Source organism: Meles meles, chromosome 3, assembly GCF_922984935.1.
Source record: "Meles meles chromosome 3, mMelMel3.1 paternal haplotype, whole genome shotgun sequence".
In the NCBI taxonomy this organism is placed as follows: Eukaryota; Metazoa; Chordata; class Mammalia; order Carnivora; family Mustelidae; genus Meles; species Meles meles.
Genome location: NC_060068.1, coordinates 25,913,680 through 25,985,768, shown reverse-complemented (window position 1 = coordinate 25,985,768; position 72,089 = coordinate 25,913,680). Strand labels below are relative to the sequence as shown.

The following is a 72,089-nucleotide window of genomic DNA, read 5'->3' as shown; positions in this document are numbered from 1 at the left end:
TTATAACTGCCTGCATCAGAACCTTTAAGTCACCATAGGGCCCCTGACCAATCACCAGTCACCTCACCTGGGGCCCTTCTCACTCTGGTCAATCGCCAGACAGCTGTCTCCGCCCTCCTTTTGCTGACCATTCAGCAAGTGGCTCTCAGCTATGATCTCTCTCATGTGGCCAATCACCAGGCAGCTCTCACCACTCGTCTCCTGCCTTCCTCCCAAAGCTGCCACCTTGGACCCAGCATCCTAGGCCCATGATTTGATATGCCTCCCTCTAGGGCAGAGGCTGTATCCTTCTCCCCTGGAGCCCAGCCTTCCTTTTCCAGGTGAGAAATGGGAATTGGGAGTCATGACCTGATGTTCACTGGTCCTGGGTTCTGAGAACCATCATGGGTCCACCCGTCATGAAGCTCTGCGAGTGTTTTCCTTGCTGATCACAATGGAGGCTGGATCCTGTAGCTGCTCCACCTGAGAGCTCCTTGTGAGCACATGGCCCTGGAGTGGACTGCAGATGGACTGGGGTGGAGACAAGAGAGAGAGGACTCTGAGAAGAGGAAAGGTTTGCACACCATGCGTCCTGAGAAACAAACAGACTGGGCGTCTCATCTACAAATGTCTTGCTGTGGTTCGCAGACATCCCCTCCTGCACTTTCTATGTTGGGACCCATCCTTGTACTTCTGACTAGGATTTCATCATACCCTGTATTAACAGACACCAGGAAATGTTGGAAAAATCAAGAGGTATTACTTCAAAGACCTGGAAATGACATGACACCTGGAGCTGTGCTATTGGTGTTATTAGAGTGGTTGGTCAGGAGCCAAGTGTTTAGGGCTTTCTTTATTGGTGAATTTAAACGTAAATGAGAGAATTTCAAGCACGGGAAGAGAAAGTCAAGTGACCAGAATGATCAGCTATCAAAATCCACCCAGATTCTCTAAAACAAAGGAACCTCAGGGTGGGAAGATGGCGTGGAGGTCTCATTGATTGTCCAGCACTGTGTTTACTGGAGACAGCCCTCTTTGGGTTGGAAAAGTCAACCATCAAAGCCTAAGTCGGAAGTTTTCATGGTGTCAAGAAGAATAAGAACAAACAAACAAATAAAAAAAGAACTCAGTCCTTACAGCACAATCTGCCCTATTATGCTGAAGTGACAGAGTCAATGGTGAGAACATTCACTAGTTTTGTTTTTTTTAGCTGCTATGCTAAAATCAAAAATAGGATGTGTTATCCCAGAAAGGGCACATCTAAATAGACTTGAGCAGACATTTTTCTGAAGAAGACATCCAGATGGCTAACGGACACATGAAACGATGCTGAACATCACCAATCATCAGGGAAATACATATCAAAACTATAGTGAGATATCCTCAAACCTGTCAGAATGGCTGAAATTAATAATACAAGAAACAACAGGTGTTGGCAAAGATGTGGAGAATATTGTTGGTGAGAATGCAAACTGGTGAAGCTATTCTGGAAAACAGTATGGATATTCCTCAGAAAGTGAAAAATAGAGCTATCTTCTGATCCAGTATTTGTACTACTAGGTATTTATCCAAAGATTACAAACATATGATTCATAGGGGCACATGCACCCCAACACTTATAGTGATAATATCTACAATAGCCAAACTATGGAAAGAGCCCAGAGTCCAACAATAGATGAATGCAATCCTATATGAAATTTAAGAAACTAAAACAGAATAACATAGGTGGAGGGAAGGAAAAATAAAATAAGAGGAAAACAGAGAAAAACCATAAGAGACTTAGCTGTAGGAAACAAACTGAGGTTTGCTGGATGGTAGTGGGAGTGGGGGGGGCTGGGTTAAATGGGTGATGGGTGTTAAGGAGGACACTTGTTAGGATAAGCAGTTGGTGTTTTATGTGGGTGATGAATCACTAAATTCTAATCCTGAAACCAATAGTACACTGCCTGTTAACTAATTTGAATTTATTTATTTATTTTTTTAAAGATTATTTATTTATTTGACAGGCAGAGATCTCAAGTAGGCAGAGAGGCAGGCAGAGAGAGAGGAGGAAGCAGGCTCCCCACTGAGCGGAGAGCCTGATGCTGGGGCTCCATGCGGGGCTCCATGCGGGGCTCCATGTGGGGCTCCATGAAGGGCTCCATGCGGGGCTCCATGCGGGGCTCCATGCAGGGCTCCATGCGGGGCTCCATGTGGGGTTCGATCCCAGGACCCTGGGATCATGACCTGAGCCGAAGGCAGAGGCTTTAACCCACTGAGCCACCCAGGCGCCCCACTAATTTGAATTTTAAAAAAAGAAAGAAAGAATCAGGCATTTTAAAGAGGTAATTGAGTTAAAATTAAATTATATGGGATGTCCTTATAGGAGAAGATAAGATACACAAAAGAAAAGACCATGAAAACACCCAATGAGAAGATACCCATACACAGGACAAAATGAGAGGCCTCAAAAGAAATTAATCCTGCTGATACCTTCAGATCAGATTTCTAATTTTCAGAATTGTGATAAAATAAACATCTTTTGTTTAAAAATAAGAAACTTTTAAATAAATAGTAATATAGAAGCAAATTCTATAGTACTTATATATGCAATAGTCAGAAATCTACTGTGTAGGCATTACCCCAAACTTTCAGGGTCCATCCATGAAGCTAAGTCAGTGATTACAGTGACCCAGAAAATCTGTTTAAAGTTCTGAATAATATTACAATATGTTTTGGTGCAAGTAGGCTTGATCCTGTTCTGCATTCATATATTGTTGCATATCTTATAAAGCCAGTTTCTTAGTCCTGAGAAGAGGACAGTACAAGTACCAGTGTCTCATTTCTGGAGGTGGGGATTCAGATGGGCCCCCAAAGTTGTGGTGTATTTGCCTCAGGTTGTTAAGAGGCTTTTTGATGGGCAGAAAGAACACTAAAAGTTTCATGACTGTAACAGGTGATCCAGTTTCTGAGTTCTGAAAGCAGCCAGTTGAAATTTCTGATGTTGTACTTGAAGCCTCAAGTTGTCTCTTGTTAGATTGCATGGTTTTGGGAAAAGGGCAGTATTCTCAGTGACTCCAAGTCAGAGAGGCAAGGGGAAAATGAAAAGATGAATTTTGAGAGTTGTTGTCAGACACTAGGAAAACCTGAAAGAATTCCAGAGCTAAACTAAAGCCAAAAGAAAACAAAACAAAACAAACAAATAAAAAAACAAACAAAAAAAAAACAAGCAACCTACAGAATGGGAGACAATGTTTACAAAATTCTTATTAGGAAAAGGGCTAATATTCAAAATCTATGAAGAACTTACCAACTTAAACACCCCAAAGACAATAATCCAAGCAAGAAATGGGCAGAAAACATGAACAAACATTTCTCCATTTCTTCTGCATCTGATTGCCCAATTTTCCAAGCACGATTTATTAAAGAGACTATTTTCCTATTGGGTATTTTTTCCTGTTTTGTCAAAGATGAGTTGGCCATAGAGGTTAGAGTCCATATCTGGACTCTCTATTCTGTTCCATTGATCTATGTGTCTGTTTTTGTACCAGTACCATGCTGTCTTGATGATCACAGCTTTTTAATATATCTTGAAGTCTGGAATTGTTATGTCTCCAGTATTAGTTCTCTTTTTCAGTAGTCCTCTTGGCTTTTTTTTTAAAAGATTTTATTTATTTATTTGACAGAGAGAGATCACAAGTAGGCAGAGAGGCAAGCAAAGAGAGTGAGAGGGAAGCAGGCTCCCCGCCGAGCAGAGAGCCCGACGCGGGACTCGATCCCAGGACCCTGAGATCATGACCCGAGGCGAAGGCAGTGGCCCAAACCACTGAGCTTGGCCTTTTGTTGTTGTTATTGTTGTTGTTCCATTCAAATTTTAGGATTGTTTGTTCCAGCTCTGTGAAAAATGTTGACGGAATTTTGATAAGGATTGCATGAATACATAGATTGTTCTGGGAAGTATAGACATTTTAAAAATAGTTATTCTTCCAACCATGATCATATGATGTTTTTCCATTTATTTGTGTCTTCCTCATTTCTTTTTTCATAAGTGTTCTGTAGTTTTTAGAATGCATATCTTTTACTTCCTTGGTTAGGTTTATTCCTTGGTGTCTTATGGGCTTTGATGCAATTGTAAGTGTGATCAATTCTTTAATTTTTCCTTCTTTCTAATTGTTGGTGTATAGAAATGCAACAGATTTCTGTGCATTGATTTTTGTATCCTGGCACAGTGGTGAATTGCTCTATGAGTTCTAGCAATTTTGGGGTAGAGTTTTTTGGGGTTTCCACATAAAGTATCATGCCATAGGTGACATGGACATAGAGTAGAGTTAGCCTTCTTCTTTGCCAGATTGAATACATTTTATTTCTTATTGTTGCCTGATTGCTGAGGCTACGACTTCTAGTACTATGTTGAACAAAAGTGGTGAGAGTGGGCATCCCTCTTATGTTCCTGACCTTAAGGAAAAGACTTTCAGTTTTCCCCATTAAGAATAACATTTGCTGTGAGCTTTTAATATATGACATTAATCATAGTGAGGTATGTACCCTCTACTCTTACACTGTGAAGAGTTTTAATAAAGAAAGCATGTTGTATCTTGTCAAATTAGTGTTTCTACATCAATTCTGATGATTGCATCGTTTTTGTCTTTCCTTTTATTAATGTAATATAACACATTGGTTGATGTAAATGTTGAACCAGTCTTGCAGCCCAGGAATAAATTCTACATAGTCGTAGTGAATTATCCTTTTAATCTACTCTTGGATCCAATTGGCTAGTATCCTGGTGTGAATTTTGGGAACCGTTTTGATCAGGGATATTGGTCTGTAATTCTCCTTTATGATCAGACTTTGTCTGGTTTTAGGAATAAGGTAATTCTTGTCTTATAGAATGGGTTTGGCAGTATTCCTTGATTCTATTTGTTTTTGAAACAATATTAGAAGAATAGGTATTAGTTCTTCTTTAAATATTTTGAAGAATTCCCCTGGGAAGTTATTTGGCCATGGATCTTGTATGTTGGAAGATTTTGGATTATTGCTTAAATTTGTTTGCTGTTCAGGTACTCTATTTCTTATTGTTTCAGTTCTGGTATCTTATAAGTGCCCAGGAATGCATCCATTTCCTCCAGATCGCCTAATTTGTTGCCATATAGTTACTCATATTATGTTATTTTTTGATGTTATTTAAATATTAATTATTTAAAATTAAATTAATTTGTGTATTCATTTATGTCAAGAATCTCAATTTCTGGGGAAGTCAAGATGGCAAAGAAGTAAGAGGAGGCGCCGTTTCAACCTGTACCCTAAAATGAGCTGATTACCTACCAAAGAACTCCGACCACCCATGAAATCAGCCTGAGATCTGAATTATACACGTCTGGATCTCTAAAGGAGCAGAAGACACCAGTGGCAGGTAAAGCAGAGTGGGAACATCGGACTGATATCTGAAGATAAAGAAAAGGGGGAGGGAGCCACCAGAGGTGACCAATTGGAAAGTAATACACCAGTACAAGAGTGCCCTGCATCTGGGGACCAGCATTAGCTTGTAGTCTGGTTGAAAGCACTCAAAAAACAAAGAGCAAAGGATAGCGGGGGAAATAGTGGGAATCGGGGTGGTTAGGGACAGGGACCTAAGTTCCCGGACCCAGGAAAGCCTCCCCTGGTGCTGAGCTAGAGAGAGTGCTGCGGAAAAATCAGGTCTCCGTCCCTGAGCCGCCAGTGCCCCTGAGCTGAGAGCGCGCCCAAAAACAAGTGGGGTCCAGCTCCCATGAGGGGCTGGGAGCCTGGCCAGATGGCAATCATGAAATGCATGCATCCCACACCCTCCCTTGGGAGAGGTAATCATAGGTGCTAGCCTGGAGCACTGGCATACAGAAAAAACAGATATTCCCAGCCCAGGACAGTGGGAAAATCTCAGTGTGCAATAGATGCTTGGAAACTCTCTGGCAGTCTGGAGCTGCCTAGAGAGCCACTGCTGCGCTGGTATTGGGTAAAACGAGGAGATCCTGCATCCCCAGGAACAGTGACTCAGAACTGACTCTGCTAGCAGCTCTGCAGAGCATTCTGAGTCTTCTCTCTGAGACGAAGGTCAGGGTGCAGTTTGCTCTCATCTAAAACGCAAAAAACCATCAAAAGCTGTCAAGGCAAGAGAAAACAGATGGAAGAACATAAAAACCCCCAGAGAACAAAAGCCTGAAAAAAACAGTTTCCTCAGAGCCCACGCCCTTGAGGGGAGCGGGAGGACCTAACTCAGGGAACATCATTGTCTGAAAACCCACGTGGCAGGCCCCTCCCCCAGAAAACCAACCAGGAAGGAAGAAAAAAAAAAAAAAGACTACAAGAGAACAACCACCACGACTTCATAAATACAACTTTTATTTTTAATTCTTTACCAATATTCTGGTTCTTTTTCTTTATACATACAGATAATTTTTAACCTATTTACCATCGCACAGAGATGTCCAGTACATCAAATTCCTTAATAACCTTCTAAGCTGAACTTTTTGATACATACACCCTTGTTTTTCTTTTGCTTTTCTATTTTTTATTCTTTTTTTAATTTTAACTTAGTTAAGTCTAGTTTATTCTTTTTTAATTTTTATTTTCTACTATACATATAGAGTTAAACTTCAAAGTAATCCCCTTTTCCGAATTAATGCTACCCCTATAGGCAAACCAGTTTCTAATCCCCCTGTAACTTAGGAAAGTTGAGTCTCTTTACAAAAACATCAAAATACATCCAGGAAGAATCAAAACAACCTTCCTCGCCCACACTGAGAATTTATAACCACTCTCCCAATTTTTCCTTCTGCCAGTGTTTCTGTGAATTTGTGTTTGTCCTGATAGAATATAAATCTTATACTTGGGGTTCTTTCTGATGAGGTTCTTCCCTTTTTTTGCTTATATATATATATATTTTTTTTTTCCCTTGTCATATACTTTTATCAGTCTTTTGTTTGTCTGTTTTTGTTTGTATACTTCATAAATCTTACCTTGGGACCCATTTGGGCTGAGCCTTCTCTTTTACCTTCCCTTTTTTCCCTGTCTCTCTCTCTCTCTCTCTCTTTTTTTCTTTTTTTCTTTTCATTTTTTCTTTTCTATATCCTTTACTTTTTTCTCTCATTTGGGTGGGGAACCCTGATTGCACAGAAGAATTCCAGGGTGCACCTTGATGGCACCACAATCGATAAATCCAGCTGCATTTGTCCAGTCATCTCTCACCAAAATGACTAGGAGGAGGAATACCCAACAGAAGAAAAATACAGAGGATAGACCTTCTGCAACAGAGCTAATGGCTATCGACATAGAAAATATGTCAGAAAAGGAATACAGACTAACAATTATCCAGGCAATAGCTAGGTTGGACAAAGCCATGGATGACCAAACAGAATTGATTAGGGCAGAACTGAAAGCCACCAGGGATGATGTACACAATGTTAGGGCAGAACTGAAAGCCACCCGGCATGATGTCCAAAATGCTCTCAATGAGTTTCAATCTAATCTAAATTCTCTAAAAGCTATGGTAACTGAGACAGAAGATAGAATTAGTGATCTGGAGGACAATCAGATAGAGAGAAAGAATCAGGAGAAAGGCTGGAACAAACAACTCAGAAGCCACGAAAACAGAATCAGGGAAATAAATGATGCCATGAAATATTCCAACGTCAGAATTATTGGAATCCCTGAAGGGGAGGAAATAGAAAGAAGTCTAGAAGATAGAGTGGAAGAAGTTGTCTATGAAGATTTTCCCAATCTCACAAATGGAAACAACATTCACGTACTAGAGGCAGAGAGATTTCCTCCCAAGATTTTAGATTCTTGAAAGTGCTCACTACACCGTATAGTTCAAATGAGGAATTATGTTTCAAGACAGACCCTCTTAAAAGCAGCTAGGACAAAGAAGCTCCTTAAATACAGAGGAAAGCCCATTAGAATAAGTCAGACCTGTCCACAGAGACCTGGCAAGCCAGGAAGGGCTGGCAAAATATATTCAGAGTACTAAATGAGAAGAACATGCAACCAAGAATACTCTGTCCAGCAAGACTGACATTTAAAATGGATGGAGAGATAAAGAGTTTCCAAGACCAGCAAGGCTTAAAAGACTATGCAACCACCAAGCCGACACTGCAGGAAATATTAAGGGGGGTCCTATAAAAGAGAAAAAATCCTAAGAATATCATTGAACAGAAATATAGAAACAATCTACAGACAGAAAGACTTCAAAGGTAACACGATGTCAATAAAAACCTATCTCTCAATAATCACTCTCAAGGTGAATGGCCTAAATGTGCCCATAAAATGACACAGGGTTGCAGACTGGATAAAACGACAGGACCCATCCATATGTTGTCTACAAGAGACCCATTTGGAACCTAAGGATACACCCAGACTGAAAGTGAAGGGATGGAGAAGCATCTTTCATGCCAATGGGCCTCAAAAGAAGGCCAGAGTAGAGATTCTCGTATCAGATAAATTAGATTTTAAACTGAAGACTGTAGTCAGATATACAGAGGGACACTACATAATTCTTAAAGGGATTATCCACAAGATGATCTAACAATAGTCAATATTTGCGACCCCAATATGGGAGCACGCAATTATATAAGAAAACTATTAATCAAGATAAAGTGTCATACTGATATGAATAAAATAATAGTAGGAGATCTTAATACACCTCCCTCAGAAATAGACAGATCATCGAAGCAGAAAATTAATAAAAAATATAAGAACATTGAATGAAAAATTGGACCAGATGGACCTCATAGACATATACAGAACATTCCACTCTAAAACAACAGAATACACATTCTTCTCAAGTGCACATGGAACATTCTCCAGAATAGACCACATACTGCGTCACAAAGCAGGACTCAACCAGTAACAAAAGTCTGATATTATTCCCTGCATATTCTCAGATTATAATGTTTTGAAACTGGAGCTCAATCACAAGCAAAGTTCAGAAGGAACTCAAACATCAGGAAGGTAAAGATCACCTTGCTTAAGAATGCTTGGATCACCCAGGAGATCAAAGATAATCTTAAAAATTCATGGAAACCGATGAGAATGAAGACACTTTGGTCAAAAACCTATGGGATATAGGAAAGGCGGTTCTAAGGGGGAAATACATAGCCATCCAAGCCTCCCTCAAAAAAATTGAAAAATCCACAATACACCAGCTCTCTCTACACCTTAAAGAGCTGGAGAGTCAAAAACAAATCAAACCAACTCCACACGCAAGAAGGGAAATAATCAAGATTGGAGCAGAGATCAATTAGGTAGACACCAGAGATACAGTAGAACATATCAATGAAACTAGAAGCAGGTTTTTTGAAAGAATCAATAGGATCGATAAACCATTGGACACACTAATGCAAAAGAAAAGAGAGAAAGCCCAAATTAATAAAATTATGAATTGAAAAGGGAGACATCACAACGAACACCAAGGAAAAAAAAACAATCATCAGAAATTATTACCAACAGTTATATGCCAATAAGCTAAGCAACCTAGATGAAATGGATGCATTCCTGGAAAACTATAAACTCCCAAAATTGAAACAGGAAGAAATTGACAACCTGAATCGACCGATATCTAGTAATGATATTGAAGCAGGGATCAAAAACCTCCCAAAAAACAAGAGCCCAGGCCCTGACGGATTCCCTGGGGAATTCTACCAAACTTTCAAAGAAGAAATAATACCAATTCTCCTGAAGCTGTTAAAAAAATTTGAAGCATAGCCCGCGGGCTATGGACATTGGGGAGGGGAGGCGAACCATAAGAGACTATGGACTCTGAAAAACAACCTGAGGGTTTTGAAGGGTCAGGGGTGGGAGGTTGGGGGAACAGGTGGTGGGTGATGGGGAGGGCACGTTTTGCATGGAGCACTGGATGTTGTGCAAAAAGAATGAATACTGTTACGCTGAAAAAATTAATAAAAAGGGAAAAAATTAGCCTTAAAAATCTTAAAAAAAAAAAAAAATTGAAGCAGAAGGAAAACTTCCAGACTCTTATGAAGCCAGCATTACCCTGATCCCCAAACCAGGCAAAGACCCCACCAAAAGGAGAATTTCAGACCAATATCACTGATGAATATGGATGCAAAGATTCTCCACAAGATCCTAGCAAACAGGATCCAGCAGCACATTAAAAAGATTATCCACCATGATCAGGTGGGATTCATCCCTGGGTCGCAAGGTTGGTTCAACATTCGCAAATCAATCAATGTGATAGAACAAATCAATAAGAGAAGAGAGAAGAACCACATGGTCCTCTCAATTGATGCAGAAAAGCAGCTGACAAAATCCAGCATCCATTCCTGATGAAAACGCTTCAAAGTATAGGGATAGAGGGAACATTCCTGAACTTCGTAAAATCTATCTATGAAAGGCCCACAGCAAATATCATCCTCATGGGGGAAAAAGCTTGCAGGTTCCCGTTGAGATCAGGAATATGACAAGGATGCCCACTCTCACCACTCTTGTTCAACATAGTATTAGAAGTTCTAGCAACGGCAATCAGAAAACAAAGAGAAATAAAAGGTAACCAAATTGGCAAGGAAGAAGTCAATCTCTCTCTCTTCACAGATGACCTGATTCTTTATATGGAAAACCCCAAAGACTCCACCCCCAAACTACTAGAACTCATACAGCAATTCAGTAACGTGGCAGGATACAAAGTCAATGGACAGAAATCAGTGGCTTTCTTATACACTGACAATGAAAATACAGAAAGGGAAATTAGAGAATCGATTCCATTTACTATAGCACCAAGAACCATAAGATACCTGGGAATAAAACTAACCAAAGAGGTAAAGGACCTGTACTCGAGGAACTACAGAACCCTCATGAAAGAAATTGAAGAAGACACAAAAAGATGGAAGACTGTTCCATGCTCTTGGATTGGAAGAATAAGCATTGTTAAAATGTCTATACTGCCTAGAACAATCTATACTTTTAATGCCATTCTGATCAAAATTCCATCGGTATTTTTCAAAGAGCTGGAGCAAATAATCCTAAAATTGGTATGGAATCAGAAGAGACACCTAATTCCTAATGAAATGTTGAAAAACAATAACAAAACTAGCGGCATCACGTTACCCGATTTCAAGCTATTCTACCAAGCTGTGATCACCAAAACAGCGTGGTACTGGCATAAAAACAGACACATAGACCAATGGAACAGAGTGGAGAGCCGAGATATGGACCCTCAACTCTATGGTGAAATAATCGTTGACAAAACAGGAAAAAATATTCAATGGAAAAAGACAGTCTCTTCAATAAATGGTGCTGGGAAAACTGGACAGTGATATGTAAAAGAATGAAACTCGACCATTCTCTTACACCGTACACAAAGATAAACGCGAAATGGATAAAAGACCTCAACGTGAGACAGGAATCCTTCAGAATCCTAGAGGAGAACATAGGCAGTAACCACTTCGATATCAGCCACAGCAACTTCTTTCAAGATGTCTCCAAAGGCAAAGGAAACAAAAGCCAAAATGAACTTTTGGGACTCCATCAAGATCAAACGCTTCTGCACAGCAAAGGAAACAGTCAACAAAACAAAAAGGCAACCCACGGAATGGGAGAAGATATTTGCAAATGACAGTACAGACAAAAGGTTGATATCCAGGATCTATAAAGAACTTCTCAAACTCAACACACACAAAACAGATAATCATATCAAAAAATGGGCAGAAGATATGAACAGACACTTCTCCAAGGAAGACAGACAAATGGCTATCAGACACATGAAAAAATGTTCATCATCCCTAGCCATCAGGGAGATTCAAATTAAAACCACATTGAGATACCACCTGACACCAGTTAGAATGGCCAAAATTAGCAAGATAGGAAACAACGTGTGTTGGAGAGGATGTAGAGAAAGGGGAACCCTCTTACACTGTTGGTGGGAATGCACGTTAGTGCACCCACTTTGGAGAACACTGTGGAGATTCCTGAAGAAATTAAGAAGAGAGCTTCCCTCTGACCCTGCAATTGCACTGCTGGATATTTACCCCAAAGATACAGATGTAGTGAAAAGAAGGGCCATTTGTACCCCAATGTTTATTGCAGCAATGGCTATGGTTGCCAAACTGTGTAAAGAACCAAGATGCCCTTCAACGGATGAATGGATAAGGAAGATGTGGTACATATTCACAATGGAGTATTATGCCTCCATCTGAAAGGTGAATACCCAACTTTTGTAGCAACATGGACGGGACTGGAAGAGATTATGCTGAGCGAAATAAGTCAAGCAGAGGCATTCAAGTATCATATAGTCTCACTTCTTTGTGCAGCATAACAAATAAATTGGAGGACATGAGGAGATGGAGAGGAGAGAGAGTTGAGGGAAACTGGAAGGGGAGATGAACCATGAGAGACTATGGACTCTGAAAAACAACCAGAGGGTTTTGAAGGGGCGGGGGTGTGGGAGGTTGAGGAACCAGGTGGTGGGTATTAGGGAGGGCACGTACTGCATGGAGCACTGGGTGTGATGCCAAAACAATGAACACTGTTATGTTGTAAATAAACAAATTAAAAAAAAGTTTATTCACCATGACCAGGTGGGATTCATCCCTGGGTTACAAGGATGGTTCAACATTCGCAAATCAATCAATGTGATAGAACAAATCAATAAGAGAAGAGAGAAGAACCACATGGTCCTCTCAATTGATGCAGAAAAAGCAGTTGACAAAATCCAGCATCCATTCCTGATGAAAATGCTTTAAAGTATAGGGATAGAGGGAACATTCCTGAACTTCATAAAATCTATCTAAGAAAGACCCACAGCAAATATCATCCTCACTGGGGAAAAAGCTTGGAGTCTTCCCGTTGAGATCAGGGACACGACAAGGATGCCCACTCTCACCACACTTGTTCAACATAGTATAAGAAGTCCTAGCAATGGCAATCAGACAACAAAGAGAAATAAAAGGTATCCAAATTTTCAAGGAAGAAGTCAAACTCTCTCTCTTTGCAGATGACATGATTCTTTATATGGAAAACCCCAAAGACTCTACCCTCAAACTACTAGAACTCATACAGCAATTCAGTAATGTGTCCGGATACAAAGTCAATGGACAGAAATCAGTGGCTTTGTTATACACTAACAATAAAAATATAGAAAGGGAAATTAGAGAATTGATTCCATTTACAATAGCACCAAGAACCATAAGATACGTGGGAGTAAACCTCACCAAAGAGGTAAAGGACCTGTACTCGAGGTCCTGCAGAACACTCATGAAAGAAATTGAAGAAGACACAAAAAGTTGGAAGACCGTTCCATGCTCTTGCATACGAAGAATAAACATTGTTAAAATGTCTATACTGTCTAGAGCAATCTATACTTTTAATGCCATTCTGATCAAAATTCCATCGTTATTTTTCAAAGAGCTGGAGCAAATAATCCTGAAATTTGCAGGGAATCAGAAGAGACCCCGAATTGCTAAGGAAATGTTGAAAAACAATAACAAAACTGGCGGCACCATGTTACCTAATTTCAAGCTATTCTATAAAGCTGTGATCACCAAGACAGCGTGGTACTGGCATAAAAACAGACACATTGACCAGTGGAACAGAGTGGAGAGCCCAGGTGTGTACCCTCAACTCTATGGTCAAATAATCTTTGACAAAACAGGAAAAAATATACAATAGAAAAAAGACAGTCTCTTCAATAAATGGTGCTGGGAAAACTGGACAGCTATATTTAGAAGAATGAAACTCGACCATTCTCTTACACCGTACACAAAGATAAACTCGAAATGGATAAAAGACCTCAACGTGAGACAGGAATCTATCAGAATCCTAGAGGGGAACATAGGCAGTAACCTCTTTGATATCAGCCAGAGCAACTTCTTTCACGATATGTCTCCAAAGCCAAGGAAACAAAAGCAAAAATGAACTTTTGGGACTTCATCAAGATCAAAAGCTTCTGCACAGGAAAGGAAACAGTCAACAAAACAAAGAGGCAACCCATGGAATGGGGAAGATATTTGCAAATGACAGTACAGACAAAAGGTTGATATCCAGGATCTATAAAGAACTTCTCAAACTCAACACACACAAAACAGATAATCATATCAAAAAATGGGCAGAAGATATGAACAGACACTTCTCCAAGGAAGACAGACAAATGGCTATCAGACACATGAAAAAATGTTCATCATCCCTAGCCATCAGGGAGATTCAAATTAAAACCACATTGAGATACCACCTGACACCAGTTAGAATGGCCAAAATTAGCAAGATAGGAAACAACGTGTGTTGGAGAGGATGTAGAGAAAGGGGAACCCTCTTACACTGTTGGTGGGAATGCACGTTAGTGCACCCACTTTGGAGAACACTGTGGAGATTCCTGAAGAAATTAAGAAGAGAGCTTCCCTCTGACCCTGCAATTGCACTGCTGGATATTTACCCCAAAGATACAGATGTAGTGAAAAGAAGGGCCATTTGTACCCCAATGTTTATTGCAGCAATGGCTATGGTTGCCAAACTGTGTAAAGAACCAAGATGCCCTTCAACGGATGAATGGATAAGGAAGATGTGGTACATATTCACAATGGAGTATTATGCCTCCATCTGAAAGGTGAATACCCAACTTTTGTAGCAACATGGACGGGACTGGAAGAGATTATGCTGAGCGAAATAAGTCAAGCAGAGGCATTCAAGTATCATATAGTCTCACTTCTTTGTGCAGCATAACAAATAAATTGGAGGACATGAGGAGATGGAGAGGAGAGAGAGTTGAGGGAAACTGGAAGGGGAGATGAACCATGAGAGACTATGGACTCTGAAAAACAACCAGAGGGTTTTGAAGGGGCGGGGGTGTGGGAGGTTGAGGAACCAGGTGGTGGGTATTAGGGAGGGCACGTACTGCATGGAGCACTGGGTGTGATGCCAAAACAATGAACACTGTTATGTTGTAAATAAACAAATTAAAAAAAAGTTTATTCACCATGACCAGGTGGGATTCATCCCTGGGTTACAAGGATGGTTCAACATTCGCAAATCAATCAATGTGATAGAACAAATCAATAAGAGAAGAGAGAAGAACCACATGGTCCTCTCAATTGATGCAGAAAAAGCAGTTGACAAAATCCAGCATCCATTCCTGATGAAAATGCTTTAAAGTATAGGGATAGAGGGAACATTCCTGAACTTCATAAAATCTATCTAAGAAAGACCCACAGCAAATATCATCCTCACTGGGGAAAAAGCTTGGAGTCTTCCCGTTGAGATCAGGGACACGACAAGGATGCCCACTCTCACCACACTTGTTCAACATAGTATAAGAAGTCCTAGCAATGGCAATCAGACAACAAAGAGAAATAAAAGGTATCCAAATTTTCAAGGAAGAAGTCAAACTCTCTCTCTTTGCAGATGACATGATTCTTTATATGGAAAACCCCAAAGACTCTACCCTCAAACTACTAGAACTCATACAGCAATTCAGTAATGTGTCCGGATACAAAGTCAATGGACAGAAATCAGTGGCTTTGTTATACACTAACAATAAAAATATAGAAAGGGAAATTAGAGAATTGATTCCATTTACAATAGCACCAAGAACCATAAGATACGTGGGAGTAAACCTCACCAAAGAGGTAAAGGACCTGTACTCGAGGTCCTGCAGAACACTCATGAAAGAAATTGAAGAAGACACAAAAAGTTGGAAGACCGTTCCATGCTCTTGCATACGAAGAATAAACATTGTTAAAATGTCTATACTGTCTAGAGCAATCTATACTTTTAATGCCATTCTGATCAAAATTCCATCGTTATTTTTCAAAGAGCTGGAGCAAATAATCCTGAAATTTGCAGGGAATCAGAAGAGACCCCGAATTGCTAAGGAAATGTTGAAAAACAATAACAAAACTGGCGGCACCATGTTACCTAATTTCAAGCTATTCTATAAAGCTGTGATCACCAAGACAGCGTGGTACTGGCATAAAAACAGACACATTGACCAGTGGAACAGAGTGGAGAGCCCAGGTGTGTACCCTCAACTCTATGGTCAAATAATCTTTGACAAAACAGGAAAAAATATACAATAGAAAAAAGACAGTCTCTTCAATAAATGGTGCTGGGAAAACTGGACAGCTATATTTAGAAGAATGAAACTCGACCATTCTCTTACACCGTACACAAAGATAAACTCGAAATGGATAAAAGACCTCAACGTGAGACAGGAATCTATCAGAATCCTAGAGGGGAACATAGGCAGTAACCTCTTTGATATCAGCCAGAGCAACTTCTTTCACGATATGTCTCCAAAGCCAAGGAAACAAAAGCAAAAATGAACTTTTGGGACTTCATCAAGATCAAAAGCTTCTGCACAGGAAAGGAAACAGTCAACAAAACAAAGAGGCAACCCATGGAATGGGGAAGATATTTGCAAATGACAGTACAGACAAAAGGTTGATATCCAGGATCTATAAAGAACTCCTCAAACTCAACACACACAAAACAGATAATCATATCAAAAAATGGGCAGAAGATATGAACAGACACTTCTCCAATGAAGACATACAAATGGCTATCAGACACATGAAAATATGTTCATCATCACTAGCCATCAGGGAGATTCAAATTAAAACCACATTGAGATACCACCTGACACCAGTTAGAATGGCCAAAATTAGCAAGACAGGAAACAACGTGTGTTGGAGAGGATGTAGAGAAAGGGGAACCCTCTTACACTGTTGGTGGGAATGCAAGTTAGTGCAGCCACTTTGGAGAACAGTGTGGAGATTCCTCAAGAAATTCAGAATAGAATTTCAGAAATTCAGAAATTCAGAATAGAATTTCCTCTGACCCTACAATTGCATTGCTGGGTATTTACCCCCAAGATACAGATGTAGTGAAAAGAAGAGCCATCTGTACCCCAATGTTTATTGCAGCAATTTCCACTGTATCCAAACTATGGAAAGAACCAAGATGCCCTTCAACAGAGGAATGGATAAGGAAGATGTGGTATATATACTCAATGGAGTATTATGCCTCCATCTGAAAGGATGAATACCCAACTTTTGTAGCAACATGGGTGGGACTGGAAGAGATTATGCTGAGCGAAATAAGTCATGCAGAGAGAGTCAAGTGTCATATGGTCTCACTTATTTGTGGAGCATAAGAAATAAAATGGAGGACATGGGGAGACGGAGAGGAGAGGGAGTTGAGGGAAACTGGAAGCGGAGATGAACCATGAGAGACTATTGACCCTGAAAAACAACCAGAGGGTTTTGAAGGGGCTTGGCGGGGGGTGTGAGGTTGAGCAACCAGGTGGTGGGTAATAAGGAGGGCATATACTGCATGGAGCACTGGGTGTGGTGCAAAAACAATGAGCACTGTTACGCTGGAAATAAACAAATAAAAAAATCTCGATTTCTTTATTTTTTTATTATGTTCAGTTAGTTTTTAATGTAATGTTCAATGATTCATTCATTACTTGGGTATAATCTAGTGCTTAAAACTGTTTTTCCTTGGTGTTGTTCATGATTTCATCTCTCTCATTCATAGTTTTATTAATTTGGATCCTTTCTCTTTTGGATAAGTCTGGCTAGGGATTCTATCAAGCTTATTAATTTTTTCAAAGGTCCAGATTCTAGGTTCATTGATCTGTTTTACTGTTCTGGTTTGTATTTCATTGATTTCTGCTCTAATTTTTATTATTTCTCTTCTGTTTTGTTTAGGTTCTATTTGTTTTTCTCCAGCTACTTTAAGTGTAAATTTAGCTTGTGTATTTTATACTTTTCTAATTTTTTTTTTGAGAGAGGCTTTTATTGCTATGTGCTTCCCTCTTAAGATCAATTTTGCTGTTTCCCAAAAGAATAGGACACAGCAATTGGAATATTGGAATAGTTATGTTTTCATTTTCCTTTGTTTCCATGATATTTTTTAATTCTTCTATAATTACCTGATTGACCCATTCATTCTTTAGTAGGATGTTCTTTAACCCCCAATTATTTGAGTTCCTTTCAAATTTCCTCTTGTGATTGAGTTTGAGTTCAAGTTTCAAAACATTTTGGTCTGACACTTCTCTGACATAACACGCAAATGGCTAGCAGACAGATGAAAAAAATGTTCTTCATCATTAGCCATCAGGGAAATTCAAATCAAAACCACATTGAGATATCACCTTACACCAGTTAGAATGGTAAAACTTACCAAGGCAGGAAACAACAAATGTTGGAAATGATGTGGAGAAAGGGAAACCCTCTTACACTGTTAGTGGGAATGCAAGTTGGTATAGCCACTTTGGAAAACAATGTGGAAGTTCATGAAAAAATTGAAATGGGAGCTACCCTATGACCTGGCAATTGCACTACTGGGTATTTACCCCAAAGATACGGATGTAGTGAAAAAAAAAAATACCACATGAACCCCAGTGTTCATAGCAGCAATGTCCACCTTCACCAAACAGTGGAAAAAGCAAAAATGCCCTCCAACAGAAAAATTGATAAAGAAGATGTGGTCCATATATACAATGGACTATTCCTCAGCCTCCAGAAAGAAAAAAAAATCCAAATTTTGCATCAATATGAATGGGACTGGAGATTGTTACATGAAATAAGTCAAGCAGAGAAAGTCAATTATCATATGGTTTCACTGGTGGAACATAAGAAATAACACGGAGGACATTAGGAGAAGGAAAGGAAAAGTGAATTGGGGGAAATCATAGGGAGAAATGAACCATGAGAGTCTATGGACACTGAGAAACAAACCGAGGATTTGGGGGCAGGTGGGGAGTGGGTTAGCCTGGTGGCGGTTATGAAGGAGGACACATATTGCTTGGAGCGCTGGGTCTAATACATAAACAATGAATCTTGGAACACTACATCAAAAGCTAATAATGTTTTGTATGGTGACAATTAAAAAATGAAACAAAACACAGAACACACTGTGTTCTGAAAATATGCAGGGAATAATCCCAATATTTTGTTATCAGTTGAGACCTGAATTTTGACCCAGTATGTCATCTATTTTGAAGAAAATTCCATTTGTACTTGAGAAGAATGTGTATTCTGTTGCTTTAGGATGGACTGCTCTCTATATATCTGTGAAGTCAATCTGGTCCAGTGTCCATCCCAATATTTTTGATCTGAAGGTATCTTTAAGTCTAAAATGTATCTCTTGTAGGGAGCATATAGATGGGCCTTTTCTTTTCTTCTTCTTTTTTTTAATCCACACTGTCACCCTATCTCTTTGGATAATTCAGTCCATTTACTTTCAAAGTAATTATTGGTAAGTTTGTATTTATTGTCATTCTGTTACTTGTTTGTGATTGTTTTTATAGCTTTTTTCTGATCCTTTCTTGCGTTTACCTTCATGGTTAGCTAGTTTTTATTATATTTTCATAAATCTCTATTTATTCTTTGCATATATATTCTGTTTTTTATTTGTGGTTATGATTAACTTTGTATATAAAACTTTTCCACTTAGGAGTCTATATTTAGTTGCAGGTGTCTTAAGTTTGAGTGCTTTTTTTTTAAGATTTTATTCATTTATTAGGCATACAGAGATCACAAGTAGGCAGAGAGGCAGGCAGAGAGAGGGGGGAAGCAAGCTCCCTACTGAGCATAGAGCCTAATGTGGGGCTCGATTCAGGACCCTGAAATCACGACTTGAGCCAAACGCAGAGGCTTTTTCCCACTGAGCCACCCAGGTGCCCCAAACACTTTTTTTTTTTTTTTTTACATCTCTGCCTCCCCATGTGCATTTTAGGCAATTGTTCTCTTACTTTACATCATTTTTTTGGTGAATCTTTTCAATAATATTTACAATTACACTTATTTTTCACATTCTCATTTATGGTCTTTCCTTCCATTTAAATAGTCCCTTTTAATTTTCTTATAGGGCTATTTTTTTTAAAGATTTTATTTATTTATTTGACAGATAGAGATCACAAGTCGACAAAGAGGCAGGCAGAGAGAGAGGGAGAAGCAGATTCCCTGCTGAACAGAGAGCCCAATGTGGGGCTCAGTCCCAGGACCCTGGGATCATGACCGAGCTGAAGGCAGAGGCTTTAACCCACTGAGCCACCCAGGCGCCCCTCTTATAGGGCTATTTTACTTGTGATGAACACTTTCAGTTTTTCTTCCTCTGAGAAAATCTTTATCTCTGCTTCTATTCTGAATGATAGCCTTGACGGATAGAGTATTCCTGGTGACTTTTTTTTCCCCATTCAACACTTTGCATATATCATGCCATTCCCTTCTGGACTACAAAGTTTGTATAGAGAGATCACCCGATAGCAATAAGGGTTTGCCTTGTATGCTGTTTTTTATTAGTTATTTTTTTCCTTATCCTTAATTGTTGCCTTTTTAATTGCATGTCTTTATGTGGACCTCCCTGTGTTGATTTCTTGGGGGCATCTCTGTTTCTTAACAAAGATTCAAATTATTTTCCACTATTATTTCTTCAAATAAATGTTCTGCCTCCTTTTCTCTCACTTCTTCTTTAGGAATCCTTATAATGAAAATGTTATTAAATTAGGTAGAGCCAGAGGAGGCAAGATGGCAGGGATGTAGGAGGAGGAGCCATTTCAAGCTGTACCCTAAAGTGAGCTGATTACCTACCAAAGAACTCTTATCACCCATGAAATCAGCCTGAGATTAGAATTATACACTTCTGGATCTCTACATGGGGAGAAGACACCAGTGGGCAGGTAAAGTGGAGTGGGAACATCAGACTGATATTGGAAGATAAACAAAAGGAGGAGGGAGCTACCAGAAGCAACCCATTGGAAAGTAATACCTCAACGCAAGAGTGCCTTGCATTTGGGGAACAGCATTAACTTGGAGTCTGGTTGAAAGCACACAAAAAGCAAAGGATCATGGGGGGAAATTGTGGGAATTGGGGCGGTTAGGGACAGGGGTTTAAGTCCCACAACCCAAGACAGCCACTCCTGGCATTGAGCCAGAGGGAGTGGGATGAAGAAGCCAGGTCTCGGTCCCTGAGCCACCCGTGCACCTGAGAGTGTCTGGGTGGAGGCTTCCATGAGTGTGAGGGAGCTTCACCAGCCAGAAGAACCACAGGCTTTTGCACTCTCCACTGGCGAACCACCCTACCAGAATCTTAGTCGCATCCCACACCCTCCCCTGAGAGAGGTGCTTGCAGGGGCGAGCCTGCATTCTCTCAGACCCCAGAGAGTCTGAGCACTCCCTGCCTGAGCCACTGGGAAAATCTCAGTGTGGTATCTCTGGTTGAAACCTCTCTGGCAGTCTGGAGCTGCCCAGACAGCCATGGCTATCATAGTTTTGGGTACAAGCTGGAGTTCCTGTGACCCCAGAGACTGTGACTGGGAAGTGCTCTGCCAGCAGCAGAAGGGGAATTTATGCGCTATAGCACCCAGAGGGGAACAGACTGAAGCTTCTCTCTGAGAGGGAGGTCTGGGTGCAGTTTTCTTTCCTCTAAACCTCCAAAAACCATCAAAAGCTGCCAAGGGGAGAGAAAACAAATGAACCAACAAAAAAAAAAACCTCCAGAGAACAAAAGGCTGAAAAAACGGTTTCCTCAGAGCCCACTGCTTTGATGGGGGAAGGAGGACTTAACTCCAGCAAGACTCCCTGAAAACCTACACAGCATGCCCCTCCACCAGAAAGCCAAACAAACAAACAAACTAAAAAAGACAAGAGGACAATAACCAGTACTTCATAGACACAACTTATATTTTTAATTCATTCCCACCATTCTGGTTCATTTTTTAATATATATATAAATTTTTAACCTACTTACCATCACAATGAAATGTCCAATAGATCAAATTCCATAATAATCTTTTACCTGAACTTTTTGATACAGATACCTGTGTTTTTCTTTTGCTTTTATGTTACTGAATTTTTAAAATTTTATTTCATTTTATTTTAGTTTATTCTTTTTTTAATATTCATGTAGAGTTAAGCTTCAATGTAATCCCCTCTCCCCAATCAATGCTACACCTATAGGTAAACCTGTTATTAATCCCCCTTTGTCTTAAGAAAGTTGAGTCTTTTAACAATGATATCAAGATTCATCTAGGAAGAATCAAAATAACATTCATTGTCCACAGTGAGAATTTATAACTACTCTCCCATCTTTTTCTCCTGCCAGTGTTTCTGTGTATTTGAATTTGTCTGGCAGTATATAAATCGTATACTTGCGGTTCCTTTTGACAAAGTTCTTTTTTTGTTTTATTTATTTGTTTATTTATTTGTTTTCTCTTGTCTTCTACTTTTGTTGGGGTTTTGTTTGTCTGTTTTCGTTTATATACTTTATAAATCTTACCTGGAGGACCATTTGGGCTGGGCCTTCTCTTTTATTTTATCTTTCTCTTTTTCCTTTCTCTCTCTCTTTCTCCCTCTCTCTCTCTCTCTTTTATTTTTTCTTTCTTTTAGTTGGGGAAACTTGTTTGCTCAAAAGCTTTCCAGGGTGCACCTTGCCTGCACGATGGTCGATACATTCAGCTACACATATGTTCAGCCAACTCTCACCAAAATGACTAGGATGAGGAATGCCAAACAGAAGAAAAATTCAGAGACTGGGCCTTCTGCAACAGAGATAATGGCGCTCGACATATACAATATGTCAGAAAAGGAATTCAGACTAACAATTATCCAGGCAATAGCTAGGTTGGAGAAAGCCATGGATGACCAAACAGAATTGATTAGGGCAGAACTGAAAGCCACCAGGGATGATGTTCACAATGTGCTCAATGAGTTCTAAACTAATTTAAATTCTCTAAAAGCTAGGGTAACTGAGACAGAAGATAGAATTACGAATCTGGAGGACAGACAGAGAGAGAAAAAGGATCAGAAGGAAGCCTGGAACAAACAGCTTTGAAGCCACAAAAACAGAATTAGGGAAATAAATGAGGCCATGAAACATTCCAGTGTCAGAATTACTGGAATCCCTGAGGGGGAGGAGAAAGAAAGAAGACTAGAAGATATAGTTGAACAAATTCTCCATGAAATTTTTCCCAATCCTGTGAATAGACCCAGGGTTTGTGGGTGTGTGTAATAGAGGCAGAAAGGGCTTCCCCCAAGATCAAAGACTCTAGAAAGACCTCAAGACACCTGATAGTGAAAATGATGAATCATAATTGTAAGCAGAAGCTCTTGAAAGCAGCTAGGGCAAAGAAATTCCTTATGTACAGAGGAAAGCCCATCATAATAATGTCAGAACGGTCCACAGAAACCTGGCAAGCCAGAAAGGGCTGCAAGATGTATTCAGGACACTAAATGAGAAGAACATGCAGCCAAGAACATGTTATCCAGCAAGACTGACATTCGAAACCGATTGAGAGATAAAGAGCTTCCAAGACTGGCAAGGTTTAAAAGAGTATGTGACCACCAAGCTGACATTGCAGAAAATATTAAGGGGGGTTCTATAAAAGAAGATAAATCCTAAGAATATCATTGAACAGAAATATATGGAGAAAACCTACAGAAAGAAAGACTTCAAAGGTAACATGATGTCAATAAAAATGTATCTCTCAATAATCACTCTCAACGTGAATGGCCTAAATGCGCCCATTAAACAACACAGGGTTGCAAATTGGATAAAAAGACAAGACCCATCCATATGTTGTCTACAAGAGACCCATTTCGAACGTAAGCATACACCCAGACTGAAAGTGAAGGGATTCAGAAGCATCTTTCATGCCAATGGTCCTCAAAAGAAGGCCAGGGTAGTGATTCTCATATCAAATAAATTAGATTTTAAACTAAAGACTGTAGTCGAGATACAGGACACTACATAATTCTTTTTTTTTTAAGATTTTATTTATTTATTTGATAGACAGAGATCACAAGTAGGCAGAGAGGCAGGCAGAGAGAAAGGAGGAAGCAGGCTCCCTGCAGAGCAGAGAGCCTGATGCGGGGATCGATCCCAGGACCCTGAGATCATGACCTGAGCCGAAGGCAGTGGCTTAATCCACTGAGCCACCCAGGCGCCCCGACACTACATAATTCTTAAAGGGACTATCCACCAAGATGATCTAACAATTGTCAATATCTACGCCCCCAATATGGGAACATCCAATTACATAAGAAAACTATTAATCAAGATAAAGAGTCATATGGATATGAATACATTAATAGTAGGAGATCTTAACACACCTCTCTCAGTAATAGATCATCCAAACAGAAAATCAGTAAAGAGACAAGAGCATTGAATGACACATTGGACCAGATGGAACTTATAGATATATACAGAACATTCCACCCTAAAGCAGCAGAATACTTATTCTTCTCGAGTGCACATGGAACCTCTCCAGAACAGATCACATACTGGATCACAAATCAGGGCTCATCCGATACCAAAAGACTGAGATTATTTCCTGCATATTCTCAGATCAAGTGCTTTGAAACTGGAACACAACCACAGGGAAAAGTTTGGAAGGTACTCAAACACCTGGAAGTGAAAGACCACCTTGCTTAAGAATGCTTGGATCAACCAGGAGATCAGATATGAACTTAAACAATTCATGGAAACCAATGAGAATGAAGACACTTTGGTCTAAAACCTATGGGATACAGCAAAATCAGTCCTAAGGTGGAAATACATAGCCATCCAAGCCTCCCTCAAAAAAAAAAAAAAAAAAAAAAAAAAAAAAAAACCTGAAAAACCCCGAATACACCAACTCTCTCTAACCTTAAAGAACTGGAGAATCAAAAACAAATTAAGGCAACTGCACACACAAAAAGGGAAAAAATCAAGATTATAGCAGAGATCAATGAGATAGAACCTAGAGATAGAATGCATCAATGAACCTAGAAGCTGGTTTTTGGAAAGAATAAATAAGATCAATAAACCATTGACCAAACTAATCCAAAAGAAAAGAGAAGGCCCATATTAATAAAATTATGAATGAAAAGGGAGATATCACAACTAACACAATCATCAGAAATTATTATTAACAGTTATATGCCAATATGTTAAGCAACGTAGATAAAATTAATGCATTCTTGGAAAACTAGAAACTTCCAAGGAAGTTTATTGATAACCTGGAAGAAACTGATTACTTGAATAGACTTATATCTAATAATAAAATTGAAGCAGTGTTCAAAAACCTACCAATATACAAGAGCCCAGGACCTGATGGATTCCCAGGGGAATTCCACCAAACGATCAAAGAAGAAATAACACCTATTCTCCTGAAGCTCTTTCAAAAAATTGAAGCAGAAGGAAAACTTCTAGACTCTTTTTATGAAGAGAGCACTATCCTGATCCCCAAACCAGGCAAAGACCCCACAAAAAAAGGAGAATTTCAGAACAATATCACCGATGAATATTGATGCTAAGATTCTCAACAAGATCCCAGAAAAGAGGATCCAACCGCACATTAATAAGATTATCCACCATGGCCAGGTGGGATTCATCCCTGATTGCAAGGATGGTTCAACATTCACAAATCAATCAATGTGATAGAACAAATCAATAAGAGAAGAGAGAAGAACCACATGGTCCTCTCAATCGATGCGGAAAAAGCATTGGACAAAATCCAGCATCCGTTCCTGATTAAAACACTTCAAAGTACAGGGATAGAGGGAACATACCTGAACTTCATAAAGTCTATCTATGAAAGACCCACAGCAAATATCATCCTCTTTGGAAAAATCTCACAAACTTCCTGTTGAGATCAGGAACACAAGGATGCCCACTCACACCACTCTTGTTCAATTTAATACTAGAAGTCCTAGCAACAGCAATCAGACAACAAAGAGAAGTAAAAGGTATTCAAATTGGCAAGGAAGAATTCAAACTCTCTCTCTTCGCAGATGACATGATTCTTTATATGGAAAACCCCAAACACTCCACCCCCAAACTACTAGAACTCATACAGCAATTCAGTAACGTGGCATGATACAAAGTCAATGGACAGAAATCAGTGGCTTTCTAATACACTAACAATGAAAATACAGAAAAGGAAATTAGAGAATCGATTCCATTTACTATAGCACCAAAATCCATAAGGTACCTGGGAATAAACCTAACCAAAGAGGTAAAGGATCTGTACTTAAGGAACTACAGAACCCTCATGAAAGAAATTGAAGAAGACACAAAAAGATGGAAGACTATTCAATGCTCATGGATTGGAAGAATAAACATTGTTAAAATATCCATATTGCCTAGAGCAATCTATATTTTTAATGTCATTCTGTCAAAATTCCTCTGGTATTTTTCAAAGCGATGGAGCAAATAATTCTAAAGTTTGTATGGAATTATAAAAGACATGGAATTCCTAAGGAAGTGTTGAAAAAGAAAAACAAAAGTGGGGATATCACGTTGCCTGATTTCAAGCTTTACTACAAAGCTGTGATCATCAAGACAGCGTGGTACTGGCATAAAAACAGACACATAGACCAGTGGAACACAGTAAGGAGCACAGATATGGACCCTCAACACTATGGTCAGATAATCTTCAACAAAGCAGGGAAAAATATACAGCGGAAAAAAGACAGTCTCTTTAATATATCGTGCTGGGAAAACTGGACAGCTATATGTAGAAGAATGAAACTCGACCATTCTCTTACACCATACACAAAGATAAACTTGAAATGGATAAAAGACCTCAACGTGAGACAGGAATCCATCAGAATCCTAGAAGAGAACATAGGCAGTAACCTCTTTGATATCAGCCACAGCAACTTCTTTCAAGACATGTCTCCAAAGACAAAGGAAACAAAAGCCAAAATGAACTTTTGGGACTTCATCAAGATCAAAAGCTTCTGCACAGCAAAGGAAACATTCAACAAAACAAAGAGGCAACCCACGGAATGGGAGAAGATATTTGCAAATGACAGGACAGACAGAGGGCTGATATCCAGGATCTATAAAGAACTTCTCAAACTCAAAAAACACAAAACAGAACATCATGTCAAAAAATGGGCAGAAGACATGAACAGACACTTCTCCAAAGAAGACATACAATGGCTATCAGACAGATGAAAAAATCTTCATCATCACTAGCCATCAGGGAGTTTCAAATTAAAACCACATTGAGATACCACATTACACCAGGTAGAATGGCCAAAATTAGCAAGACAGGACACAACATGTGTTGGAGAAGATGTGGAGAAAGTGGAACCCTCTTACACTGTTGGTGGGAATGCATGTTGGTACAGCCACTTTGGAAAACACTGTGGAGATTCATTAAGAAATTAAAAATAGAGCTTCCCAATGACCCTGCAATTGCACTACTGTGTATTTACTTCAAAGATACAGATGTAGTGAAAAGAAGGCCCATCTGTACCCCAATGTTTATAGCAATAATGGCCATGGTCGCCAAACTGTGGAAAGAACCAAGATGCCCTTCAACAGACGAATGGATAAGGAAGATATGGTCCATATACTCTATAGAGTATTATGCCTCCATCAGAAAGGATGAATACCCAACTTTTGTATCAACATGGATGGGACTGGGAGTGATTATGCTGAGTGAAATAATTCAAGCAAAGAGGGTCAATTATTATATGGTTTCACTTATTTGTGGAGCATAAGAAATAACACAGAGGACATGGGGAGATGGAGGTCAGGGAGTTGAGAGAAATTGGAGAAGGATATGAACCATGAGAGACTATGGACTCTGAATAACAATCTGAGGGTTATGAAGGGGTGGGACAGTGGGATGTTGTTGGAGCCTGGTGGCTGGTATTATGGAGGGCACATATTGCATGTAGCATTGGGTGTGGTGCCTAAACAATGAATTCTGTTACACTGAAAGGAAATTAAATTATAAATGAAAAAAAATCTACATCTTAAATGTTTCAGTATTCTTAATCCTATATCTTATTACCCTTGCCTATGAAAGTGAAACCCATGAGAGTGATATATCAATATTTCATTTCATGACTCCATGTCCTGATTTAGACGACACCACTTTTGACTGATCTTATTCTAGTTATGTTTGTTGATGTGTCATGCAGTAGGGATGGGAGAAAAAAAAACTAAAGCTATGTCACAACTACCCAATATTAACTACTTAAAAGGGGAAATATCCCACAATATTGGACTAAATCAGTCCAGCAAAAAGAACTCTTACCAGATTGTGCCAGTTATCACAACAAAAGAATATTATCACCTATAGTGACAGCTGGTATGCTTTTTAGGTTGTCCATGATATAGGGATGTTATAGAAACAAAGAGGTTTTCTTACATCCACTGAGACCCAAGTCAAAAATGAAAACATGTAAATGATCTCTTTTACTCTTTTACCTTGTGAAATTATTGTTAACAAGATAGACTTGTACCAAAAAGACTGAACACGATTATCAGTTAGATGCCCTGGCTGACTTTTGTGGAAATGACTTATACCGAACATACAAAGATTGGGGCATATGTGGATTTTGCTTTTACCAGACTTTTGCCATCCAGATGTCCTTTTAGCATGGCTATAGACTTCTCTGGAATCAGAGAAGTCATGATGAGCAAACAATGATTTTAAGATTTTATTAATTTATTTGACAAATCGAGATCATAAATAAGCAGAGAAGTAGGCACTGAGAGAGGAGGAAGCAGGTGAACCACCCAGGTGCCCCCAAACAATGATTTTAAATCCAATAAGTAGGGCTGTGGGAATGCAATATGGACGCTTAGTCTTTCCAAGATTTCTGGTAAACCCCATCTTGTACTTTTTGCATTTCTTTACTCATCATGGATGACTCAAATTATAAATAAGCACAGATGGAGCAACTTCTATAAACTTGTGAAAGCAGTTTACAACTAATATCTATTTTGTGAGGTCCATAATTTTCTTTTATTTAAGATTTATTTATTTAGTTGAGAGAGAGAGAGAGATAGAGATAGAGAGACAGAACATGCAAGCAGTGGGGGACAGAGGGAGAGGGAGAGAGAATGTTTAAGCAGACTCCCTGCTGAGTGAGGAACTGGATGCAGGGCTCAATCCCAGGACTCTGAGGTCACAATCTGAGCAAAAGAAAGAGTCAGAGCCTTAACTGACTAAGTAACCCAGGCACTCCAGTCCATAATTTTCAGGAAAAATAAATACTTTCAAAAATTAAGTTAATATGTCATAAAATATATTATCCCAGTGTCCTGGGATAGAGTCTCACATCAGGATCCCTGCTCAGCAGGAAGCCTGCTTCTCCCTCTCCCACTTCCCCTGCTTGTGTTGCCCTTCCACTTCGTCTTTCTCTGTCAAATAAATAAATATTCTTTTAAAAAGGAATAAAATATAATAATAAGAACATATGGGTAACATATAAGAAGCAGTAGTTGAAACACACCCAACTAAATGTACTCAAAGTTTTCAGTGGAAGGAGGTTGGGTCTTCTGGAAATGAAAATACTTTTGTTTTACTGTATATCCTGGTGCTTTTCCTACTAATATATTTACTAATTTTGTTTGAGATATTTAAAATCCATTCAGCTTTTTATTTTAGAAATTGATATAAATAAACTCAATGATGAGGTCTTTTAAGCCTTGTATTATAATTAAGGATTTCCCTGCTTTTTCTTATATTTGTCACTTAATATTTTATTAGTAATATTTTTGCTTTATGGTTGTTAAAATAAGTGTTTATAAAACCTGTTCATGGGAGAATTTATTCTTTCCAGTAACTAATGTGCCATTAAAAATATTTTCATTGGGAGAGAGGGTGGGATTCGTGTTCAATTAAAAGCACTTAAAACAAACAAACAAAACACAAAACCAAACAAAACAAAGAAAAAGAAGGAAAATATATCCAGAATTATGTAAAGTTGCCTCCAAAGAACTAAGATACCTTTTCTTGGGAAAGCTGGAAGACTATTATCATGAAAGTACTGTCCATGGGCGCCTGGGTGGCTCAGTCAGTTAAACATCTGCCTTTAGCTCATGTCTTGATCCCAGAGTCTGATTTTCTCTTTCCCCTTACCTCTCCCCCTGCTCATGCTCTCTATCTCATTCACTCTCTCTGTCAAATAAATTAAAACCTTACAAAAAAAATACAGTCCACATAAGCACAATTTGATGATACATTTTCCCAGCTTTCTTGAGTTTGGGTGACAAAGTGTCTATGTATTTATAGTATACAGTATGATGTTTTAATATTTGTATACATCGTGATATGTTTACCACGATTAAGCTAATTAGCATATCCATCATCTCACACAGTTAACCTTTTAAAAAATACTTTATGTGTTTATTTGAGAATGAGAACATGAGAGCACACAGCAGGAGAGAGGGATAAAGGTAGAGGAAGAAGCAGACTCCCTGCTAAGCAGGGATCCTGATGTATGACTTGATCCCATGACCTGAGCCAAAGGCAAACACTTACCAGTTGAGCCACCCAGATGCCCCCCTCATTAATTTTTTGGTATGTGTGTGTCGTGAGAAAAATGGAGGTCTACACCAGCAAATTTTGATTATATAGCACAATATTTAACTATCCTAACCATATAGTCCATTAGATCATCAGTATGGATTCATGTTATAACTGAAAGTTTCTGCTCCTTTTCCCCAACAACCACCATGGGTAACCATCATTCTATCATCTGTTAATAGCAGTTTAACTTTTATTTTTTTAATTCCAGATATAAATAAATTCATGCAATATTTGCATTTCTGTGTCTGACTTATTTGACTTAGCATAATGCCCTGTAGGTCTATGCATGTTGATACAAATGCCAGAATTTCCTTCTTTTATAAGGCTGAACTATTCCATTATATGTGTACACCATAAGATAGTAATTTCATTTCATTTGGATATATGTCCAAAAGTGGGATTTCTCCATGACAGTGCAAATCTATCCTTATTATTTTGAGGGATCTTTGTAGTGTTCTCCATAAAAGTCATAATTTCCACTCATACCAACAATGTACATGGATTTTTTGCTTTGACATACTCTTCATAACACTTGCAAATTTTCACAATAGCCTTTCTAACAAGGGGGAATTGATACCTGCTTGAAATTTGGGTTAGTAGCATTTTCCTAGTGGTTAGTTAGGTTGAGAACCTTTCATATGCCTATTGACCATTTTTTTCTCTCTTGAAAAAACGTCTATTCAAGTTCTTTGCTCATATTTTAATATTTATTATTTTTGCTACTAACATATAAGTTGATTTTACATTTTGGATATTAACTTCTTATGATATTAATGTTTTGCAAATATTTACTCTTATTTCATTTGATTTGTTTCCTTTGCTATGCAGAAACATTTCAGCTTGATATAATCCTAAAACATCATAAGTGAGAAAAATGTTGAGGAATTTTCCTCCTTTTTTAGAGGAATTTTACAGTTTGAAGTCTTACATTTAACTCCAATGTATTTCGAGGCAATTGTGTATAGTGTAATATAAAGTTCTAATATCATCTCACATCTGTGTATCTTGTGTTCTCAGCACTATTTACTGAAGAGACTATCTCTTCCCATTATGTGCTATTGGTGTCTTTGTTTAAAAAAAATAACAGTTTATTTATTTAAATAAATAAATAAACAAACAGTAGATTTGGGTTTATTGGTAGTTTCTATTCTATTCCATTTGTTTTATCATTTTGTACAGGTACTATGCTGATTCCATTAATATAGCTTTGTAATATAATTTGAGATCAGGAAGTGTGTTTTGATGAATGTTTTCTTTATTTATTCAGAGTCTTTTGGGTTCCACAGAAATTTCAAGTTTATTTTTTCCATCTTTTGAAAATCTTACTAGAATATTGATAAGCATTGTTTTGAATCTGTAGAGAATATGAGGTATAATAGTTATTTAAAAAATAAATGTTCTAATTATGTAATTCTTTCAATCTGTAAATATGGGGTATCTTTCCACTTATTTCAGTATTCTTCCATTTTTTTAAATCAATGTTTCATCATTTTAATATACAGTGTTAACCTTCTGGGCAAATTTGTTCTTAAGAATTTTATCCATTTGATGCCATTGAAAAAGGAATTTTTATTTTTTAGTTCGTATAATAATGTAATTTTTTTTATATCTTGCCTCTGTCTCTACTTTGACAAGGCTGTTCTGCACTGAAATAAACAATTAATAAAACTAAAATGCAACCTACAGAATGGGATAATATATTTGTAAATTGCATATTCAAAAAGAGTTAGTATCAATTAACTTATAAAATGAAACACTTTCCAAAAATAACACAATTAAAAATGGGTAGAAGACATGAAGAGACAACTCTCTAAAGAGGATATACAGTGGATACCTGAAAAGATGCTCAGTATCACAGATCATCAGGTAAATAAATCAAAATTAAAATGAGATCTTACTTTATACTGGTGTGAAAGACTAAAATAAAAATTGAAAGAAATAAAAGTATTGGCAAGAACTTGGAGAAAAAGGAAATTTCATGCCCTGTTGGTGGGAATGCAGACAGGTGCAGCCACTGTGGAAAACAGTATGGAGGGTCCTCAAAAAGTTAAAAATTGGGGCACTTGGGTGACTCAGTCTTAGGGTGGTGAGTTCAAGCCTTGGGGCTCCATGCTGGATGCAGAGACTGCTTTAAAAAATGCTGAAAATAGAACTGCTTTATGATCCATAAGTGTACTGTTAAGTACTTACCAAAATAAAATAAAATACTAATTCAAATCGATACACTTATCCCTATGCTTATTACAGCATTATTTACAACTGCAAATTTGAAAGCAGCCCAAGTGCTCATGGATAGATGAATGGATAAAGAAGTTGTGGTATATGTATAAAATGGAATATCATTTAGCCATTAAGAATAATGAAATCTTACCATTTGCAATTACGTGGATGGAGCTGGAAAGTAAAATGGTAAGTGGAATAAGACTGTCAGGGAAGGACAAATACCATAGAATCTCACTCATATGTGGGATTTAAAAAATGAAACAAAGAGGGAAAATAAAAAGAGAGAGAGAGAGAGAAACCAAGAAATAGACTCTTCACTATAGAGAACAAACTGATGGTTACCAGAAAGGTGGTGGAAAGGGGATGAGTGAAATAGGTTGTGATGGTTAAAGAAAACACTTATGATAATCATTAATTTATGTATAGAATGTTGAATATCTATATTGTACAACTGAAACTAATATAACACTGTATGTTAACTATACTGGAATTAAAATTTAAAACTTAAAAAAAAAATGAGGAATTGAGGTAAATTTTGATGGCCCTTGCAATATCTTTGCAACTATTCTATAAGTTTGAACTCCATTTACACATTAAGGTATACTTGAGTAAAACAAAGCCAAAACTAATAAACCAGGTATTTATTGCAATAATTTCTAATTTTATTTTCCTTTTTTCATAATTTATTATCATGTAATATTTAATACCAAGTTAATATGCTTATAACTTAATAAAGCAAGTACAATATTAATTCAAAGTGTTGAGAACTTTTAATTCCTACATACTGAAATTGTATATTTCCTAACACAAACTATGTATCTAATTTTTATTTTGAAAAATGCTTCCTTTTGGCAAAAATAAATTTGGATCATATTAATGAAAAAGTCAACATTTAAAAATATTAATATATAATGATGTTAAGCTGAATAGCTGACTGTTAAAAACATTATTTAATTCTCTACAGTACATTTATGCTATTAATTTTCTTTTTAAAATTTTTATCAGTGTTCCAAGATCCATTGTTTATGCACCACACCCTCTATGTAAGCAAGATTAAGTTTTATTAATTAAAATATTTTCTTGGAATTATGTAACAGATAAATGACATTTTGTTAGTTATATCTCTATGTAGCCAAAATTATTTTGAAGTGAATTAGCTAAAAGTGTTTAATGTTAGTAAGATTTATTACATTCCAAAGCAATCAGACATAAGAATTAGGAAGTGCACTCTTTTTGTTTATGTGTGTCTTAAAGTAATTTTTTTTGCTTTTTTTTTGCTTTTTTTATTTGTTTATTTTCAGCATAACAGTATTCATTGTTTTTGCACCACACCCAGTGCTCCATGCAATTCGTGCCCTTTCTATTACCCACCACCTGCTTCCCCAACCTCCCACCCCTGCCCCTTCAAAACCCTCAGGTTGTTTTTCAGAGTCCATAGTCTCTTCGTGGTTCATCTCCCCTTCCAATTTCTCTCAACTCCCTTCTCCTCTCCATCTCCCCGTGTCCTCCATGTTTTTTGTTATGCTCCACAAATAAGTGAAACCATTTTTTAATATTTATTTATTTAACAGAGAGAGCACAAATGGGCAGAGAGGCAGGTAGAGAGAGAGGAAGGGAAAGCAGGCGCCAGCTGATCAGGGAGCCAGATATGGGGCTCGATCCCAGGACCCTGAGATCATGACCCAAGCTGAAGGCAGAGGTTTAACCCACTGAGACACCCAGGTGACTCTGTGTGTGTCTTTAAAATGATTTTTTTATTACTCTTCAATAATGGTTTTTAACAAATGATAAAAAAGTTTATTTTGCATTCTATGTTAGATGGCAAGCTAATAGCAAGGATTCTCATAGCACAATGCACATATGATTTGCCAAGTTAGTTGAATAAATGAACTTCTTTGAACTAAAACCAGAGACCCACTGAGTCAGTAATTAGCAATATTTGACAGAAATCATCATGTTTAGCAAAGTGCTTAAGTTATTACTAGCAATTATAAAATAATAACCAGAAGTTTATATTTTTTTACCAATGGAATTAAGAGATAGTTAATAAGGCTTTGTAGAAAACATTTAAGAGTTTCTTCTTTTGGGAATTCAAACATATTAATCACATGCCTTAAACATAATTTGTTGTGAAGACATTGACTACAGAATGTTTCAAGTGATGCCAAGTTTGAAATAAAGGGCAAATGACTTTCCTGGTTGTGTTTACATCATCCTTCCTTGTTAAGAAAGTGTCACACCTGAAAAATCTTCTAGTTCTTCTTCCGAAGGCTAGAAAAACAGTTATTTTATAATGACAGAGAATTCTCAAAGGAAGATACAATTTTCTGTTAATTTTGGGCAAGCAACTGGTAAGTTAAACTCTTTTTGTTGGGGAAAAAGAATTTCAACTCTCAGATATACTTTTTGGAATTATCTGATAAGTAATCCATTGTCAGACAGTTGAAGAGTTGGAATTATTTTAAAGTATGAATTTCAATTTTCTATTGGTAAAATGTTCAATAGTCTCTGTTCCAAAACCAACCAACCAAAAAAAAAAAAAAAAACAAACAAAAACATTAATATTGTAGGTACTAAAAACTTTAGGGCAGACACCAAAAACAATGAAATTCAATGGCCGATTTTTGCACACATCTTCCTCTTTTGGTCTATTTTTGTGCATTTCTCTAGACAAACGGAATAAGCTGATTAATGTCTTAATTATTTTATTGTTCTATTATGCATTCTTCAATATCAGCACATATGGCTTCTGCACATATGTTCCAGATGTCCATTTCCTTTACTTTCTTGTTTTAACTTACTTCTTAATGTGTTCCTTTCACCGGGTTTTGTTCTATAGGCTACTCTTCATTTAGACTTTAGCTTCTAGCTAACCCAGAAGGGAAGCATTTCCTCCCTCCACGTTTCAACAGTCCCATGGATAATCTGTAAAATAATATCTTTTTAAAAATTGTAATGACACCCATCAATATCTATTTTTTTCTTATTTATAGGCTTATGTATTCTTCATTTTCTATCTCTGTTTGTTGACAGAAAGCACACCAAAAACAATCCTTCTCCTCTTTTTTTTTTAAATTTCTGCCATTAAGCTTTGTATCTAATATATATGAAATATTTCTTGACCTTTTCAGTAAATAACAAACAATTCTGGAACAGTAACTAACAATCTAGGGAAATATTTTAAAGTTTGAGATAAATTTCTGAAAGTATTAAAAAGTAAAATATAGACAACAGAACATAATGGAAGAAACATATGCAGACAGAATGGTTAAGACATTTTGAAATTATAGTGACTTCTAAACTAAACTTTTATTTAAGAATCAACCACTGGAAATGTGCCACAATAACCTGAATCTCTACATATGTATGTATTTAAAAGACATTAGGTCTTGTTAAATAATTAATTTATATCTTTCCCATACATGAATGGAACTTTCATATATGTGACTGCATGACCTCAAGATAATATAAACATTGAAAAAGAGAATCTTTGTTTATATTCCTTCTTTACATCCATAAGGTTAGACATTCTTTTGGATTGTTTTATATAGACTAAATGTGAAGTAATTATAGCTAATAGCAAATTAGAATTGCTAATGTTCCTATTATGTTATTAGGAATCTTAGAACTATAAAGACATAGAACTTTGGGTTGTCTATCAAAAAGCAAAATGATTTGTCATTATGCATGACACAGTAATAGTGTGATACAAATACCTAGTGTTTTAGAACAATTTTCTTAATCAACTTATACATACCTGGTAGCAAGTTGGGTTTGAAGCTCAGAATTAGACATAACTCATAAGAAGACTAATTTGTGTTCACATATTACTTATGAAACCACTTCACCTTAATAAAAGGATGAAATTTTTGCAGAAGCATTTAAGATAATAGTCTATTTTTCAATTAAATAATTGTGTATGTCAATATTATTCTCTTTGATGTGTAAATTGATTTTTTTTGTATATTTCTTTGTGCTGACAGGCAGTGAAGAGAATCAAGCATGACCAATGTCACCTTGGTGGCAGGATTTCTCCTTGTAGGGTTTTCTGATATCCAAGAACTTCAGATATTATATGGGGTACTCTTCCTCATGATATACCTGGCTATTCTAATGAGTAACTTTCTCATCATTACTCTCACTACCCTAGACCTGAAGCTGCAAACACCCATGTACTTTTTCCTGAAGAACTTATCCTTCCTGGATGTCTTCCTTGTGTCTGTTCCAATCCCCAAATTCATTGTCAACAGCCTAACTTACAACAATTCCATTTCCACTTTAGGATGTGCCTTCCAGCTACTTTTAATGACTTCCTTTGCAGCAGGTGAGGTATTAGTACTCACTGCCATGTCCTATGACCGCTATGTAGCTATATGTTGTCCCCTTAACTATGAGGTAACCATGAATGCTGGTGCCTGTGTACTGATGGCAGGTGTTTCTTGGGTTATTGGGGGACTCTTTGGAGCTCTGTACACCGCTGGCACATTTTTTATGCCATTCTGTGGCTCCAATGTGATCCCACAGTTTTTTTGTGATGTGTCCTCATTGCTAAGGATTTCTTGTCCTGAAACACTCCTGGTAGTTTACATAAGTATTGGGATAGGTATTTGTTTAGGTATGTCTTGTTTCATCTGTATTGTAATCTCTTATGTTTATATTTTCTCCACTGTGCTAAAGATTCCAACCGTAAAAGGCCAATCAAAAGTTTTCTCCACATGCTTTCCCCATCTCATTGTCTTTACTCTTTTTATTATAACTGCTTGTTTTGTCTATCTCAAACCATCTCCAAATCCACCCTCAGTTATCGACAGGCTGCTTTCTGTGATCTACACTGTGGTACCTCCAGTACTTAACCCTGTAATCTATAGCCTGAAGAACAAGGATATGAAACAGGCTCTTATGAGATTGCTGCACAAAACTTGTGTCCATCAGTCACACTCCATTTAACAATGTCTGAAGTCGGTGCTCTAGTGCCTTACTGATTACAGTAGAATTTCTCATCAGAATTTCCCATTCTTAACTGCAATGGCTTGAGACAAAAGGGTAAAGTATTCACATATATGTAAGGAAATAAATGCTCAAGTGCTGAATTGACTGATTCAAAGGTTGGATAATAACATCATACCCAGCTAACACATAAGTGTCATGTTTCTCATTCAGTGATCTTCTATGACAAAGAATCTCTCCATTTGTGGTATAACTTTCTTAAAAAAATCCTTCTGTTTTTCATGGTGTTTATAATTTTGGTCATTGAATAACTCATTTTCTCTATTTTATTTACTGGAAATTTAAAAAAATGAGACAACTTCAACAGGTACAGTACTATAAAGACCACGTGAGGTGAGATAAAAACTTACACATTACTTTCCCAGTGCATCAGACTGTCTAATGTTGAAGAACAACAGAAAAATAAAAATAATGCAGTAGGCTAAGAAGCATTCTAGAGGTGAACTTACATCTGTAAGCAATACTCAGGAGAGACACCTAAAATAAAGACAAAATCCTGGATGGAGATACATCCCAGCACAATTCCTAAAGATAAGTAGTGGTCAACTGGGTAAACAGTATTTCCAGAGAGACACTAAACAGAGGTCAGGAACTGTTAGACATGAATTTCTGCATTTCTACTTGTCTATAATTCAGAAAGTTCTTTACCTCTCTTTGTGTCAGGGTGAAAATTTCTAAACTGAATAAAAAGAAGTTATTAAATATAACTGTAGCAGAAGTTTCTCAGTTGGGAAAGGACTTTCTTTTGTCTTATTCATGAGGGCCTACAATATATTTTTATTACCTTACATTTAATCTACACAGAGATTCTTTTTTAAAAATATTTTATGTACTTATTTATTTGAGAGAAAGAGAACACAGAGATAGAATGAGATGGAGAAGCAAACGACCCACTGAGCAGAAAGCCAGATGTTGGAGTTGATCCCGGGACCCTGAGATCATGAACTTAGCTGAAGGCAGATGCTTAACCAACTGAGCCAGCCAGGTGCCCCTCTACCTAGAGAATCTATGTCTTATGAAATAACCATCTTGACTTTACATTTGACATTATTCTATTGTTTATTATTTAAGGAAAAAAAGACAAACATTTCTTAGATATTTTCAATCCTGTTCTCCTCTTTTTTTTAATTTTATTTCTTTTCAGTATTCCAAAATTAATTGTTTATGCACAACACCCAGTGCTCCACACAATACGTGACTCTTTAAATCTTAATACTAAAGTTTTATTATCACTTGAATTAAATAGATGGTTGATATTGTTTCTCTGGCACATATGATCTCATTTAATGATGTCCCCAAATATCTTCTGACAAGCTTTGATTGTTACTATGCCAATATTGATTGTAAATGTATACATATGTTTTATCATATGTGATAAAATATAACTCATATCTCTTATAAATTAATTTTTCCCATGGAATCCATAGAAAAGTCCTCATTTTTTTGTTCTCTACCCTTAAATAAAGAGATATGGTGAATGTAATTAGATTTATTGGATGTATGTTGCATCAACTGCCAGAGTTACATCAGAAAATTAAAAAAGAAGATTCTTAGACTGCCATTTATATTGGAAAAATGATATTGTCTCTAATATTTAAGAAATTGTATGCTTTATGGAAAATCCCTAGAGTTATTTTAGTTCTCTCACTATCTATAGTGCATCTTTATCAACAGATGAAACACCAACTAAAAAGCGATGTTTTTCTTTAGAAGACTGACAGCTGGTAAAAATAGAAGGAATGATTGTGTCACAAGCTATTTAAGCAAAGATCAGTTATGGACAATGAAACCTTCGAAGAGAATACGGTCATAATGACAGGTGGTGACTTAGACTGAATATTTCAAGCTGAAGAAATATGAGAATGATGTGAAGTAAAACTTGCTTATTTTCTTATGAAGAAGACCATAAAACTGTCATATAAGGGATGCTTTCTGCATTCCCAGCAGGAAGGAATATCCATACCTCCAGAGATGAAAGAATGCAGAGAGCAATCTGAACAAATAGACCTTACTATTTTCCCCATTTGCTATACTTAGCTCTGACTCATTCTCCTATCTTGTATTTCCATGACTTTCTTTTCTTTGTCAAATCTAGCATAAAAATTCTCATTTCCAACCACCTCTTTGAGTCTTCATTTCTTTTTGAAGGTTCCCATGTGACATAAAACTTACATTAAATATTTAAAAAAATATATATTTTTCTTGTTATCTGGGTACCAGGCAAGAACTAAAAGAGTAAGGGTAAAATATATTTATTTGCTCCCCTAGAGTTATGACACCTGAAAAAAAGATAACTGCTACACCACAAGAAGTAAAGAAGTTGATGAATTCATAAAACTCCTCAACCACAATCATACAGAACAGAAATTAATTACATCAAAGTAAATGAACTGGGGGCAGGTGTAAGATAATAGAATAGCAGGACCTAAGCTTATCTCATCCCACATTCACAACCCAGGAAATAACTGGAGAGTGATCTGAAGACTGGCAGAACAATGTCCATAACTAAATGTAGAAACAAAGCTGAATTTGAGAGATTAGAAAGGGCATAAAATTGGTCAGGAGCTGCCAACAGGAGGAAGGTAATTATGGTCATGGAGATGACTGTATCAGGAAGACCATATGGAGAAAACAAATCCGCATAACATCTGGCTTTTAAAATCATGGGGGGGGGGGGGCGCCTGGGTGGCTCAGTGGGTTAAGCCGCTGCCTTCGGCTCAGGTCATGATCTCAGTTCCTGGGATCGAGTCCCGCATCGGGCTCTCTGCTCAGCGGTGAGCCTGCTTCCCTTTCTCTCTCTCTGCCTGCCTCTCTATCTGCCTGTGATCTCTCTCTGTCAAATAAATAAATAAAATCTTAAAAAAAAATAAATAAAATCATAGGGGATGAATTCTATGTTTTGGTATAATAAGTGGAACTTAGAGCCTGGAGTTTTAAAAATTATCTGACTCAGCACTGGATGAGTCAGAAATCTGACTGAGAGCTGGGCCTCCATCTTTCAAAAGACAACAATCCTAGGAGAGGCAACTTAGAAACAATATCTTGCACAATGTAAAGGAGATCTATTTATACTGAAAATGCAGGGATGCACAAATATTCATTATGCAAATGGATGTCCAAAAAATGGCAGAGTAACAATACTTATAGAAAATAAACAGACATTAAATCAAAGACTATAACAAGACATAAAGAAGGACACTATAATCAACACAGATGGGACTGGAAGAGATTATGCTGAGTGAAATAAGTCAAACAGAGAGAGTCAATTATCATATGGTTTCACTTACTTGTGGAGCATAAGGAATAACACGGAGGACACTGTGAGAAGGAGAGGAGAAGGGAGTTGGAGGAAATCAGAAGGGGAGAAGAACCATGAGAGACTGTGGACTCTGAGAAACAAACTGAGGGTTTTGGAAAGGAAGGGGAGTGGGGAGTTGGGAGGGCCTGATGGTGGGAATTAAGGAGGGCATGTACTGTACTGAGCACTGGGTGTAGTGCATAAACAATGAATCTTGGAACCCTGGGAAAAATAAAATTAAAATTAAAGAATAAAATATGGAAAATAATCTGTATATACTTATGTTTTAATAATGTTCATATTATTATGTTACTAATTTTTGACTAGTAAAATTATTGACATTAAAAGTGGGCTTTTAACATAAAAAAGAAGGATACTATATAATCATTAAGGGAATTATCCAACAAGAGCATATAACATTGTAAATATTACGCAAGAAGGGAGCTTCCAAATACATAAAACAGTTAATAACAAACATAAAAGAAATAACAAATAGTAAAATAATGATAGAGAACTTTAACACCACACTTATGTCAATACACAGAGCATCCAATCAGAAAATCAACAAAGAAAAGTGGTTTTGAAGACTCACTGGACCAGATGGATTTAATGATATATTTAAAACCTTCTATCCTAAAACAGCAGAATATACATCCTTTTCAAGTGCATATGGAACATTCTCCAGAATAGTTCACATATTAGCCCACAAAAAGCACTGACATATTCAAAAATATTGAAGTCATACTCGTGCATCTTTTCTGACCATATCAATATGAAACTAGAAAGCAAACAGAAGAGAAAAAATCTGCAAAGACCACAAATAAATTGAGATTAAATAATATCCCACTAAACAATGAATGGGTCAACCACAAACTAAAAGAAGAAATAAAAAATTACATGAACATAAAAATTAAAACACAATGATCCAAAAACTTTGGGATGCAGCAAGAAAAGTTCTAGAGGGAAGTATATAGCAATAAATACCTCCATCAAGAAGCAAGAAAAAACCTCAAATAAACAACCTAAACTCACACCTAAAGGAACTAGGAAAATAACAACATATAAAAACCAAACTTATCAGAAGAAAGGAAAGAATAAGTTCAGAACATAAGTAAATGATTCAAAACAAACAAAGCAATAGAATATATCAATGAAAACAGTAGCTGGTTCTTTGAAACTATATAATTGGTAAACCTCTAGTCAGACTCATTAGCAAAAAGAGAGAGAGAAAGGATTTGAATAAACAAAATCAAACCAGCACGTAAAAATAACAATCAACACCACAGAAATATCTAACAATTTTAAGAAAATATTATGAAACCGTATATGCCAAAAAATGGGTAATGTAGAAGAAATGGATGAATCCTTAGAAACATATAGCTTACCTAAACTAAAGCAGTAAGAAATAGAATATCTAAGCAGACCAATTACCATCAAGGAGCTTAAATCAGTAATCAAAAATATCTCAACAGACAAAAGTCCGGAAGCAGAGAGCTTCACAGGTGAATTCTACCAGACATTTAAGGAAGAGTTAATACTTTTTCTTCTCAAACTATTCCAACAAATAGAAGAAGGAGAAAATCTTCCAATTTCATTCTATGAGGCCATATCACCATGATATCAAAACTAAATAAAGACACCACAAAAGAGAGAGAGAACTACAAGCCATTATCTCTGATGAATACAGATGCATAAGTACTAAAAAACAAACAAACAAACAAACAAAACAAACTTGCAAACTGAATCCAAATAATATGTTTAAAAGTAATCATTCACTCAATCAAGTAAGATTTATTTCTGAAATGCAAGGGTGGTTCAATATTCACAAATTAATCAGCATGATACTTCACATAAATAAGAGAAAATGGAAGAGCCATATGATCTTTTCACTGGATGCAGAAGTAATCATTTAACATAGGACAACATCCATTAATGATTAAAAAAAAAAAAACAAAGTAGGGATAGAGGTAACATACCTCCACATAATAAAGACCATCTGTGAAAAACTCATAGTTTACCCCCTAAAGTTTGTGACAAGACAAGATGTTCATTCTCACCACCTTTTTTCAACATAGTACAGGCAGTACTAGTCAGAGCAACTAGACATCAAAAATAAATAAAAGGCATCCAAACTACCAAGTAAGTAGTAAAACCTTCATTATTTTCAGATGCTATGCTACCATAGAATTCAGCCAAAACCACTTCAATTATACCAAAAATTCGACCAAAAACTATTAGAACTTATTAATGAATTCAGTAAAGTCACAGGATACAAAATCAATGTGCAGAACTTTGTTGCATTTCTATGCACTAATACTGAAGAACCAAAAAGTGAAATTAAGAAAGCAATCCCATTTACAATTGCACCAGAAATAATAAGATACCTAGGACTAGACAGAGACAAAGAGGTGTAATCTGGAAACTATAAAGCATTAATGAAGGGAACTGAAGATGACACAAAGAGATAGAAAGACATTGCATGTTCATGGATTGGAGAAATATCTGTTAGATCTTCTTGTTGGATCTTACCATAGCATTATTAAAATGTCTATAGTACCTAAGGTAATCTTCATATTTAATGTAAACCTTATTAAAATACTAATAAAATTTATTTACAGAATAGAACAAAAAATTCCAAATTTGTATAGAACCACAAAAGATGAAGAGTAGATGAAGTAATCTTGAAAAATAAAAGCAAACCTGGAGGTATCATGATTTGAGATTTAAAGTGTTATTACAGGGTGCCTGGGTGGCTCAGTAGGTGAAGCCTCTGCCTTTGGCTCAGGTCATGATCTCAGGGTCCTGGGATCATGTCCCATGTGGGGCTCTCTGTTCAGCAGGGAGCCTGCTTCCTCCTCTCTCTCTGCCTGCCTCTCTGCCTACTTGTGGTCTCGCTCTGTCAAATAAATAAATGAAATCTTTAAAAAAAAGAGGTACCTGGGTGGCTCAGTGGGTTAAGCCTCTGCCTTTGGCTCAGTTCGTGATCTCAGAGTCCTGGGATCAAGCCCCACATCGGGCTCTCTGCTCAGCAGGGAGCCTGCTTCCCTCTCTCTCTCTGACTGCCTCTCTGCCTACTTGTTATCTCTGTCAAATAAATAAATAAATAATAAATAAATAAATAAAATCTTAAAAAAAAAAAAGACTTTAAAAAGTGGTATTACAGCCCTGTGGTAACAAAATTATAGGTACTGGTACAAAAAGAGATACACGAATTAATAAAACAGAACAGAAAACCCAAAGTAAGCCCACAATTATATGGCCAATTAATCATCAAAATTTAGGAAAGATATTCTTTAGGAAAAAGACATCCCTTGCAACAATGGTGTTGGAAAACTCGATTGTTACATAGAAAATAATGCATTTGGATTACTTCCTTTCACCATATATAAAAATAAACTCAAAATGGATTAGAGACTTCCGTTTCTACCTTGAAGCCATAAAAATCCTTGAAGAGAGTACAGGTAGTTTTATCTCTGATATTGACCATAGTATCATTATTCTAAATGTCTCCTGAGGCAAGGGAAAGTAAAACAAAAATAAACAATTGGGTTTACATTAAAATAACAAACTTCTCCACAGTGAAGGAAACAATCAACAAAAGTAAAAGACAGCCTAATGAACAGGAGAAGTTATTTGAAATTACACATCCAACTAAGGTTTTCCATCCAAATCATATAAAGAAGTGATACATTTCAACGCTCAAAAAACAAATAATTCAATTTAAAAACGGGCTATGGACATTGGGGAGGGGAGGCGAACCATAAGAGACTATGGACTCTGAAAAACAACCTGAGGGTTTTGAAGGGTCAGGGGTGGGAGGTTGGGGGAACAGGTGGTGGGTAATGGGGAGGGCACGTTTTGCATGGAGCACTGGATGTTGTGCAAAAAGAATGAATACTGTTACGCTGAAAAAATAAATAAAATGGGGAAAAAAAATGGGCAGAAATCCTGAACAGACATTTCTGCAAAGAATACATACAGATGGCAAACAGACATATGAAAAGATGTCCAACATCACTTCTCATCATGGGAATACGAATTTCAGAATGGTTAAACTTAACAACACAAGAAGCAACAGTTGTTGGCATAGATGCAGGCAAAGCGGAACCCTCCTACACTCTTGGTGGGAATGCAAACCAGTGCAGCCATTCTGGACAACAGTATTGAGATTCCTCAAAAACTTAAAAATAGAACTACACAACCATTCATAAATTGCACTACTAGGTATTTACCCTAGGGATGAATACTTACTGAAAGGGATACATGCACACAAATGTTTATAGCAGCATTACCAACAATAGTCAAATTATGGAAAAAGTACACATGTCCATCAACTGGTGAATGGATAAGGAAGATAACATCACATCTTCATTATATATATATAATACACACACACACACACACACACACATACCTATGTAGTATATATATATATTTACATATACATATGTATATGTAAATGTATATGTACATCTTCCCATTTACTATATATATATAGTATATATGGGATATATATAAAATATATATATGGGAATATTTATATATATATTTATAAATATTCCCATATATATATATTTTATATATATCCCATATATACTATATATATATAGTAAATGGGAAGATGTACATATATATATATATATATATGTATATATATATATATATATATCAGCCACACAAAAGGATGAAATCCTCCCATTTACAATGACATGGATATTAAGTGAAATAAATTAGAGTAAGACAAATACTATAAGATTTCATTTGTATGTCAAATTTAAATGAATGAATAACTGAATTTAGGAAAATAAATGAATTTAGGAAAAAAAAAAACAGAGGCAAACCTGGAGACAATCTCTTAATGATAAAGAACAAACTTATGGTTACCAGATGGGAGATAGGTGGGGGGACGGATAATATAGGTGATGGAGATGAAGGAGTATACTTGTCACGATAAGCACCATGTGATGTACAGAATTGTTTAACACTATGGTGTACACCAGAAACTAATATAATATTGTATATTAACTATACTTGAATTATAATTTTTAAAAAACTTAAGAAATAAAATACAATTTTTCAGAAATTATTAGAATCCATTGAATATTTGCATTTTCTAAGAACTTGCACAAAGAGGAAAGATCCACATAATATTTGTAAGCCTAGGGAAATATCCCTTTCCTGTTCCATGTAGAATCTTCATTAAATTATAATTATTTAAATCAAATGCTTGAAAATAATTTGAAACCCCCATTTAGAAAGATCTTCTCTACTCGACCTAGCCATAAGTACCCAAGAGAGAGTATTAAATTGTCACCATCTCCCATAAGATTCTTGTACATATAAACAATTACTTAATAGCAAATTTTTTACAGTATGCAGTTCATTAAGTGGAAGATTGAGATTGAACAAAACGTAAAACACCTACAGTAAAGTTGAAAGTAGTTAAGACAGGATTGGATCAGAAGGAAAGGGGAAAAAAATAACAGAACAAATTTCAAAAGCTGTGGAAGATTGAACTCATCAAACAGTACTGAATAATGAGAGAATTGTGAAAATTTTAAGATAACAAAATGAAAAAGAAGAAAGAGAGATAAAAGGATTGCAATAGAAATACAGTATTTTAAAATTGGTAATATTATGGAACAAAAAAGCAGGATAAATATAAGGTACGAAGACAGAGTTTATGGATTATATATATATATATATATATATATATATATATACGCCAAAAAGAATTATAACTGGGTAAGTGAACAGGGTTATTCTGTACTTCCTGTGTTCTATCCAATACCTGGTCACTGAATGGGTGAATTTGTTATCACAGATTTGTTCCACAATATATAACCTTCATAGCACTTAATTAATAACTAAAATTTCCTGTGACTCAGAAACAATGTAAATGAATTTATTTTTGCTAAATATTGCATGTTTGTGTGAAAACAAATTGTTTTTTAAGGATTCAAAATCATTTTCCAAATGTAAGAAATTAAAATTATTTTTAAACTGTCATTAAATTGTTAAAAACTCAAATTCCTTTTTAAAAAGAATCAACTGGTAAGTTAATTGGAAAACTCAAAAAGCCATTTATTTAAAAACCAGTGACAAAAACTATTTATCTTAGATTGTATAAACTTTGTCATTTGCCAAAAGTCCCCTTAGTTTTCCTATTTAGAATCAGTACTAAGAATACTCAAATATACAGCAATATACGCACATTTTTAAATGTGGGGCATAATCATCACATTCTTCAAATAAGTAAATATTATTAGTTCATGATATCTGACAAATTCAGCAATATAATTTGAAACCAAGTCTGATAGTGCCATTTTGTAATATGGTAATGGATGTTCAGTTTATTCTCTAATCTGTAGCCATCACAATTTGATTTTTAAATTTTGAAAATAGAAAATAATATAATTATTTTATTGACATTACCTACTAATTTATGATAAAATCATTTATACTAATAGATTTTAGAATACTATTGACCAATGATTCTATTTGAATATAAATGAAAATATAATTTATTTGAACCTGTCAGATACCATAGAGACCTATTTGAAAAGAGTCTGAAAGCAACAGCTTCTATGTGCTAAGGCTCTGCTGTTGAACTTACAGAACTTACAGTCCCAATTCCACCTAGGATAGCTTCTATAGCGTCCATGTTTTTCAGTTTTCTCATCTTTAAAACTAGTAGAATAACAATAAAATCAAAGTAATACGATTTACAAAGATCACGTTAGATAATAAGCTAATGACTTCCAAGAAAGCCTTCACTATAGGTTGGCTACTGTTAGCTGTTTCATAAATTTACCTTTATATGTCAGCTTCTTGACAACATTTTTAGTTACATATCAAAGACATTAACAAAGTCCATGAGTTCTTTGATCTAGAAAAATTCTTACATATATTGATTGGCCATGAATGATACAGATGTTGGATATAAAAACTTTTTAAAACTTCTTTTCAGTGTTTGAGAATTCATTGTTTATGCACCACACCCAGTGCTCCATGCAATACATGCCCTCCATATTATGGAGAGGGTGGTGGGTATTATGTAGGATATAATAACTTTAAGAAATATGTGAAAATCATTATAGTGTATTTGCTGATGAGCACCTTTTTTCTATATTTCTCATTGATCTGTCTCACCCTTAGTTTCTAATTTAGGATATGATTATTTTCTTTATTAGAATAATTAAGTAAAGCTAGGTCCTTTACTACTTAATGAACCAGGAGAGAGTCATGTGATCACCCTGTTCTTCATATTCTCTATATACTAGATTCTGCTCAGATTAGAGTCCTCAGTAAGTGATGCTTTCTGTTAGTTTGTGTGCAGTGAAGAATCACAGGGCTGTCCCAAGATGACTGAATTAGAATGTATATTTTGATATCACCCTCAAGTAATCCACAAATCCATTGGAATCTGGGATTACTGCTCTAGAGGACTTTGAAGTCCCATTCTGCCATAAATGAGGTACACCTACATTATGGACCTATTTTCTTTGTAGACCCACTCGTAGTATAAATATGCTTGTTGACATTAGATACATGTAATTAATCTGCTAAGGTTTGTGGAAATAATATTTCTCTTGGAGGGTGTAAAATTGTAATATTTCATCATACTAAGATGAAGAAAGTGGACATTCTTTCATAAGGGAATGTAAAGACTAAAGATGCCAAACTATACTTGGACTTTGTTCAGATTTTCCTTCTCAAGTGTAAGTTTTAGTCACCTGCATGTTTGACAGTAAGGGCTCCCAATTTATCTTCTAATTTATAGATTCTGTTCTTAAAAAGAAGCATTCAGAAATGGCTTATACAGTTTAAAGTAATTTATTTAATGGTTAACATAAGTTAAAAGTGATCTTAATGATAAAGAGAAAAATATTTTTATATCTGAAATTAAAAAATTACTTAACTAATATTATTTACTATATTCTAAAAATGATCACCGTCATCATTATTTTTATGGGAATTAAGGACTGCACTTGTCATAAGCACCAGATGTTATATGAAAGTATGGAATCACTAAACGATGCACCTGAAACTAATATCACACTCTGTGTTAACTGGAATTTAAATAATTCTTTTTCAGAAAATAACTAGTTTCAAAGTAATTTTCTGCTTTTAGGCTATTCTCAGTATAATCAGTCCAAATCAAGATGTCTTAGAGGCAGGAAGCAGTTGCCTTAAATGCCTTGTCCAATATGGAAATAATTTTAGTGTAAAGAAGGTATCACATTAATAAGTTTAAACATGAAATTTTCAAGGTCAGAAAAGACAAAATTAAATTTGCAATAATTTAAAACTTTTTTATTGTTTATTTCTGAACATTATTTTTAAGGTCAGAGCTTAAAATTAGAAGACCAATTCAAAAGCTGTGTCAAACGTGAACGTGACTAGAGTTTACATTTGAGACACAAGACAAAAATCAAAGAAAAATATATTTTTCATTTAAGGACCAGCCAGAAAGAATCTAGTTACAAATTAGTGAATTGTGTCAACATGAAGCAGTCATCCTTTTGTGTGTTAGGTGTAATCTGTGGCTGTGCTTCAGCATGTCCTGAAAAGGATGATGCAGGTCCAAAGATTGGGTTTGAATATTAGGTCTGAAGTGTAACAATGGGTGCAATATTGGCAAAAATGCTAAAATGCTCCACACGTAAGTCTCTTCAACCACTAACTGCTAATAAATAGCACATATATCTCCATATTATTAAATTATTTGCTATTAACCAAATACAGAACAGGCACCCAACATATGTTAGACTGTTAGTTTACATTCAGTCACTGAAGCATACTCATGAATCCTTTTTATTTCTCTAGGACTGTGTGTTTGGATCAAAAGCCTCAGTGTGTAGCCTCTGTTTACCAGTATATCTCAACATGTCTTCAAAGGGCCCAGACAATGCAACTCTTTGCCAGGATTTTCTCCTCCTTGGTTTTCCAGGGTCCCAGGTCCTTCAGCTCTCTCTTTTTATGCTTTTTCTGGTGATGTACATCCTCACAGTGAGTGGTAACATGACTATTTTGATGTTGGTGACTACATCCCACCAGCTACATACCCCTATGTACTTCTTTTTGAGCAATCTTTCTTTCTTGGAGATTTGGTATACCACAGCTGCTGTCCCCAAAGCCCTGGCCATCCTTGTGGGGAGAAGCCAAACCATATCATTTACTGGCTGCCTTTTGCAGATGTACCTTGTTTTCTCACTGGGCTGCACAGAGTATTTCCTACTAGCAGCCATGGCTTATGACCGTTATCTGGCCATCTGCTATCCTCTACACTATGGGGCCATCATGAGCAGCCTGCTCTCAGCACAGCTAGCCCTAGCATCCTGGCTGTGTGGTTTTCTGGCTATTGCAGTGCCCACAGCCCTCATTAGCACCCTGTCCTTCTGTGGTCCCTGCACAATCAACCACTTCTTCTGTGACATTGCACCCTGGATCACCCTAGCTTGCACCAGCACAGAGGCAGTGGAATTCGTGGCCTTTGTGATTGCTTCTGTGGTCATCCTGAGTTCATGCCTCATCACCCTGGTTTCCTACATCTTCATCATCAGCACCAGTCTCAGGATCCCTTCATCCAGTGGCAGGAGCAAAGCCTTCTCCACATGCTCATCACATCTCACTGTGGTGCTCATCTGGTATGGGTCTACGATCTTTCTTCATGTCCGCCTCTCCATCAAAGAGGCCTTGAATCTGACCAAAGCTGTGCATGTCCTGAACACCGTGGTGACTCCAGTTCTAAACCCCTTCATCTACACTCTCCGTAACAAAAAAGTAAGAGAAACTCTGCTGAAGAAGTGGAAGGGAAAATGAACTGATCCTAATTAAACAGAACTCTGTAAATTATCTTCTTATCTCTCCAGTTAAGAAGATGTGGTCCATATACACAGTGGAGTATTATGCCTCCATCAGAAAGGACGAATACCCAACTTTTGTAGCAACATGGATGGGACTGGAAGAAATTATGCCAATTTCTTATGAAAATAAGTCAAGCAGAGAGAGTCAAGTATCATATGGTCTCACTTATTTGTGGAGCATAACAAATAACATGGAGGACATGGGGAGATGGAGAGGAGAGGGAGTTGAGGGAAACTGGAAGGGGAGATGAACCATGAGAGACTATGGACTCTGAAAAACAACCAGAGGGTTATGAAGGGGCGGCGGGGGTGGGGTGGGGTGGGAGGTTGAGAAATCAGGTGGTGGGTAATAGGGAGGGCAGGTACTGCATGGAACACTGGGTGTGATGCCGAAACAATGAACACTGTTATGCTGTAAATAAACAAATAAAAAAAAAAGAATATGGAGGGAAAAGGAAAATGTTCCTTAATATAGGAGAGAAGAAAAAAATCTGCATATACTTGCTCTACTTTTTAAATATATGATTGGAAATGGAGTTCTCAATATAAGTACACCAGACTCTTTCAGGGGGAAAAAATGTGTACACTGAGTTAGATTTGTCCTTCACTTTCTTTTTTTCATCTTTTTAAAAATTATTGTTATTTTTTATTATGTTATGTTAGTCACTAGATAGTACATCATTAGTTTCTGGTGCAGTGTTCCAAGATTCATTGTTTATGTGTAACACCAGGTGTTCCATGCAATACTCTTTAACACCTTACTTTCTTTTTTTTATTTAAATTCAATTATCTGACATATAGTACATCATTAGCTTTTGATGTATTGTCCAAAGATTTGCTAGTTGTGTTTAACACCCAGTGGTCCTCACATCGCATGCCCTCCTTAATACCCACCTGGTAATACAGCTTAATACACCTGGTTACTACAATCCCCCACCCCCTCTCTTCTGTAACTCTCAGATTGTTTTCAGAGTCCAGAGTGTTTTTCTCCCTCTCTGATTTCTTCCCATTCAGTTTTCCTTTCCCTCAGCTATGATCCTCTGCCCTATTCCTTATAGTCCACATATGAGTGAAACCATATGATAATTGTCTTTCTCTACTAGACTTATTTCACTTAGCATGATACTGTCCAATTCCTTCCATGTTGATGCACATTGTAGGTATTCATCCTTTCTGAAGTCTGAGTAATATTGCATTGTATATATGAACCAGATCTTCTGTATCCATTCATCAGTGGAAGGGCAGCTCATCTCCTTTCACAGTTTGGCTATTTTGAACATCACTCCTATGAACATTGGGGAGCATGTTCCCCTTCTTTTCACTACATCTGTATCTTTGGGGTAAATACTCAGTAGTGCAAATTCTGGGTCATAGTGTAACTCTATTTTTAATTTTTTTTAGTAACATCTGTTCTGTTTTCCAGAGTAACTGTATCAGCATGCATTCTCATCAACAATTTAAGAAGGTTCATATTTCTCCACATCCTTGCCAACATTTTCTAACTGTCTTGTTAATTTTTGCCATCTGGTATAAATTGGTATATCATTGTGATTTTGATTTGTATTTCCTTGATGACAAGGGTTGTTGAACATGTTTTCATGTGTTATCCATTTATATGCCTTCTTTGGAGAAGTGTGTGTTCATAACTTCTACCCACTTCATGATTGGATTATTTGTCTTTTTTTGGGGTGTTGAGTTTGAGAAGTAATTGACTTTCATTTATAAAACTAGGTACTCATGAGAAGAGTGTATTATTAAATAAACTTTAAATTATTGTCCCTTTTAAATTTTGTCTTGATCATGTAAGTAAAAATTTTGATAACTGTACTTGTAAAATATGAAGTATGAGAAATAGGAAAAGGTTGAATTAATAAAAAGACAACTGAAATTAGAGTGTACTATTATTTCAGCATACTGTTTTCTGGATAAAATACAGTAAAGCAAGTATATATAAAATAATAACTATCATGTGACACGTTTGTTTAACAAGGATAGTTAACAAAGCAATCTAAAAAACAGGTGTTGAAAAGTGAAAAGTAGATAAAGAAGACTGCAAGAGGGTTTGAAAAAAGCAATAGAAGTCCCTTACATAAAGTTTTGTATCTAGAAAAGAAAAGAAAAATAAAATACTAATTCTGATTGTTATCATGTTACCAAGGTTACAATATTCAGTGGCTTCAGTGGAAAATCAACTACAGGAAAACAAATTGTGATAGTTATTTGATTTCCCTGATCCTGTTTCTTAGGAAGCAAGATACTTTTTAACCATCAACCTATCAAAGATTCATTTCCCTCTCCTTACCCCATTTTCCATGGCTGTGTGTTAGAAGCAGAAAAGAAGGGCTTGGCAGGCTGACCCAGTCTGGATATAGAATCTGTCCCATTCTACATTGGCTTACACACATAAAAATATGTGCTTCTCAAAGGAGAAAAGCCTGTGGAACTGAGTAGAAGCTACCCCTTAGATTCTTTTATTTTTAAATTAACATACAATGTATTATTTGCTTCAGGGGTACAGGTCTATGATTCATCAATCTTATACAGTTCACAGCACTCACCATAGCACATACTATCCCCAAAGTCCATCACCCAGCCACTCAATCCCTTTCACCCCCACCCTTCCAGCAGCCCTCAGTTTATTTCCTGAGAATACGAGTCTCTTATAGTTTGTCTCCTCTCATTTCAAATTGTTTCATTTTTCCCTCCCTTCCCCTATGATCTTCTGTCTTGTTTTTCAAATTCTTCATATCAGTGAGATCATATGAAACTTGCCTTTCTTTGATTGACTTATTTCTCTTAACATAATACCCTCTGGTTCCATCCACATCCTTGCAAATGGCAAGATTTTGGGGTTTTGATGGTTGCATAGTATATAATATTATCCAAGCTCTTTCCATTGTTTGGCTATAGTGGACATTGCTGCTATAAACATTGGGGTGCACATGCTCCTTCATGTCCTTACATTTGTATCTTTAGGGTAAATAACCAGTAGTGCAATTGGTACCCACTAGATTCTATTTATTTGTGCTATTTGGAAACTTTTTTGGATTCCCACTCAAAAGAGAAGTGGGAGGAAGATAAAACAAGAAGACTATATATTTGAGTGGAATATGAGAAAATATTTCATTGTGAGAGAGAAATTTTTGAAAACTATATCTATGTTGAAAGTTTGCCACTTGAAGTACCATAATGAAATGATGTACATGTAATCCAATTTATTTTAGTTACTGTGAACGTGTATTTCAAATACATAAAATTTCTAAGCTTTGAAAATTAAAAAAAAACACAAAAGATTGCACAGAAATGTTTTTTTTTGTGGAGATGATACCATGTGTATATGAACATGTACAAAATAATCAATTTGTATATATTAGATGTATCATTTTTGTTTTGTATCAATTATACCTCAGTAGAGCTAAAAAAAATTCCTAGTATAACTTTTTGAGGATTTCCAAGAATCACTATTTTTAACAAGAATCAGAATGCTACTTTCTGAGTACAAATGCAAATTCTGCTTCAGTGGGTGAACCCCCAACTCTCAAAAAAGAAAAGCAGTTGCTACTATCAATCTCAATGAAAATTATATCTAATACTTTGCTCTAGTTCTGCTCCACAACTCACTGTATCCAAACTAAGGAATTAGTCTTCAGCTTCTGAAGTCAATGAGTCAGTTTGACATGATATTATTACAAAGATATAATTATAAGTGAAGGAAATCAGTGAGAATAAGTAAAATATATTCAGTAACCCCACTTTATTCTTTTATGGTGATAAAAAACACTAAGCATAATTTGCGTGATATATTATCATGTGAATATACTTAACAGCTGTCTATTTTACTTTGTTTTCTTTCTTTCTTTTTTTTAAACAGTGATTTTTTTCCAAGTTTAAACTCCAGCCCGGTACCATAAAGTGCAACATTAGTTTTAAGTGTAGAATTTGATTCATCACTTACATACAACACCCAGTGCTCTTCACAAGTGCCCTCTTTAATACCTATCACTTCTCTAATCATGTGCCTGCCCACCTCCCTTCCAGTAACCATCAGTTTGTTCTCTAGAGGTAAGAGTCTGTTTCTTGGTTTGTCACTCTCTTTTAATAACCCCATGCTCATTTGTTTTGTTTCTTAAATTCCACATATGAGTGAAACCATATAGTGTTTTTCTTTCTTGAACTAACTTATTTTGCTTACCGTAATACTCTCTAATTATATCCATGTCATTGTAAATGGCAAGATTTAGTTCTTTTTTTTTAATGACTGGATAATATTCAACTGTGCATATATACCACATCTTCTTTACTCATTTGTCAGTTGATGGACATTTGGGTTCTTACTATAATTTGGTTATTGTAGTTAATGCTGCTACTGGAGAAAAGGGGAACCTTCTTACATTGTTGGTGGCAATGCAAGTTGGTGCAGCCACTTTGGAAAACAGTGTGGAGATTCATCAAAAAATTAAAAATAGAGATACCCTATGACCCTGCAATTGTACTACTGGCTGGTACAGTGTACTGGTAGTACTGGTAGTATCAGGGTACATGTGCCACTTTGAATCAATGTTTTTGTATTTGGGGGGTAAATACCTAGTAATGTAATGCTGAATCTTAGGGTAGTTTTATTTTTAACTTTTTGAGGGAACCCCAAAACTGTTTTTCAGAATGACTCCACCAGCTGACATTCCTACCAATAGTACAAGAGGCTAGAACTTTCTTCACATCCTTGCCAACATCTGAAATTTTTCAAGTTGCTAATGTTAGCCATTCCAACAAGTGTGAAGTGATATCTTAGTATAGTTTTGATTTGTGTTTCCCAGACAATGAGTGATGTTGAGCAACTTGTATTTATATATTTATTTACTTATTTCCCCACATTTTAAAAATTTCTTTTCAGCGTAACAGTATTCATTGTTTTTGCACCACACCCAGTGCTCCATGCAATATGTGCCCTCCCTAATGCGCACCACCTGGTTCCCCCAACCTCCCACCCCCGCCCCTTCAAAACCCTCAGGTTGTTTTTCAGAGTCCATAGTCTCTCATGGTTCACCTCCACTTCCAATTTCCCCCAATTCCCTCACTTACTTATTTACTTATTTATTTGGTATTCCAAGGTTCATTGTTTATGCACCATACCAAGTGCTCCATGCAATACATGCCCTCCTCAATACCTACCACCAGGCTCACCCAATCCCCCCTCCCCTCCAAAACCTCCAGTTTGTTTCTCAGAGTCCACAGTCTCTCATGCATCATCTCCTTCTCAATTTCCTCCAATTCACTTTCTATTCCTTCTAATGTCCTCCATGTTACTTCTTACGTGTCACAAGTAAGTGAAACCATATAATTAACTTTCTCTGCTTGGCTTATTTCACACAGCATAATCTCCTCCAGTCCCATCCATGTTGATACAAAAGTTGGGTATTCATCCTTTCTGATAGCTGTGCAATATTCCATTGCATATAGATAGAACATATCTTTTTTATCCATTCGTCTGTTGAAGAGCATCTTGGCTCTTCCCAAGTTTGGAGATTGTAGTCATTGCTGTTATGAGCATTGGGATACATATGGCCCTTCTTTTCACTGCATTGATACCTTTGTGGTAAATACCAAGTAGTATATATATATATATATATATATATATATATATATATTTATATATATATATACTATACTATATATAGTGTAGTATATTATATATAACTACTATATATAGTAGTTATATATATATATACTCACACACACACATTATTGAGACCTACAGAACATTTTTAACATAACACTGTGATACTGACAAAAAATGGAAAATAGATCAACAAATCAGAATAGAAAGAGCAGAAAGAAATCTATGCTTATATTGTCAAATAATCTATGTAAAAGAGGCAAGTATATACAACGGGCAAAATACAGTGTTCTCAATAAATGGTGCTGGGAAAACCGGACAACTAAATGAAAAATAAATAAGTAAGGAAATAAATAATAAATAAAATAAAAACTTGGCTACTTTCATAAATAATGCTACAATAAATACACTGTGGTGCATGCATCTTTTGAAATAAATGTTTTTGTTTTTTTTGTGAAATACCTAGTTATGAAAATAATGGGTTGTATAGTAATTCTATTTTTATTTTTTTTAATAACCTCCATAATATATTTCATAATGGCTGCACCAAATTTGCACTCCCATGTTGGTAAACAGAAACATAATTTATCAACTATCTATCAACTATCTATCTATCTACCTGTCATCATCATCATCATCATCATCATCATCATCATCATCATCATCATCTATCATCTTTATGGAGTGAGAGCGATAATGAAATATTACTTAGTTATAGAAAAAAATGGGACCTTTCCACTTGTGCCAATATGGACCTGTAGGGTATTATGCTTAGTGAAATATGTCAGACAAAGGCGAATACTATATGAATTCGTTTATATGTAGAATTTAAAAACAAAACAAGTGAAAAAAAAGCAGAAACAAACCCATAAATATAGATATTAAACAAATGGCTTCTGTTGAGGAGGGATAGTGAGCAAAATAAGTAAATGGCATGGGAAATATAAGCTTCCTCTTATGGAATAAAAAAAATCATGGGGATAAAAGGCATAGCCAATAGAATAGAGTCAAAAGTTTTGTAATATTTTGTGGTGACAAATGGTTGCTACAGTTGTGGTGAATATAGCATAATGTATAGACTTGTGGAATCAATATGTTTTATACTCAAAGTTAATATAACATCGTGTGTCAACTGTGCTTTAGTAAAAGAAATAAGAATAGTGTCTCTAGGTGTGATGCATAAACAATGAATCTTGGAACACTGAAAAAAGTAAAATTAAGTTAAAAAATAAAGGATGTGGTACATATACACGATGGAGTATTATGCCTCCATCAGAAAGGATGAATACCCAACTTTTGTAGCAACATGGATGGGACTGGAAGAGATTATCCTGAGCGAAATAAGTCAAGCAGAGAGAGTCAAGTATCATATGGTCTCACTTATTTGTGGAGCATAACAAAGAACATGGAGGACACGGGGAGATGAAGAGGAGACGGGAGTTGAGGGAAACTGGAAGGGGAGATGAACCATGAGAGACTATGGACTCTGAAAACAACCAGAGGGTTTGGAAGGGGCGGGGGGTGAGAGGTTGAGGAACCAGGTGGTGGGTAATAGGGAGGGCACGTACTGCATGGAGCACTGGGTGTGGTGCAAAAACAATAAATACTGTTATGCTGAAAATAAATTAAAAAAATAAAAATAAAATAAAATAAAAACTGTGGAGGAGGCTCTTTGACCATCAAAAAATAAAAATAAAATAATAATTAAAAAAGGAATAGTGTCTCTTTCTCCTAGTCTCTGTGGAAAGGTGGAATCTTAAGTTTGTAACTGCCAGCTAACATAAATGACCTAGTCACAGTTACACTGATCATCCCTTTGTACTTTTTCACTTCTCTGACTCTCCTGAGCCCCACACACTCACTTCCCTCATTCTCTTTTTAGAACTCCACAATAACCACTACTAAAACCAGAATGGAGATCAGCATTTCCTCTACTGGCCATAGTTCTGAATAAAATATTTATTTCATAGCTCTAACAAATGTCCAGCTGTGTTTATCTTTGACAACATTATCTTTCTATTTATTTACATCATTTTAAATTACTTTAATTAGTTTTTTTGTAATTTTCAGCCTACATATTCTGTATACATGTAAGTATATACCTGATTACTTCATATCCTTCAAAATGATGTTAAATGGTACAATATTTTCAGTTTTAGTATATGTATGTTCATTCTTAATATGTAAACATAAGGATGTCTCTTTGTACTCATGTTAATTATGAGTTTTTGTTCTTATTTTTCTGTTTTTGTTTTATGTAGACTCCCTGAATTTTTTGCATGAGCAATAATTCAAGAAGGAAAACTTATACTTCTTCCTTTATATACTATATTCTTTTAATTCCTTTAGTTATTGCTAGAGAAATGCAGCATTTTGTTGAATAAGGATGTGAAAGTGGGCATCCTTGACTGGGTTCCTAACAGGGGGGGAAAGCATTGAGTCTTTATTACTTGTGGTGTCATATATACAATCTTTGTAGATGTCCTTGAAGTGAAAGTAATTTCCCTTTCCCATTGCTGAAATTCTGATCATGCATGGGAATTGAATTTTATCAATTGTTTTTAATCTTTTGCTCATTATCAAAGTGGATTATACGATTGATTTGCAAACCAGCATCACATACCTAGCATAAATCTCATTGCTCATGATGTATACATGCTTTTTACACATTTTTAAATTTCGTTAATTAGCATTTTATTAAAGATATTATATTTGAATGTGTAAGACTTATTTGTCATAAGAAATTTGTAGTTTGTAGGCTCTCTTTGCATTTTTGGTGCGCCTCATGCTTAATAAATATTTTATTTTACTGAAAAAATGTATAAAAATTGTTATAATTCTTATTTAAAATTTTAGTAAAATTCTTCAGTATACCTACTCTTTTTTTGGACAAGAATCTTTTGATTGTGAATAAATATCTTACATGGTTTTGTTTCTATCTGTATTATCTATTTCATCTCCACAGAGTGTTTTTAGTTTAAAAAAAGAAAAAAAAAAGACAAACCAAGAACAGAGTCACTTCTGTTAAGCCCACACCACAAATTAAGAAACCTAGGCTGAACTTAACCTAACTGCAGTTTCAAACTTTCCCAGGAATGTCATCTTAGCCAGTCAGTCTGGGTATACATCCTCAGCACTAGTGAGGTAGTCTGACTGATAAACTCCTACATTCCCCTAAAGAAAGGAGAATTTGCCTAAAATAATCCACTCTTTGCTATTAATTTCCTTGTCTCTCCCCCTTGTACCTATAGAAGCTTTATATTTTATATACATACTTTCTGTTTGTTAGATGGAATGCTGCTCAATTAATGAATCAGTGTATAGTCAGTAAGATCTTCAAATGTTCTCAGTTGAATTTTGTTTTTCACCAGATTTGGCAGTAGCTACAGAATCAGGGGGAAATTACAATAGATATGGGGACACTAAGAAACAAGGTATGCTCCTCATGAAGCCTTTGAATTCTCTTTTTCCACCATTTTCTTGAGTAAATTTCTGCCAGTTCTTATTTCTACTGACTTTTTTCCAAGCTCTTGATCTAATTGACAGTCCAAAATTCCCTATTTCTGGGGAACACCCAGCCCTTGGATCAGTCTCCAGATTCTATATTGGAAATTGTTGGTGGTTTATTGTGCTGTCCCCATTTATTTGGAACTCCAGTCTGTAGTCCCATATGTCGAGGTCTACTGGTTTAGTCCTATCCCCAGTTGCCAGTTACAAATTTGGAATTGTTGTTAGTGTAAACAAGACTTCTCTTTTCCAGTCCACAATAACATCTCTTAGGCTACTGCTGGCTGTTAATGTGCACATGGGCTATTTCTAATGGGAATCTCAGAAACCAAAAACCTAGAGATTAGTAGGCATGAAGAGAGCACTTGAACACTGTCAGAGTACTACCACGTAGATCTAAAACATCCAAGTTAAGATAACTTGGTCATGAAATAGGTTAGACTGAAACCATTCCATCCTCCAGTCTTTAAAATACTCCATGTAATGAGGTACACTGTATCCTCAAAATTCCCAACACGATAGCACATTCATTATAAGTATTAGTTTTCTTCCAAAATACCCAGTCTTAGTTAAAAAAAAAAGAGTGGTTTCTGCAAATGCTGAGGAATTGAGCATGCCATTTTTCTGTTACATTTACTCATTTTATATTTAAATATTATAGTCCCAGAAGGTGTTGCCATTTTCTGTGTGTGTGTGTGTGTGTGTGTGTGTGTGTGTGTGTGTAGAGAGAGAGATCTATATATATGGCTTTAGTGTAGCTTTTGTTTTTTTTTTAATTTTTTAATTACTTTATGTTAGTCACCATACAGAATGTCATTAGTTTTTTTTTTTTAATGTAGTTTCCAAGATTCATTGTTTATGTATAACACACAGCGCTCCATACAATACATGCCCTCCCAATACCCATCACTGGGCCAACCTATCCCCCACCTCCCTAACCTCTAAAACCCTTAGTTTGTTTCTCAGAGTCCACAGGCTCTCATGATTCATCCCCCTCTGATTTCCCACTCTTCATTTCCCCATTCATTCTCCTAATGTCCTCCATGCTATTCCTTCTGCTTCACAAGTAAGTGAAACCATATGATAATTGACTTTTTCTGCTTGACTTATTTCACTCAGTATAACCTCCTCCAATACCATCCATGTTGATGCAAAAGTTAAGTTTCATTTCTGATGCCTCAGGAATATTCCATTGTATATATGGACTGCATCTTCTTTATCCATTCATCTGTTCAAGGGCATCTCAACTCTTTCCGCAGTTTGGCTTATGTGGACATTGCTGTTATGAACATTGGGGTACAGATGGCCTTTCTTTCTATTACATCTGTATCTTCGGGTAAATACCCAATGCATCAATTGCTGTGCAATAGGGCAGCTCTATTTTTATTTATTTATTTATTTATTTGAGGAAAATCCACACCATTTTCCAAATTGGCTGCACCAACTTGCATTCCACCAACAGTGTAAGAAGATACCCCTTTCTCCATATCCTCTCCAACATTTGTTGTTTCTTGAATTGTTATTTTTTTGCCATTCTAACTGGTGTAAGGTGGTATCTCAATGTGGTTTTGATTTGAATCTTTCTGATGGCTGACGGTGAACATTTTTTTCATGTGTCTGTTAGCCATTTGTATGTCTTCTTTGGAGAAGTGTCTGCTTATGTCTTCTGTCTATGACCTGAGTACCTATTTTTTGAATGTTAGGTTTGAGGAGTTCTTTATAGATCTTGAATATTAGCCCTTTGTCTGTAGTGTCATTTGCAAATACCTTCTCCCATTCCTTGGGTTGCCTCTTTGTTTTGTTGACTCTTCCCTTTGCTGTGCAGAAGCTTTTGATCTTGATGAAGTCCAAAAATTTCATTTTCACTTTGTTTCCTTCATCTTTGGAAACATGGCTTGAAAGAATTTGCTGTGGCCGATGTTGAAGAGATTATTGCCTGTGCTCTCCTCTAGGATTTTGATGGATTCCTGTCTCATATTGAAGTCTTTCACCCATTTTGAGTTTAATTTTGAGTATGGAATGAAAGAATGGTTGAGTTTCATTCTTCTGTAGGTAGCTGTCCAATTTTCCCCGTACCTTTATCTGCGTGTCTGTTTTTGTGCCATTGTCATGCCGTATTGGTCATCACAGCTCTGTAATAAAGCTTGAAATCAGTCAACATGATTCTCCCAGCCTGATTTTCTTTTTCAACATTTCCTTGGTGATTCAGGTTCTTTTTCTGTTTCCATACAAATTTTAGGATTGCTTTTTCCAACCCTTTGAAAAATGCTGATGGTATTTTGATCAAGATGGCACTGAAAGTATAGATTGCTCTGGGCCAAATAGATATTTTAACAACGTTTATTCTTCTGATACAGGAGCATGGGATGTTTTTCTTTTTGTTTCTTCCTCAATTTCTTTCATGAATGTTTTGTGTTTCCTGGAGTATAGGCCCTTAACTTCTTTGGTTCAGTTTATTCCATGGTATCTTACAACTTTTGGTGCTATTGTAAATGGAAATGATTCTTTAATTTCCCTTTCTACAATTTAATTGTTAGTATAAGAAAATAATGGATTTCTGTACATTTATTTTCTATCCTGAAACATTATTGAATTGCTGTATGAGTTCTAGTAATTTGGGGGTGGAGGCTTTGGGTTTTCCACATAAAGAATCATGTCATCTGTGAAGGGAGAGAATTGGACTTCTTTGCCTTTTTGAATACATTTTATTTATTTTTGTTGTCTGAATCCTGTTGCTAGGAGTTCTATTACTATGTTGAACAACAGTGACGAGAATGGGCATCCTTGTCGTGTTCCTGATCTCAAAGGGAAGGCTCTCAACTTTTCCCCATTGAGAATGATATTTGCACCAGTTTTTCATAGAGGGATTTAATGAAGTTGAGGAACATTCCCTCTATCCCTACACTTTGAAGCATTTTAATCAGGAAAAGATGCTGTATTTTGTAAAATGCTTTTTCTTCTTCAATTGAGAGGACCACATGGTTCTTCTTTCTTCTTTTTTTAAAATTTTTTCTCTCATACTGATTTATTTGTGAATGCTGAACCACCCTTGCATCCCAGGGATAAATCCCACCTTATCAAGGTGGAAAAATTTTTAAGGTACTGTTGGATCCTATTAGCTAAGATCTTGTTGAAAAATTTGGCATCCATATTCATCAGGGATATTGGTCTGAAATTCTGGTGATGCTGGCCTCATAGAAAGAGCCTGGAAGTTTTCCTTCTGTTTCTATTTTTTGAAAGAGCTTCAGGAGAATAGGTATTATTTCTTCTTTGAATGTTTGATAAAATGTGTGGTAGAATTTCCCAGGGAATCCATCAGATCTTGAGCTCTTTTTTTGGGGGGGAGGGGGTGTTGATCACTGCTTCAGTCTCGTTACCAAATATTGGTCTATTCAGGGTGCCAATTTATTCCTGGTTCCGTTTTGGAAGTTTATTGTTTTCCAGGAATGCATTCATTTCTTTTAGTTTGCTTAACTTATAGGTATATGGCTGTTGATCATAATTTCTGATGATTGTTTATCTTTCCTTAGTGTTAGTCATGATCTCTCTCCTTTTCTTCATAATTTTATTAGCTTGGCTCCTTTCTCTTTTCTTCTGGATAAGTCTGGAAAGTGGTTTACCGATCATCTTAATTCTTGCAAGGAACAAACTTCAAGGTTCATTGATATGTTCTACTGAATCTCTAGTTTCTAATTAATTGATCTCTGCTTTAATCTTTTGTTTCTTTTCCTGTGCATGGGGTAGGCTTAATTTGCTGTTGATTCTCCAGTTCTTTAAGGTGTAAAGAGCGTTTGTGTATTTGGGATTTTTTTTTTAATTTTTCTAAGTGAGGCTTGGATGGTTATGTATTTTCCTCTTCGGACCACCTTTGTTGTATCTCATAGGTTTTGGATCGATGTTTCTTCATTGTCTTTGATTTCCATGAATTGTTTAAGTTCTTTTTTGATTACCTGGTTGACCCAAACATTCCTGAGCATGATGGTCTTTAGCTCCGAAGTGTTTGAATTTCTTCCAAACGTTTTCTTGTGATTGAGTTTCAGTTACAAAGTATTGTGGTCTGAGAATATGCAGTGAATCAGCTCAATCTTTCGGTATCAGTTGAGACCTGATTTGTGACCCAGTATGTGGTTTATTCTGAAGAAAGTTCCATGTGCATTCGAGAAGAAGGAGTATTCTGTTGATTTAGGATACAGAGTTCTGTATGTATCTATGACGTCCATCTGGTCCGCTGTGTTATTCAAAGCTCTTGTTTCTTTGTTTATTTTCTGCTTAGATTGTCTGTTGCTGAGAGTGGTGTGTTAAGTTCCCCATACAGTTAATGTGTTCTTATCAATATGTCCTTTTATTTTGATTAATAGTTAGCTTACATAGTTGACTGCTTCCATGCTGAGGCATATATATTTATAATTTTTTGATCTTCTTGTTGGATAGACCCTTTAAAAATGATGTGGGTTCCTTCTGTATCACTGACTACAGTCTTTAGCCTAAAATCTATCTTGAGTGATATGAAAATTGCTACCCCAGCTTTCTTTTGAGGTTTCTTGGCATCAAAGATGGCTCCCCATCCCTTCACTTCAATCTGGATATATCTTTAGGTTAAAAATAAGTATCTTGTAGACAGCATATTAATGGGTCCTGTATTTTTACCCAATCTGCAGCCCTGTTTCATTTTATGGAGAGCATTAAGGCCATTCATGTTGAAACTGATTATTGAAAAATATTTTTTATTGTCATCATGTTCCCTGTGAGTTCTTGTTTCTATAGATTTCCTCTGTATATTACTGTTCTATACCACTCTTGGAGTCTTTCATCTTTTATAGAACTCCCCTTAACATTTATATCAGGACTGGCTGGGTAGTCACATATTCTTTCAGTCTTTGCCAGTCTTGGAATCTCTTTATCTCTGCATCCATTCTAACTGACAGCCTATTTCAATTGGTATACAGAAACTTCTCAAAGGCTTCTATATTCTAAAATAGCTTTACACACACACACACACACACACACACACACACACACACACACCAATGTTGTAAAAGACTAAAGAAAAAATAAAGACACAGAAAGTACCTAAATAAAGACAGTAGGACTGATGTGACTTTTATTTCTTTTCTCAATCCTCTTTTACATGAGCACTCATAGTATATTAAATTTCTATCTGAAATTCCTTTAAACTCTGAAGAGACTATTAAACAGTTATCTTTTAAAATAAAGCCAGTTATTGCATGAAGCACTGGGTGTTATATGCAAACACTGAATCATGGAACACTACAACTAAAACTAGTGATGTAATGCATGGTGACAAACATAACATAATAAAAATAAAATTAAAATAAAATAAATAAAATAAAAAAGTAAAATAAAACCCCTCAAGAGAGATCCCAATATGGTGAATGAGTAAGAGTTCCCTAGGCTCCTCTTATTGTACTAACAAAATTAAATGGCTGTCAGATTATCCTAAATACCCCAGAAGTTAGACTGATGGCTGAGAGAACATTCCACAAATAAAAGAAGGGAAGAGGCCACATGAAAGAAGGTAGGAATGCAAAGACATTGTTTAGAAGAGAAATGGATTATGGGCACTGAGGAGGTAAGGGAGCCATTTTCATGAAGAAGGTTGAGAGAGAAAGCAAAACACACTGGGGAATGCATGAAGAGAACATTTCGCCAAAAGGCATTGGGCTTGAAAATGAGATAGTGTGAATTTCAGGAGTTCTTGCAATGAACAGAGCTTAAAGCCTGAAGTTTTAAAGGTCAGCTGCCTTGGCTGTGATAGAAGGATAGAACTCTAGGACACTTCCTTACTCCTGGAGAGAAGGCTACAAAAACAAACAAACAAACAAACAAACAAACAAACAAACAAACAAAAAAACCCAGGGGGCAGACATCAGCTTGGAAACACCATTTTGAAGAAAATTTGGAGCAAGGGGATTATTATTCACTATTCTAGGATCACATCCCTGAGAGGCAGCATTCACAGAGACATCTCCTTAGGGACAAAAGAGCTGGCTGGTGCCGTTTCATTCCAGCTACCCTCAGCATTAGCATAACCACCAGTGGGAAGTACCACAGCACACATGCTTGCAACTTAGCCTGCTTTTGACAAGATATACACCTATGTTCTGGCAGGATGTCCCTTCTCTGTCAAACTAATCTCAGTTTCAGGGCTCTGGGCCCCTTCCACAGAAGACAAAAAATAACCCCACCCTATACCATATCTGTCAACCAGAGAGTTTTGCAGAGCTTCAGTTCTAGTGGAAAAAAGTATTATGTCTCATTTAACAAGCAGACCGGAGAACATCTAGTTACAATTTTCCAAATTCTGGCCAGGACTGCACACTTCAGACAAGGAGAGCCTCTACAGTAAACTGGTCAGAAGGATAGAGCAGCCAAAAGGCAACAGCAGAGAACATACAGAGACAGTCCCTGAAGCACCAGGCCCTTGGGACTCTACTACTTCTTCTTAATAAAGCCATTACTCTCAGAAGCAGGAAAAATAACGGACAAAAGAGATAAAATGAACATATCTGATGAAAAATTTAAAGAAGCAATGATTAGCATACTCACCAGGCCTAAAAAACAGAATGGAAGACTTCCAGTAGGTCCTATACAACAGGGAAAAGAAAATAAAAAAAATATTCAGTCAGAAATGAAATATACAATAACTGAGATTGAATCATACCTATGATGCAATGAATACAAAGGTGGAAGAATCAAGGGAATTAATAAATGACATAGAAGAAAAATAATGGAAAACAATGAAGCTAAAAATGAGAGAAAGAATTATAGAACAAAAGAATAAACTTTGGAAATTCAGTGACTCCATCAAACATAACATTCATAGCATAGGGATCCAAGAAGAAAATAAAGAGGGGGGGGCAGAAAATTTACTTGAGGAAAAAATAGCAGAAAAATTCCTTAATCTAAAGAAGGAAAATGACATCTAAAGACAGGAGGCACAGAGAACTTCCTTCAATATTAACAAAAGAAGGAAAGCCTAGGTAACTCAATTAGTTAATCATCTGATTTGGTTCAGGTCATGGTCCAGGGTCCTAAGATCCAGCCCTGTATCAGGCTCCCTGCTCAGCATGGAGTCGGTTTTCCTTCTCCCTCTGCCCCTCCAACCCACTTGTGCTTTCTCGGCGTGTTATTCTTTCTCAACTAAATAAATAAAATATATATTTTTTTAAAAATCAACAAAAGCAGGCCAACACCAAGACATTTTATTTATTTATTTATTTATTTATTTATTTATTTATTTATTTATTTTCAGCATAACAGTATTCAGTGTTTTTGCACCACACCCAGTGCTCCATGCAATACGTACCCTCCCAATTACCCACCACCTGGTTCCCCAACCTCCCACCCCCCACCCCTTCAAAACCCTCAGGTTGTCGTTCAGAGTCCATAGTGTCTCAATTTCATCTCCCCTTCCACTTTCACTCAACTCCCTTCTCCTCTCCATCTCCCCATGTCCTCCATGATATTTGTTATGCTCCACAAATAAGTGAAACCTTATGATACTTGACTCTCTCTGCTTGACTTATTTCGCTCAGCATAATCTCTACCAGTTCCATCCATATGGCCATAAAATTTGGGCATTCATCCTTTCTAATGGAGGCATAATACTCCATTGTGTATATGGAACACATCTTCCTTATCCATTCATCCGTGGAAGGGCATTTTGGTTCTTTCCACAGTTTGGCGACCGTGGCCATTGCTGCTATAAACATTGGGGTAGAGATGGCCCTTCTTTTCACTACATCTGTATCTTTGGGGTAAATACCCAGCAGTGCAATTGCAGGGTCATAGGGAAGCTCTATTTTTAATTTCTTGAGGAATCTCCACACTGTTCTCCAAAGTGGCGCAAAAACTTGCATTCCCACCAACAGTGTAAGAGGGTTCCCCTTTTTCCACATCCTCTCCAATACACATTGTTTCCTGTCTTGCTAATTTTGACCATTCTAACTGAACACCAAGACATTTTTAATTAAATTTGCAAAATACACTGATAAAATATTTTAAAAGCAACAAGACAAAGAAGATCTTAACGGGGTGCCTGAGTGTCTCAGTGGGTCAAGCCTCTGCCTTTGGCTCAGGTCATGATCTTGGGGGTCCTGCAATCCAGCCTTGTATTGGGCTCTCTGCTCAGTGGGGAGCCTGCTTTCCTCTCTCTCTCTCTGGCTGCCTCTCTGCCTACTTGTGATCTCTGTCAAAAAAACAAATAAAATCCAGCTTTCTTATTGTGATTGAGTTCTAGCTTCAGAGCATTGTGGTCTGAAAATATGCAGGGAATAATCCGAATCTTTTGATACCGGTTGAGACCTGATTTGTGACCCAGGATGTGATCTATTCTGGAGAAGGTTCCATGTGCACTAGAGAAGAATATGTATTCTGTTGCTTTGGGATGAAATGTTCTGAATAGATCTGTGATGTCCATCTGGTCCAGTGTGTCATTTAAAGCCTTTATTTCCTTGTTGATCTTTTGCTTGGATGATCTGTCCATTTCAGTGAGGGGAGTGTTCAAGTCCCCTACTATTATTGTATTATTATTGGTGTGTTTCTTTAATTTTGTTATTAATTGGTTTATATAGTTGGCTGCTCCCACGTTAGGGGCATAGATATTTAAAATTGTTAGATCTTCTTGTTGGACAGACCCTTTGAGTAGGATATAGTGTCCTTCCTCATCTCTAATTATTGTCTTTGGCTTAAAATCTAATTGATCTGATATAAGGATTGCCACCCCAGCTTTCTTCTGATGCCCATTAGCATGGTAAATTGTTTTCCACCCCCTCACTTTAAATCTGGAGGTGTCTTCGCATCTAAAATGAGTTTCTTGTAGGCAACATACTGATGGGTTTTGTTTTTTTATCCATTCTGATACCCTGTGTCTTTTGATTGGGGCATTTAGCCCATTAACATTCAGGGTAACTATTGAGAGATATGAATTTAGTGCCATTATTAGCCTGTAAGGTGACTGGTACTGTATATTGTCTCTGTACCTTTCTGATCTACTACTTTTAGGCTCTCTCTTTGCTTAGAGGACCCCTTTCAATATTTCCTGTAGAGCTGGTTTGGTGTTTGCAAATTCTTTCAGTTTTTGTTTGTCCTGGAAGCTTTTGATCTCTCCTTCTATTTTCAATGATAGCCTGCCTGGATAGAGTATTCTTGGCTGCATGTTTTTCTCGTTTAGTGCTCTGAATATATCATGCCAGCTCTTTCTGGCCTGCCAGGTCTCTGCAGCAACCTCTTCGACCTCAGCCGTAGCAACATCTTCCTAGGAACAACGGCAAAGGCAAAGGAAGCAAGGGCAAAAATGAACTATTGGGATTTCATCAAGATCAAAAGCTTTTGCACAGCAAAGGAAACAGTTAACAAAACCAAAAGACAACTGACAGAGTGGGAGAAGGTATTTGCAAACGACATATCAGATAAAGGGCTAGTATCCAAAATCTATAAGGAACTTAGCAAACTCAACACCCAAAGAACAAACAATCCAATCAAGAAATGGGCAGAGGACATGAACAGACATTTCTGCAAAGAAGACATCCAGATGGCCAACAGACACATGAAAAAGTGCTCCACATCACTCAGCATCAGGGAAATACAAGTCAAAACCACAATGAGATATCACCTCACACCAGTCAGAATGGCTAAAATGAACAAGTCAGGAAATGACAGATCCTGGCGAGGATGTGGAGAAAGGGGAACCCTCCTCCACTGTTGGTGGGAATGCAACCTCCACTGTTGGTGGGGGTGCAACCACTCTGGAAAACAGCATGGAGGTTCCTCAAAATGTTGAAAATAGAACTACCCTATGACCCAGCAATTGCACTACTGGGTATTTACCCTAAAGATACAAACATAGTGATCTGAAGGGGCACGTGTACCCGAATGTTTATAGCAGCAATGTCTACAATAGCGAGACTATGGAAAGAACCTAGATGTCCATCAACAGATGAATGGATCAAGAAGATGTGGTATATATACACAATGGAATACTATGCAGCCATCAAAAGAAATGAAATCTGGCCATTTGCGACGACGTGGATGGAGCTAGAGCGTATCATGCTTAGTGAAATAAGTCAATCGGAGAAAGACAACTATCATATGATCTCCCTGATATGAGGACATGGAGAAGCAACATGGGGGGGGTAGGGGGATAGGAGAAGAATAAATGAAACAAGATGGGATTGGGAGGGAGACAAACCATAAATGACTCTTAATCTCACAAAACAAACTGGGGGTTGCTGGGGGGAGGTGGGATTGGGAGAGGGGGAGCGGGCTATGGACATTGGGGAGGGGAGGCGAACCATAAGAGACTATGGACTCTGAAAAACAACCTGAGGGTTTTGAAGGGTCAGGGGTGGGAGGTTGGGGCAACCTGAGGGTTTTGAAGGGTCAGGGGTGGGAGGTTGGGGGAACAGGTGGTGGGTAATGGGGAGGGCACGTTTTGCATGGAGCACTGGGTGTTGTGCAAAAAGAATGAATACTGTTACGCTGAAAAAATAAATAAAATGGGAAGACATTTACAAAAAAAACAAAACAAAAAAACAAACAAACAAACAAATAAAATCTTTAAAAAAAAAAAGGATCTTAACTTACAAGGGAAGGCACATAAGTTTACTTGCAGATATCTCAACAGAATTTGGAAAGCCAGAAGAGAGTAACATGCCATATTCAACATGCTGAATAGGAAAATATGCAGGCGAGAATACACTATCTAGCAAAGCCATCATTCAGAATGGAAGTAGATAATAATTTCTGATGGTTGTTTCTATTTCTTTGGTGTTAGTTGTGATCTCTCCCTTTTCATTCATAATTTATTAATTTGGGCCTTCTCTCTTTCTTTTGGATTAGTTTGGCCAATTGTTTATTGATCTTATTGATTCTTTCAAAAAAACAGATCCTAGTTTCATTGATGTGTTTTACTGTATCTCTAGTTTCCATCTCATTGATCTCTGCTTTAGTCTGGATTATTTCCATTCTTGTGTGTGGAGTTGGCTTAATATATTATTGATTCTCCAGTTCTTCAAGGTTTAAAGACAACTGCTGTATTCTGGATGTTTCAGTTTTTTTGAGGAAAGCTTGGATGGCTATAAATTTACCCCGTAGGACCGCCTTTGCTGTATCCCATAGGTTTTGGACCAAAACATCTTCATTCTCATTGATTTCCATGAATTGTTTAATTTCTTCTTTGATTTCATGATTGATTCAAGCATTCTTAAGCAAAGTGGTCTTTAGCTTCCAAGTGTTTGAATTCCTTCCAAACATTTCTTGTGTTTGAGCTCCAGTTTCAAAGCATTGTGATCTGAGAATATGCAGGGAATAATCTCGATCTTTTGGTATTAGTTGAATCTTGGTTTGTGACCCAGTATGTGGTCTATTCTGGAGAAGGTTCCATGTGCACTTGAGAAGAATGAGTATTCTGTTGTTTTAGGGAGGTATGTTCTGTATATATCTATGATGTCCACCTGCTCCAATTTTCCTTTCAATGCTCTTGTTTCTTTATTGATTTTCTGCTTGGATGATCTGTCTATTACTGAGAGTGCTGTGTTAAGAACTTCTACTATTAATGTATTCATATCAATATGACCCTTTATCTTGATTAACAGTTGTCTTATATAGTTGGCTGCTCCCACATTAGGGGCATAAATATTTAAAATTGTTAGATCTTCTTGGTGGATAGACCCTTTAAGAATGCTGTAGTGTCCTTCTCTATCTCTGACTACAGTATTTAGTGTAAAATCTAATTTGTCTAATATGAGAATCTCTACCCCGGCATTCTGCTGAGGCCCACTGACATGAGAGATTCTTCTCCATCCCTTCACTTACAGCCGGATGTATCCTTAGGTTCCAAATGGGTCTCTTGAAGACAACATATGGATGGGTTCTGTCATTTTATCCAATCTGCAACCCTGTGGTATTTTATGGGCAAATTCATGCCATTCACGTTGAGAGTGATTATTGTGAGACGTTTTTATTGACATCATGTTACCTATGAAGTCTTTGTTTCTATAGATTGTCTCCATAAATTTCTGTTCAATGATATTCTTGGGTTTTTTTCCCCTCTTTTATAGAATGCCCCTTAATATGTCCTGCAGTTTCAGCTTGGTGTTTGCATACTCTTTTAAACCTTGCCGGTCTTGGAAGCTCTTTATCTCTCCATCCATTTTGAATGTCAATCTTGCTGGATAAAGTATTCTTTGCTGCATGTTCTTCTCATTTAGTGCCCTGAATACATCTTTCCAACCCTTTCTGGCATGCCAGGTTTCTGTGGACAGGTCTGATGTTATTTTGATGGGCCTTCCTCTC

At 36.7% G+C, this 72,089-nt stretch overlaps 2 protein-coding genes across 2 annotated transcripts; both read left to right on the top strand.

The window, feature by feature from the left end:
• The first annotated feature begins 36,481 nt into the window (after positions 1–36,481).
• Positions 36,482–37,426, top strand: LOC123938137 (olfactory receptor 14A2). The gene has a single exon (XM_045999187.1). It carries the CDS (start codon positions 36,482–36,484, stop codon positions 37,424–37,426), a length of 945 nt encoding a protein of 314 aa, XP_045855143.1.
• A 12,247-nt stretch (positions 37,427–49,673) lies between these two features.
• On the top strand, positions 49,674–50,609 carry LOC123939175 (olfactory receptor 6F1). The gene has a single exon (XM_046001119.1). The coding sequence runs from the start codon at positions 49,674–49,676 to the stop codon at positions 50,607–50,609; it is 936 nt and encodes a 311-aa protein (XP_045857075.1).
• Positions 50,610–72,089: the final 21,480 nt, after the last annotated feature.

Coding starts and splice junctions, on each gene's coding strand:
- LOC123938137 (XM_045999187.1), top strand. CDS start 36,482: ATGACCAATGTCACCTTGGTGGCAGGATTTCTCCTTGTAGGGTTTTCT.
- LOC123939175 (XM_046001119.1), top strand. CDS start 49,674: ATGTCTTCAAAGGGCCCAGACAATGCAACTCTTTGCCAGGATTTTCTC.